General features: G+C 54.5%; 1 protein-coding gene, 1 long non-coding RNA gene and 1 pseudogene across 3 annotated transcripts; 2 read left to right on the top strand and 1 right to left on the bottom strand.

Annotated features, from left to right (window-relative positions):
• Positions 1–265: 265 nt before the first annotated feature.
• LOC141948375 (transmembrane protein 209-like) lies at positions 266–5,184 on the bottom strand. Of its 2 annotated transcripts, XM_074880719.1 has the most exons (6): positions 5,048–5,184; positions 3,316–3,455; positions 3,142–3,200; positions 2,251–2,382; positions 1,025–1,260; positions 266–371 (listed from the first exon to the last, which is right to left on the bottom strand). In XM_074880719.1, the coding sequence occupies exons 2-6, from the start codon at positions 3,450–3,452 to the stop codon at positions 342–344; spliced, it is 594 nt and encodes a 197-aa protein (XP_074736820.1). In that variant the 5' UTR covers positions 3,453–3,455; positions 5,048–5,184; the 3' UTR covers positions 266–341. The 2 variants fall into 2 exon arrangements, with proteins under 2 accessions (XP_074736820.1, XP_074736821.1); XM_074880720.1 differs by lacking the exon at positions 5,048–5,184 and having other exon boundaries at positions 3,316–3,752.
• Positions 5,185–11,008: 5,824 nt separating this feature from the next.
• LOC141948429 (uncharacterized) lies at positions 11,009–13,903 on the top strand (annotated as a pseudogene).
• Positions 13,904–31,375: 17,472 nt separating this feature from the next.
• LOC141948402 (uncharacterized) lies at positions 31,376–32,472 on the top strand. Its single transcript, XR_012630458.1, has 2 exons — positions 31,376–31,497; positions 32,182–32,472. It is a non-coding gene; the product is annotated as an uncharacterized LOC141948402 (long non-coding RNA).
• Positions 32,473–60,948: the final 28,476 nt, after the last annotated feature.

Raw genomic sequence — 60,948 nt, 5'->3', positions numbered from 1 at the left:
CGCAGGGCATCATCATCGGGGTGCAGAGCTATCGGGGTGCGCAGGGACCTGGGCCCCGGGGCTGCTTCTTGAGAAACACCCAGATTTGGGTCCAAAAAAAGAGAATTTCTGCCCATCACGAGCCTTTGGCAGGCGAGTAACGGGGCTGGGGGCGGAGGCGGGAGGTGGGGGGGTCAAGCCCAGCTAAACCCGGTTCTTCCAAGTCCCCCCTGGGTGCAGCGAGGGACCGAGCGGTGCTGAGCCCCCAGAAAAACCCAAACCAGCGTTTGCTCAAACAACTCCTTTAATACAGGAAAAACCCGGCGGCTGCTGGGGGACGAGAATCTCCAGGAACAGACGGTTCACGCCAAAAACCAGCAGCTCCCCCCACCCTGCAGAGAGAAAATACAGCACAAAAATATATTTTCTCACACCAAAACACAGGGGGTTCCCCGCCCCCGCTGCAGTTCTCACAGCTGTTATGGACAAATGGGGTTTTGGCACTTTACGACTCACAGAGCCCTTCAGCATCGGGGGCATATGGATTTTTATTCCCCTTTGAAAAAAACTATTAGAACTCTACGCTTCCAGCACCCTCATTTGCCAGAATTTCCAAGAGATTCTCCTCCCCCATGTATAAAAAGGTTTTTTGGCAAATACTGAACAACTCTGCTTTGAAACAAACCCAAGGGGGTTTTTTCCCCCCAAAAGGAAGGAAGCAGAATTCCACCTTGATTTCTAAACGCCATGAATATAAAAGACTCGTTTGGGGTTTGGGGTCTGGGTTGGGGTTTTTTGGTCGCCTTTGCACTTCCATTTTGATTGCTGGGTTTTGCTTTGTTCCGAAACAAACCAGCTGCTCTAAACCAAAGGAAGCGGCACTAGGGAAGAAGGACAAATCCCCATATGACAAATTTAAATCCACTTTGCAAAAGGAGCAAACACACACACAGACAGCTCTCTGCTGGGTGCTGCTCCCCTTCAGCGGCACAGGGCACCAAACAAAGACCCCAACTGCACCCTCAGGAGCTGGCCTGGTCCTTACCTGACGGGAGCTGCTGCTCGGGGAATAGGTTCCAGCACTGCCGTAAGAAGTGCTGCTGCTTGGCAGAGCCCATCGCTGAGGGCTGTATCCTGGGGTACAACCAGTAGCAAACTTCGGGCGGGCGCGAGGGCAGCGGGACGGGCTGTAACTCAGCACGCTCTGGCCCCGGAGCGGAGAAGGTGTCCAGGACGGGGCTTTCCTTGCCGCCAGCTCACGCGGTGCAGTTGTTTGTACCGCTGCAAGAAGGAAAAACAGAATTAGCATTGCGGATGCAGCAGCCCCAAACTCTCCTCCCCGCTTTAAACGCACACACAACGCTATCTTAAGGCGATTTAAAAAAGATGCTAGAAGGGACGCTAGAAAAATCTGGCCCCTACAGAACTCAGCAGTCAAGCCACTGACAGAAAAAAAGAGAAAACTTTGACACAGGACCACAACTCAGCACAAATCCTGCAGCTTCGGATTTCAGTTCAGTGTTACCAGGCACCTTGCGTAACCCAGGGGGGTTCTCTACTCCATCGCCTATCTCATCAGCTCCTCCACCTGCCTACTCTGGGCATCTTTAGGCGTTGAATGTCTCAGTTGATGGGTGCAAATAAACACAGGAGATGCTCGAACCTTGGTGTTACAGCGTTACAACCGTCTGCTTCCCATTTGCTAGGGGCAGACGAGCAGAGTGCAATACTGCCGTGCCAGCATTTTGCTTTTGGTATATTTGCCCTGTCAGGTTCTTTTCAGAACTTTGCTTTGATCTTCAAAAGCTTTCTGAGTGACCACTCTCTAGGCTCATTTTCAGACTTCACACGAAGGTCTGTCTGTCCCTCTCATTTGGTTCTCCTTACCCAGCGTGACAGCAGTAGGACATCAAAATTAAATATGAACCTGCGCTCTCTGCCTTGCTCCTAGTTCCATGGATAAGCCACAAATTCCTTGCCCAACCTCACAGTGTTCAAGCCCCTCCCTGTCCTTCAGCAGCTGCTCTCATCCTGCCCTTTTCCACCGTCTGTGTTTGTTTCCCCTCCAGTTCTCCCCACAAACACTCATCAAATTATCACTTGACGTGGTGAATTTTAACATGCTGCGGGTAATTCAGTCACCGCTCCTGTCAGATGAGCCCATTCAGAACTCGCTTCGCTAAAGAATCCTGCCGTTGAGAAAGACACCATCTTGAAACAAACAAACAAACAAGAATAAAAAGAGCTGCCAGAGATATTTACTGCACCCACCTGCATTCTGCAACCCCAGCAGGGTCTGCTGGCGAGGACTCACGACCAAGCTGGTCGGTGCCACTGTGTATTTGAAGTACACCCAGAAATCAAAGGCGGCGTTCAGGCTGAAGAGAGATGCGAGTGCGAGTTCTAGAAGAAACAGAGAAGTTTTTACTGTAGCTTGAGCACGGGGAATAACCAAAGTGTCTTGTTTGCAAAAACGGGCATATACCCATTAAAAACAGGTCTAATTATTAGTGCTGTCAGTAAGTACCAGTTTGGGCAATAGCTAAGATTTCTTCACTTTTTTATGCCAGAACCATGGGAGATAATTCTCCTTTCTGTATTGAGATTAATTGATGCTGCTAGAATTGAATTTTTAAAGATGGACAGTCGTTTTCCAAATCTACTACAATGAAGTTTCACAGTATTTCTCAAAAACCATCTTCTGTCAAATCATCTGTCACTCATCTCATGATTTTTCTCCTCCTCTTGCTTCATCCTCTAATCATATTTGATACAGCTGGCTTAGAGTCTGCGCCTCCGAAACAAACTTTAATTCTTGTGAAATGCCATCCACGCCCACGGTACAATAGAGCAGGAAAATCTGCCGTGTTCCCCAAAGCCTTCCTCTACACGGTCAACAGATTTAATGCACCAAGGAAGTTCTTCCTATCTAAGAAAGCTGCTAACACTCCTTACCTGTCACTAGAACAGATGAAATTCCAAGTTTCAAGGGAGACAGCAGAAAGCAAACCAAAGCTTTGGTTTAAATTTAAAACAAACAAAAAACCCCTTTTTTTTTCCCTAAAAAAAAAGCTAGTTAAAGACTACCTCTCCAGCAATCAAACTGACAAGTGAAAAAAAGAAAAGACCCCTGAAAACTATTTAAATGCTGCAGCAACTCACCAAGATACCAGAGTGGCCAGCATGAGATGTTGTAATATGAGCTTATGAGCTTTCCAGTCCTGAAAAGAAACAAAAGAAGTTCTCATTTTGCAACTATTCAGTCCCGGGAAATATTTAGGGAGATACAAAGGAGGAGGCTTTGCTTGTTTGACTCAGGTGTAACAATTAACATACATTTCAGTACAGATCATGCCTGCGAGAGACACATTAAGGAGTCCCCAGGCCAAGAGCCCTTTCCGGGCTTCCATCTCCTTCCTCATCTTGATGGCCGTCTCGATGACGGAAGTTGCTGGACTCTGTTCTGGTGCCATGATCTGTAACAACAAACACAGAGAAATGACAGAATTTGACAACTTTTGTACAGTAAGACCCTCAGTCAGCACACGATTCAAGAAAAAAAAGCAGTAATCCAAAACAGACTATGTAAATGGACTTTACCTTTAGCCAGAGTCATGCTTAGCATCTTAAAAAAAAAACCCAACAGATTCTTTTTACCAGTAAAAATAGGTAATATTTCTTCAATGAACCCTCCTGTCAGCACTGCCACCTCATTACTGAGGAGCAGCGTCCACCTTCTCCACTGAGGTGCAGGTAAGAAGACAGAGACAGATTCCAACCTCACTTTTGAAAAATAACATCCTTCAGCAGCAAGAGGCAAAGCTCCTGCCTTCTCCAAGCAAACGGAGCCAGAGGAAGGAAAGGCCTTGCACAGCTCTGCAGTTCTAATATTGAAAATTCTCACTCGTTTCAGTTGGGAACAGAGGATTTTCAGACTGTACAGCCACGTCCTCGGGTTCGGTACATCTAAAAGTTAATACCACATCTGAAAGAAATGACCCTGGTGACTTTCTCTTCTAGTCCTGTCACCAAAATATGCTGCTGTTCCCTCCTGCCACTCACTTAAAAACTCGTCACATCATTCGTCCCTAGAGGGGAACATAAAGAATTTGCTTTCTGGGACAAATACGTCACGTATACATCACTACCTCCTTACTGGTACAACGATTCAACGGTGACATAGTGAACATCAGCATTACTGGGAGAATTCTACAAGAACACTGTGCCTGGCAGTTTTCTTGACAGGTTTTACACACAGTTTCAGCCCCAAGACTTCCCTCCCCACACCGACGAAGGCAGCGACCCCAAGCAGAGACCCTCTCCCCATCCTCATGCTCCCAACCTCTCCCTGAACCACGTCCTCCTGCAGAAGCTGCACTCTCAGGGCACTGAAATCAAAGGGACATTTGGTCCCTTTCTCCTCGCTGAGGGGGGCTGGGTGTGGGGTTTTCACCTCCAGACTGAACTATGTCCTGCCATGTCCCCTGCCCTCTTCTGCTAAGGCACAGGCACGAGGGGAGGCCTCACCCTGACACCCCAGCAGGCGCTGACCCCAGGGCCACACAGGGAGGTCCCCCACACCTCCCCTTGCCCCAAACCCCCCAGCTTCCCCCCACGCCATCCCCTCTGCCACACACAGCCCCAGCTCCCCACGCCCCACGGCACCCTCCCCCCAGCCCTGTCACACACCAACAACTGCCACAGCTTCCCCTGCCACGCACAGGGACCCTCGGAGCTGCCCCTGCACAGACCCCACTGTCACACGCAGGCAGCCTCCACAGCTCCCCCCACCCACCCCCCACTGTCAGAGGAGCTGCCTCACCGCTCCCCCCAACCAGACCTCACCGTTACACACCGGCAGCCCCACAGCTCACACCCCCCTCACACAGAAGAGGCCCCACACCTCCCCCCATCCCAACCCCTGTCACACACACACACGCGGCCCCACATCCCCCCCAGCCCTGACCCACCACACACACGCGGCCCCACATCTCTCCCTCAGACCCTCCCGACCCTGTGCAGGCCCCAGCAGCCAGGCGGTGCCGGGGCGGGGGGGCAGCCACAGTACCTGCGCAGAGCTGGGGCTCCGGAGAGGTGAGGAGACACCCCCTTCCCCTCAGGCAGCGCAGGGGTTCCCCTTTTTCCAGCCAGGAGAAGGCGGGGGGTGCCCGGCAGAGCGCGGTCCGCACAACCCTCAGAGCCAACGGCCGCGGCGCGCGGGGGGAGGCGGGGCCTGTTGCCATGGGAGCGGGGCACGGCGGGGCGGCGCTTTGGCGGGAAGGGGTGCCTGAGGCGGCCCTGGGTAGACCTGGCCTCCCCGCGCGCTGTGCCGGGGCAGACCCGGCTGCCGGGAGACCGGGCAGAGGCGGCGGTGGCCCCCCCGCCCCGAGGGCGGGTTGGCGTCCTCCAGGAGACGGCGGGCCCCGGCTCTGCTGGTCGCTCGCCGGTATCACCCCCCAGTAGCCCCTCCGCTCCGCACCGGCCACCGCTCCCCCCCACGCCTCCCCAGGCGGGTGCTGGGGGACCAGGCAGAGGCGGCGGCCCCCCCACTCCCCGGGGCGAGTTCGCGTCGGGAACCGGGTGCCTTTACCCGGGTCGGGGTCCCGGCGCTGCCGGGCGCTCCCCGGCTTCAGCTGTTGGTTTCGCGGGGTGGGGGGGGGGGTGTGCAGCTTTTCTGTCTGGGGGTGTGTGTGTGTGTGTTATTTTGTTTATCCCCCGCTCCGCTCCTGCCACGTGTTTCTCGATGGCACCGCTCCCCCGCTCCCCCCCTCTCCCGGTTTCTGGCAGCAGCAGCTTTGCCGCCCGCGGAAGGCAGGCGGGAGCCTTTAGGACCCAGCGGCGTCCCCGCCGGCTCCTGCCCGGCGGCACAGGGGGGTCCCGGCGGCGGCGGCGCCTCTGCCCGGAGCGGCCGGTGGCTCTGAGGGGTGTGGGGGCCGCGCTCTGCGGGCACCCCCCGCCTCCTCCCGGCTGGAAAAAGGGGAACCCCTGCGCTGCCTGAGGGGAAGGGGGTGTCTCCTCACCTCTCCGGAGCCCCAGCTCTGCGGCAGGTACTGTGGCTGCCCCCCCGCCCCGGCACCGCCTGGCTGCTGGGGCCTGCACAGGGTCGGGAGGGTCTGAGGGAGAGATGTGGGGCCGCGTGTGTGGTGGGTCAGGGCTGGGGGGGATGTGGGGCCGCCTGTGTGTGACAGGGGTTGGGATGGGGGGAGGTGTGGGGCCTCTTCTGTGTGAGGGGGGTGTGAGCTGTGGGGCTGCCGGTGTGTAACGGTGAGGTCTGGTTGGGGGGAGCGGTGAGGCAGCTCCTCTGACAGTGGGGGGTGGCTGGGGGCAGCTGTGGAGGCTGCCTGCGTGTGACAGTGGGGTCTGTGCAGGGGCAGCTCCGAGGGTCCCTGTGCGTGGCAGGGGAAGCTGTGGCAGTTGTTGGTGTGTGACAGGGCTGGGGGGAGGGTGCCGTGGGGCGTGGGGAGCTGGGGCTGTGTGTGGCAGAGGGGATGGCGTGGGGGGAAGCTGGGGGGTTTGGGGCAAGGGGAGGTGTGGGGGACCTCCCTGTGTGGCCCTGGGGTCAGCGCCTGCTGGGGTGTCAGGGTGAGGCCTCCCCTCGTGCCTGTGCCTTAGCAGAAGAGGGCAGGGGACATGGCAGGACATAGTTCAGTCTGGAGGTGAAAACCCCACACCCAGCCCCCCTCAGCGAGGAGAAAGGGACCAAATGTCCCTTTGATTTCAGTGCCCTGAGAGTGCAGCTTCTGCAGGAGGACGTGGTTCAGGGAGAGGTTGGGAGCGTGAGGATGGGGAGAGGGTCTCTGCTTGGGGTCGCTGCCTTCGTCGGTGTGGGGAGGGAAGTCTTGGGGCTGAAACTGTGTGTAAAACCTGTCAAGAAAACTGCCAGGCACAGTGTTCTTGTAGAATTCTCCCAGTAATGCTGATGTTCACTATGTCACCGTTGAATCGTTGTACCAGTAAGGAGGTAGTGATGTATACGTGACGTATTTGTCCCAGAAAGCAAATTCTTTATGTTCCCCTCTAGTGACGAATGATGTGACGAGTTTTTAAGTGAGTGGCAGGAGGGAACAGCAGCATATTTTGGTGACAGGACTAGAAGAGAAAGTCACCAGGGTCATTTCTTTCAGATGTGGTATTAACTTTTAGATGTACCGAACCCGAGGACGTGGCTGTACAGATATTTCAGGTGGCTTCCTTGGAGGAGTCTAAGGCTGCTCCCTGCGATCTCAGGTCTCCAAAGCAAAGCTCAAGACAGCGTGGGACATGTCTGGGAGGAATCTTGGGCAGACCCCAGAGAATAGATCGTCCTGTCAGGGAGAAAACCCTCTTGGGTATCTTCCTTGGAGGAGTCTGGGTTCTGCTAACCAGGGTTAGGCCTCCCTAAAGCAGAGGTGAAAAGACTCCAGGACATGCCTGGGAGGAATCTCGGGTGGATCCTTGAGCAAAAATCTTCCTTTAGAGGAGAAAACACATCTCGGGTATCTTCCTCTGTGCTCGTTTGTTCTTGAGTGGACAGGGAACAAAGCGATCTCTACAGCTGATGGATTTGATCACATAGGTGAGTACTGGTGTAGCCATTCTGCAAAGGTAACATCATTCCTTCTAACTGAGCTTGTTCAGTAACCTGCTGGGATATGATATCGCATGCAGTTCTTGAAGTGAACTTTTGAAGCTCTGAAGCTGTTCCGTAGGCTGATGATTTAATATTTTTTCTTGAAAAGGTTCTGCTGTTTGATGCTCCTACAACTCCATTGACCCACAGACATTCCAGTCTCGTCAGCGCTGCCAGTTGCTTTTGAGCAACCTGAGCAAGGTCTTGAATTGTTTTCTAACAGCAGCACCAGAGCTTACTGAAAAAGGTTGGTAATGGCATTGCTAAACCTTTGGTGTGTTTTATTAATATTTAGGATGATGCTTGGGTTGTAATTGTGGAAACATGAGCTTGTGTTGTTGTTGATGACTGGAAGACAGTCACATTTAGCTGGGAGAAGGGGCTTAAATCTGAGAGGTTGGGAATACCCCTTAGTATGCCCTGAGTTCAGGGAAACTGCTGTGGAGTTCCTGCAGGTGGGTGGGGGAGGCTGCATTCAGCAAGGAGCTGTGTGAGCAGCTGGGGGAAATGACAGCAACTGAGTGCAGTAATGCTGAGAACTGTTCTTTTTCATTCCTGTAGTGCTGGGGCCTGAATCATAGGCCCTGAAACACAGTTGACCTCTAGATGAACCTCACAACCAAAGGTTATCCATTATTAGTATCTGCTAATTAGTAAATCTGCATTACCATTAGCGTTAACTATTAGTATCCGATCATTAACGAAATATGAATGCTCACTAGTGACAGATGCAGCCTGGACAGAATATAATCAGCAGTGAGGATGAAATGCCGTGAGAATGTACCCAGCTTCCCTCGTTCAGCTTGTTCAAGGCTGAGAACCCAAGTGTTTGCCTTGTTAGAAACTCCCTTGGTTCTCCCCCGAGCCCTGGCCAGGCTCTGGGTGGAATCCAACAGGAGGATGAAACCAGATGTTTCTGCTCAAAGCAAAGTGCAAGTCTTTCTGCCTTGCTGATTTTTGGTCCCTAAGGCCGGACCCGCTCACAGCGACTCTGGGTGCCTCAGCTACGGGTGGACGCCCCACGTGGGATTTCCCACTCGCCGGGACAGGCTCAACAAATCCTCGCTGCCTGCGGGGCTGGATGGTGGGACGGGTGCGAGTGGGGATGGATCTTAATCACTATTGTCCCCGTTGTGTAGTAATGATTAGGTGCGTTACCTTGCTTGTTCTTATTTTTCTGTAATTAACTGTATGTAGTAATGATTAAGTGTAATATTCTGTATTTTTCTTATTGCTTATTTCCTGTATTACTTGCTTATATCTTTTAATTATTAACAGTAAAATAAGCCCACTCTTTTTACTCTGGTGTCTGGATTTAATTGGCATCCTCAATCAGCAGAGCAATTCTTAGCTAGCAATTTATAATAGCATGCAAATATTGTATTGCAAATTGCTAAAGAATGTAAAGGAAGCATAAATGAGTAACTTCTGAAGTAAGTAACTTGGGTTTCTGTAGCTTTTTGTGTTATCAGTTGTCAAAATGAAAGGAATTGCATAACAACCACCATCTTATGCCTTTTTTCAGGATTTGCAGACTTGACAAAGCAGCAGGTGGTAACTGGCCTCATTTCTTGGGGTGCACAAGTGGTCACCTGGTTCTGTGGACCCAGTCTCCTTCCAGAGGGTGTAGGTGAGCCTGAACTGTGACCCGTTTGTGAGCAGGAGACTCTCCAGCGAGTGATTCCGATGAACACGTGCTCAGCCCTGTTTCTGTACATGTTTCATCGATAACGAGTCGTGTTGGTTCAGCTGCAGCGTGTGTTGAAATTCTGTTGGTGAAACTGAGACTGGTCTGTTTTTTCAAAGAGTGTAGAATAATGCAAGCAGTTTCTTTCCTGGATGTTTTTTAGAGAGAACAGTATGCCTCTGACTTCAGGGAGTTGCTTGTGTCCACAGCTTGAACTACTTGTAATTTCAAACACATTGCTATTAAACAAGAAATACTGTAATGCTTGTTTTTCCAGTAAAAGCATTCCCTGCATGTTTTGAACTTTTTATTTATTGCTTGAGGAAGAAATACACCTTGGAAAAACTTCTTTATTTGGAGAGATTAGAAATTCAATTGCCAGCCTTAATTGTCTTACAAATGCTGATGTGACATGTTTAAAAACCATTCCCTTAGAGAATTGTTGGGATTTTTTTATAGCGACCTTCAGCTTACACTACGTATTCTGAGTGCTACATCAACTTGAAACGGCACTTGAGACAAGGAGGAATTGAGTCTTGGGTCTTACCTCTCTTTCAGCAAAGGCAGAAACAGGACTGGCTTCTTTCAGAGTTGGGGTCTTGCCTGTGCTTGAGGCTCAGCTTGTACAATCTTCTGTCTTTTTAGTCCACAATTTTAGTTTAAAAATGGGATGTTACTTCTTTAACTTGCTTTTACTTTCTTGCCTATAGATGATGACATGCATCTGTCTAGACCTTTCTACAATTGTCCTCTGATTCAGAGCTGCTATACTGGTCATCGACAGAAGCTTGAGCATTTATCGAGGTAAGCTCGAACACTTCCACTGCAAATTCAGGAGTGGAAGGGAATGGCTTTTACATCAACAGTTGTATTTGCTACGGTTACTGCGTGTGCTGGCAGTACTCTTGACTTCAGCAGTGCCTGTGGTCTGTTGAACACAGAGGTTACTTTCCTGTGTTGCAATGTTTATATATACCTCTGCTTAGTGCCCTTGGTTGGTATCCTCGTTTTTTTGTAGCATACTTAATTCATTGGCTTGTCTGTGTAATTTGTTACTATTGAAAAAGATCATGTGATTAGGATAGGATCAGTGATCTCCAGTTCAGCAAAGCACGGTGTTCACGGAACAATTGCTCTGGACACAGAAGAAAGCATATTTTTTTAAAAAAATAATCTCTTTTATTGACTAGTAATAGATGGTCATAACTGTATTGGCCTAAATCTCCTACTCACAAGTACATTGGTGTAATTTAATAAGACAGTGAGAGTTACATGTAGTTGGCACATCAAGCCCTCTGCTGGGTATTGGCTAAAAGTCACTGCCTGATGTAAAAAAATCTTATCCAAAAAACCACAAGGTAGGGAAGAATGAATGTGTAATAGCTAGGTAATGCCCTGCTTATTCACTGAAATACCATAAATCAGTTTAGTCTGCAGGGATTGGAAAGTACTTAACTATTAACCAAACCACCACCCCCCCCAAACCCCTCAAGATAATAAGGCAAATGCTTAGCTTGTCAGAGTTCAGCATCATCAATATTTTCTTCCGTACCAAAGATTAAAAAATAGATTTTCACCAATATGCTGGGAAAAAACCTCCTGATGTTCAGAAACATCTGGAAATAATGAATAAAGATTAAAACAATATATTTAGAGATATACTTAAAACTCAATGTTTGGAAAAATCTGGAAGTGATGCACCCAGCAGAGCCACGGCCTGGAGCTTGAGCGCCATGACACAGGAGCTGTGGAAGAGCCAGGTCTGCTCCTGCAGAGCTGCGGAGGGAGAAGTAGAAAACATTGGGGGGCTGAGAAGGAGCCCACATGTCCCCTGCCATGGGCAGCCCACCCAGCCTGTGCCGGCCGCTGGCGTGAGCAGGTTGTGGATGGGGTGGAAGTGCTTGGTGAGCCGGAGATTTGAGATGGTGTCGGGGAGGAGGAAGAAAGAGCAGCATCCCATGCTGAAGCTGGCGGCGTTCTGCAAGAAGAGAGCGTGTGGATCCCCGCTGGGCTGTGCTGGGAGAGGCAGCCCGCAGGGTCTGGGGGGCGTGGGGAGCCTTGCGGTGGCTGTTCCCAGTGGTGTGGGGAGTCAGGGCTGCTGCAGACTTCCAAAGCCATCTGGGACACTGCCTGGTTCGCTTCCTGAACTTCATGGGAAAGCCATGAACGACCACAGAAAAGAACCACGGCAGCGGGCAGTTCAGCGTGGCTGGTGAGCGCCTGCAGAGGCAAAGGTCAGTGTCAGAAACGGAAGGGCAGCCTTGTTTATGGTAGCTGGGTCCTTTCCACAGGGTGCGGTCCTTCAGAAACAGACTGCTCTAGTGTGGGTCCTCCTGCTCCCGTGTGGGCAGCTCTCCGTGGGGCTAACACCGTCGCTGATGGGCTCAGCTGTGGCCAACGGTCTGTCTGGGAGCTGGCTGCAGCTTGCTCTGCTGGATGTGGGGGAAGCTTCTGGCATCTTCTCACAGAAGCGCCCTGTGGAAAGGACCCAGGCTGGAGCAGTTTGTGAGGAAGGGCTCACGCTGGAGAAGTTCACAGATGACTGTCTCCCGTGGGTGGGACTCCACGCTGGAACAGGGGAAGAGCGTGAGGAGTCCTTCCCCTGAGGAGGAAGGAGGCAAAGTGACCACAACCCCCATTGCCCTGTAGCCTGCCCCTACCCCGCTACCAAAACCTGGTCACATAAACCCGATGCAGGGAAAAAGCAGCAGCTGATCCAGCTGAGCTGAGTGGGGACTATGAGCTGCCTGGGTCATGGCCTCACTGCCACCCACAGCCTCCCTGTGCCACCTGGCAAATGCATTTGTGACTATTGCCTATCCCCAAGGCCACCAACTCACGCCTGTGTACCTGCTGCTCTTCCAGGAGCTTCTGCGACGCGCATGGTGATCTGGGGTCTGATCTGTTGGGCTGCAACTGCTCCATCCCTGACCCGCAGCTAGTCTGGAGGATTGTGTCACAGGTGGAGTTCTGTCTCTCTGACAAGAACCTGGCCAAGGATGCTTTCCTCCAGAAGAACAAGATGGGCTTCATCAGCCTCGAACTGCTGATGTCCTTCAAGAAGGTAGGCAGCCCATGGCGCTGGGCAGCTGGGGTGGGGAATGGCCTTCATGTGGAGGATGTCGGGGTGTCTGGGTGTGCTCTGGCTGTCTCTGGTGGAGTGTACTGGGAGGTGCAGGCTCCACTCAGGCTGTCTGTGTCCCGGTGAAGTGCTGATGGTGCAGAGCTGGGCTCTGCTCTTTGCCTTCAATGTGCTGCGGCAGTTGTCCAGCCAGGGAGGGTGGCTGGGGAAGCGGTGAACAGTCCTCAAACCAACCCCAGGGCTGGATTCACCTCTTGTGCCCATGGTACTCCCAGGCTCCTCTGGGAGAGATCATCCCTCAACCAAACTCTGCAGGAAGGTGCTGGTGGTGTGAGTACGGGAAAGCTGCAGCTTGTAGTCACAGTCCAGGGGGCTCTGGGGACCTTCTGCGAACCCCAGAGATGCTCACGTGAAAGGGGGATATTGCCTTGCCATGACTTCAGGTTGATGGGGTTGCAGCCTGCCTGGAGGACGGGTTTAGAGTGGTCCCTGCCTGGGGAGACTCACAGGGACACGGTGGCCCCCTCTCTCCCGTTGGTGAAATACCTGATGCGCGACTGGCGGCTCACGCTCTGTGCCCTGCAGTTCTCGGAGCTGCTGGAGGTGAAGGAGGAGGGCACCAAATTGAGGTGGTGAGTCCCTGCCCTCACGTTCCTGCTGAGCATCCCCCTCAGCAACGTGCTGCTGGCCTGGGAGCTGGTGCCGCAGGAGCAGGACATGCTGCTGCTGCTGCAGAAGAACTTCCTTGAGACCATCACGAGGACGTTCAGCCCCTTCAGCACCATCGCCTCCATCTGCACCCCTGCGGCCGGGCCACAAGCTGCCTTCGGATGTGCGGAAATAGTCGTCGCGCTTCCCTGAGCTGCTGAGCAAGTGCTGTGCGCTGGAGGAGTACGAGAGCCTGGAGAGCGGCCGCGGGGCCTTTGAGGACCTCGACTGCCAAAGCCGCCCGGGTGGTGAGAGCATCAGGGTGGTCCGGCTCTGCGGGAAGGGCTCCAAGAAGAAACCTGGGGCCAAGAGGGAGGCGGTGGAGGAGCTGGTGGACCAGCTGGGTTGGAAGGTGCAGGCAGCAGCTGTGACCTTCTTCTGCAGCATCGGAGACTCCCTGCTCTGCAGCTCTCCAAAGACGGACAGTGCCCCAACATCACTGTCCCCCCTCCTGAACGAGGACTCCTCGGAGGCCGCCTGGCCCAGCAGTGACTTCAAGCCCCGCAACTCGGGCAGTGCCTTCACCAGATCGCTCCTCACCAGCAAAGTCTTCCCTGCGCTCGGGACAGGCTTGGGCACCGGCAGCTGCTATGGCCTCTGCTCCAGCACCGAAAGCCACCGCGGCTGTGGCTGGGGGAGCGGGGCGGGTGCCGGGGTGCCCTGGAACAGCAGCCCCTCTCCTGATGCCAGAGCTCCTCCTGGCAATCCCCCGGCAGCGAGGCAGGAGCCTGAGCCCCCTTGGCCTGTGAGGAAGGGGGCTTTGCCGGCCCGAAGGCCTGATGGCACCAAGGGCTTGTGCAGCAGCATTGGGAGAGGAGAGTTCAGCCTCCGGCACTGAGGTCCCTTTACGCTGAGTTCTAGGCTTTGCTTTTCTTTTGTCCCTCTGTTGAGCACAGTAACTCTCTGTGGCCCCTGAGAGATGCAGCCAATGGCTGTGGGGGTCAAAGAAACATCTGCATGGAGCCATCAGCAGCCCTGAGTGAGGGAGAAGGAGCCGTGCTGGGGTGGTGGGACCCTACAGGGGCACCCACCGAGCCGGTGCCCATCGCCAACATCCCCCAGCTCTGCGCCAGGCACGTGGGGAGCTTGTGGCTGCGGCGATGCCCGCGGGGTGAGCTGCTGTGCCAAAGGGACGGGGACGCAAATCGGGGAGGAGACTGGCTTCTCCGAGGTGAAAAGGGGAGAGATGGCCCCAAGTATGTGGTAAATTCTCTGGCCGTGGGCTGTAGTGGGCACACATCAGCCAGGCGAGGGCAGGGACACTGCCCGGGCTTGCTGAACCCCCGTTATGTTTTTCCCGCACAGGTGTGGCCGTGCCAGTGGTGTTGATCTCAGCAGATGGCTCCTCACTGTGCCCGTAGCCGGGGATGGAGGTTGGCAGAATCGACGGGGCTGAGGTACCGATTTCCCTGCTGGTTCTAAGGCTGGAGGTGTTGGTGTGCAGGAGGGGCAGGCAGGGCAGGCGAGGGGAGGGCTGGCAGGCGATGTGAGGGAGAGGTGTGATGCTGCAGGCCTGACAGTCAGCGAGGACGTGGTTGGGAGCCTCGGGGTGAGGATGAGGGGGATGGAAACCAAAGCAGATGTCCTAGTGAGTGTCTCCTGCCGCTCGCCCAGCCAGGACGCCAGCACTGCGCAGTTCCTCTGGGGGCACTTGGAGAAATCTCTGGAGCGCTGAGCCTGGTCCTTGTGGCAGCTGCCACCTCCCCAGTAACACCCGCTGGGAATCCCATCCTGCCGGGACGGGCAGGGCTGGAACAGTCCTGAGGTCTGTGGGAGAGAACTTCTTGTCACAAGGACTCGGGGAGCCAACTAGGACAGATGCCCTCCGAGAGTGGCTTGGAGTGAGTGGAGAAGGGCTGGTGGGACATGGGGTGGGAGGGACTGTCTTGGCCAGAGCAATGACAGAACTGTTGAGTTGAAGCTGGTCAGTGGAAGGAGGAGAAAAGGGCAGCAGAGCTGCTCCTGTGATTTTGAGAGAGCAAACGTTCCGCTCTTCGGGGAGGTACTGAGCAGAGTCCCTGGCAATCTGCAGCTGAGGCCTCAGGAGTCGGCGAGTGCTGCTCAGGGTTGAAGAAGCACCTCTGAGGAGGTCGGGAGCAGGGAACTGCCCCGTGTCAGGCGTCAAGCGAGCGGGGCAGAAGGGGGCTTGGCTGAGCAGGGACCTGCTGGCTGAGTGCAGAGGAAAAAGGAACTGCACCATCTCTGGGAGCAAGGTCAGGCTTGGCAGGAAGACGGCAGAGCCGTGGCTCGCACACGCAGGGAGGAGACAGGAACGGCCAAAGCTCAGGTAGAGTTGGAAGCAGCCAGTGATGGGTCTGACAGCAAGAAGGGATTTTTAAGTAGGATTGTAGCAAGAGGAGCTCTGCAGAAAACATCAGTGATACTTGTTGACAATGGTCACCTGACAGATAGGCATAAAGGCAAAGCGAGGGATTGAATTTTTTTTTTGCCTCAGTCTGTAATAATACTCGTAGGCCGTGGGCTGCCCGGTCCCCGGAGTCAAATCAGCCCGAGTGTGGGACCAGCGATTTTCCATTTGTGGCCACCGAAGTTGCCAGGGACCAGCTCTATCAGCCTGGGGAGCTGAGGCCGCTTCCCGCGGGTGCCGTGGCCTGGCTGGGCCCAGGTTGTGGAGCTCGGGTGGGAAATGGCAATAAAGAGACATGAAGATTCCAGGCACTTTTGGCCTTGTGCAGTGATTTTTTTTTTTTTTTTTTTTTTTTTTTTTTCCTTATCCTATTTTCCACTCCACCCGGTCTTGTGTCTGCCCAGGGTGCAGCCAGGCCAGGGGAGGAGGGTCCCAGCCTGGCCGGCAGCTCCCTCCCTGGCCGTTCCTGGGGTGATTTGGGGTTCTTTTGCTGCGGCAGTGAGGCGATGCCGGGCTGCGGAGCTGAGCGGGGTGGGAGGCGAGGAAGGGCATGAAGGTCTCGAGGCTGGGAAGGGCTTTGCAGCGAGCCCTGTCCCCGCGGGAGGGGACGCTGGCCGTGTTCAGGACGAAGGCCTTGCGGTCCTGGTTGGGGTGTGTGCCCGTGCCCCCCCTGGCCCCCCAGTGTCTGTCCTGGTGCCAGGGGCTCTGTGCTACTTTCTGCGTGGGGCCGTGTCCGTGAGTCCCTGCAGGGAGCCGTCTGTCCTGGCTGCCCCGCCAATGGGCTGCTTGCCCTGGGGAAGGGGCCGGGGGAGTCCCCCCCACCCGCCATTGCCTGCCCCACTGGTGGTGACTGTGTCCTGGGGGCGGCTGGGTGCCCTTCGGGGCTCGCCGGCTCTGATTTGGGGCTCAGCGGGGCTGTTGCACCATTGGGCGCCGTTTCCCGATGCCCCGTGCGCTGCCTCCCCCTCCCACACAGACATGGAGAGGTTTTGAATAAAAGGGATTTTAATGACCAACAAACAACAAAGAACGTCCCATCAAGACTACTCTAATCCTAATCCCTCCCCCCCCCCACCCCCAATACATGAACATCCCCACCCACCCCCCAAATACCCCACCCTCAACCCCCCACCCCCCAAATACAATAACATACCCCCCCAATACACTACCCTCCTCCCGCACCCTCGTCACCCACTGCCCTGCTCCCCACATCAGTCTCTGCTCCCCTCTGGCCCCCCCAGGCTGGCTGCGAGCGCCCTGCGCTTGCTGGGGGGCGGTGACAGGGTGCTCTGCCCCCGCGTCCAGCCCCGCTTCTCTGGCACGGCCGGCTGGGACGGGGGCAGCTCCATCCCCGCATCCCCCCATGGCTCCTGGGCCTCCAGCCCCATCACAAAGTCCTCCAGGCCCAGGATGGAGTCGGTGGTCTCGGGGACGCTGTAGTTGGTGCTGAGCAGCTCCTCGGGCAGCGAGAGCCAGGCCATGTCACAGGGGGGGGTGGCTGCACAGGTGTCCCCATGGTCCCCAGGCATGGGGCTGCTGCTGGGGTGGTCCTGGCTGACCCCCAGGTCGTCCATGGAGCAACCACAGAGCCTCAGAGCCTCTTCGAGAGGCACCTCCTGGGACACGGCAAGGTCTTCCACCAAGTCCCCAAGGCCTTGGTTGTTGGGGTCAGCACTGGGGCTGGGGGGGACATCGCTGCCCGGGGGGATGTCGCTGCCTGGGGCTGGCCCCGTGGGTGTTGCCGTGCCGGAGATGTTTTCCAGTTGCCACTCGATGTCCTCATAGGTGGAGACAGACGTCAGCGGCACTGGGGAGCCTGGGGCCACCGCTCTCCCCTCTCTGCTGTTGTCACTGGGGTCCCCAGGCATGGGGCTGCCACTGGGATGGTCCTGGCTGACCCCCACCGTTTCCAGGGAGCAGTCAAAGAGCCTGAAGGCCTCCTGGAGCAGCATCTCCTCGGTCACGACCAGGTCTTCTGCCATGTCCCCAGGGCCTTGGTTGTGAGGGCCAGCAGCAGGGCTGAAGGGGACGTCGCTGCCTGAGGGGATGTCGCTGCCCATGGGTGCCCCCGCAGAGGTGGCCGTGCTGGAGATGTTGGTGACAGCAGACGGCCCCTCGATGTGCCCGTAACTGGGGATGTTGTTCGGCAGCACCGGTAGGGCTGTGGCCACCGCTCCCTGCTGGTCTTTGGGGGGTGCCAGGTGTTGTGTTTGGCCCTGGAGTGTCCCTGGGGCTGCGCAGTCCCCAGGGCCCCCCAGGGCATCACCCGGCAGAGCAGCGGTGCCATGGCCAAGCGTGGAGGTGGACCGTGGTGGCACGTTGGTCCACTCGTAGCAGAAGTATCTGGGGTCAAAGTAGCAGCTACATGGAGCCATCAGCAGCCCTGTGTGGGTGAGAGGGAGCTGTGCTGAGCTGGGGGCACCCTCTGGGGCACCCATCAAGCTGGCCCCCATTGCCAACATCCCCCGGCTCTGTGCCAGGCACGTGGAGAGCTCGTGCCTGGGGCGCAGCCCACGAGGTGAGCTGCTGTGCCAAAGGGACGGGGTCACAAACCGCGGAGGAGATTGGCTTCTCCGAGGTGAAAAGGGGAGAGATGGCCCCAAGTATGTGGTAAATTCTCTGGCCGTGGGCTGTAGTGGGCACACATCAGCCAGGCGAGGGCAGGGACGCTCGCCTGGGCTTGCCGAACCCCCATGCAAAAACTGCCTGGGGAGGGGGCACGGGAGTGATGGGGACTCTGGGGTGCCCGTGGTCAGGGGTGCTGAAGGTGCCGAAGGTGCTGGAGCAGAGAGGGGTGCCATACCTGCTGGGGGGGCGTGGGGGGCGTGGGGTGCCCCCCCTTCCGGGGGTGCCCAGGCTGCGGGGAAGGGCTGCTCCTGCCCAGGCAGTGGGCACAGGTTGGCTGAGCCTGGAAGAGAGACGGGAGCCATGGCCGGCGCTCACCTCCGCTCTGGCCCCCAAGAGCGTCCCCGGGCTGCAGGGGTCGGGGTCGGGGTCGGTGCCTACCTTGGGGGGAGAAGATTTCGGGGAGCAGAGAGAGCCGCAGGAACCGGGGCCCCGTGGGGTCCCCGGAGCCGCACAGAGACACCCAACCTGGTGGCAGCGCCATGGTTTGTGGTGGGTGTTGGTTACTAAGGACTCTCTGGGGTGTCCCGGGACGGAATGTTGGGGCTCTCCGGGTTACGCCCCGCCCCCAGCAACCTCCCCGGCTCCTCCTGGGGAGGGAAAGGGTTAAAAGGGGCCTGTGGGTGCAGGTGCCTTGGGCTGGAAGCCTTGGTCCATGCCCAGAGCTGGGACAGCCTTGGGATCAGGGGGACTTGGTGGCAGGAGCCCCCCGCCTGGAGTGCTGGGCTGGAGGGGGCAGGAGGGGCAGGCAGGGCAGGCGAGGGCAGGGCTGGCAGGCGATGTGAGGGAGAGGTGTGATGCTGCAGGCCTGACAGTCAGCGAGGACGTGGTTGGGAGCCTCGGGGTGAGGATGAGGGGGATGGAAACCAAAGCAGATGTCCTAGTGGGTGTCTCCTGCCGCTCGCCCAGCCGGGAGTCTGGTGCAGAGCCGGGGGATGTTGGGGATGGGCGCCGGCTTGGTGGGTGCCCCTGGAGGGTGCCCCCAGCTCAGCGCCTGCCCGGGGTGCCGAGCGGATCCCCCACCCCAGCGGCATCACTGGCACTGCCCTAAGGAAGGGGCTCAGCCCCTGACCCACCTGCGGCGCTGGGGAACTGCCCCGACAGGGACCTCATCCTGCACCGTGGGCCAGCCAGGCCCGGGGAGCTGAGGCCGCTTCCCGCAGGCGCCGTGGCCTGCGCTGGCCCCAGGGTGTTGAGCTCGAGTGGGAAATGGGCAGTACAGAGATGAAGTTTCCAGGCGCTTTCTGGCTGGTGCAGGGATCAGCGTCTCCATCCGCAATGGCACGTTCCCCTGCAATGCCGTCTGCAGTCGGTCTGCGCCTGGAGTGGGATCTGCCAAAGCCCCTCTACCTGCAGTGGGACCTGCGCAGGAATGCAAAACGCAACAGCATCTGCGGTGTGGCGCAGGCAGTGGTGTCTGAGGGAAAATAGTGTCTGCAGCAGTGTCTGCCCCTGCAGGGGCACCGGCAGGGGTGTCTGCGTCCGCAGGGACATCTGCAAGGGGTCCTGCAACGGCCGTGGCAGCTGTGGGGGCATCTGCCGTGGTGTCCCCATCTTCAGTCGGGTGTTCACCTGCAGCGCTCGCTGTTGGTGTTTGCTCCTGGAATGGCCCCTGCAGTGGGCTCTGCGGTGGGACCTGTCTGCAGCTGAATTGGCTTCCGAGGGACCTGCAGCTGGTTTGGCGTCTGTAACGGTGTGTGCGTCTGCCGGGGTGTGTCAGTCTGCGATGGGTCTGCGTCTGCCATGCTGTTGGCATTGGTTTGTGCATCTGCAGGGTTAGGGGGGATGGACCGTGCGTCTGCAAAGGTGTCTGCAAGGGTATTTCATTCTGCAGGGCCATCTGCAGTGGGATCTGCATCTGCAGTGGGGTCTGCAGTGGGATCTGCATCTGCAGTGGGGTCTGCAGTGGGAACTGCATCTGCAGCGGGATCTGCAGTGGGATCTGCAGTGGGATCTGCATCTGCAGTGGTGTCTGCAGTGGGATCTGCTTCTGCAGTGGTGGCACCTGGCGCGACCTGGACTGGAAGCCCAGAGAGTCACAACGGTTCTGTGATCCCCTCGGGTTAAATTAAGGTGAAACAACACCAGAGAACTGGTTAAAAGGTTTTATTTGGGCTAGAAAACATTTTAGACTTGGAAAAGGGTAATAAGCAATGTGGTCTCTTATAAATCTATAAGAAAGGAAAGGAAAGAAAAGAAAAAGAGAGCCAAAGCAATCCGGATCACACCCCTGGATCCAGCGCTGTCTCAGGCCCAGTGATCTTGGGTGGTGGGTGCACACCCAGCAAAGTTTCTGTCCCTTTTAAGTTCATCTGATCAGCTGATTAGCATACTAGACGAGGAGGGGCGGGGACTCCACAGACTCATTTCCATGAGAGACGAGGATCAAGGTGGAGCGGGGGTTCCAGTTCAGTCGGTGAGTGGCCGTACTCGCCCTGCCCAGCTTTGGTTTTTCCTCTGTTCCAGAGATTTTTGCTGACTTCTCGCTTCTTATCGGTCACCCCAGAGGTGATCCCCTCTTCCCAGTTCTCGTTACCACTTCAGCGGCCGAGGTGCGAAGCCATTAGCAGGGCAAGCACGGTGCCTGGCTTGCACAGCAGAGCCTCAGAGTGTCGGGCTTAGGGGTACTTGTGCCTGAGGGGAGACACCTGGTTTCACTCAGTCCAGTTTCCCCCCTTCGAGGCTCATCTGAGGAGTTTGTCACAGTGCAGCTGCAGGGAGTGGGGGGTGCAGCCTTCGATAGGCTCCGCTTCCCTGGGGGACCTTCCTTCGACTGATCCAAAGGCCGCAGCTTGTCCTGGAGGTTTTCTGTGTCGATGAATGTTTGAGGCATCAATTCCTTCGGTTCCTTACAGCTCCTGGGACGTGTTTATTGGTACGTGTAGTGGAACTGGTGCCTGTATGTGTAATTGTATCTGTACCTCCGACTGCGTCTGTGTCAGCAATTGCATCTGAGTGTGTTCCAGTGCCCGTACCTGTAGTTCTCTCTCCGCCTGTGTAGAGAAAGAACAACGTGTCATTGTGCCCATCTCTGGAGTTGTACCAACGTCTGTCACTGTGTTTGTATCCATCTCTATATCCTCATCCCTCTCTCTGTCGGTGGCTGCTCATGCAGTTCCCCGTTAGTCACCTCTGCCTGGGGCAGCACAGCTCTGTGCTGGGGCTGTACTTGTGTCAGTGCCTTTATGTGTAACGGCTCCTCTGTCTCACGGTTCCTCAGTCAGTCAGGGTGTCACTTGCTGTATCTGCCGCTGCCTGTCTCGTTGAATGTGTCCTTGTGTCTGTGACTGCACTTGTACCCTAAACTGCATCTGGAATTGTCTGTGTATCTGGAATTGTAGCTATTTTGTGCCTCATCTGCAACCGTATCTGCAATTCAGTGTGAGTCTGTGTCTGTAGTTATGTTGACACGGGTGATGGAGCCAGTGCCTGTATTTCTGATAGTGCCAGTGTCTGTCTCTCTAATGGTGCCCGGACCTGGAACTGGACCTGGAACTGTATCTGCACTGATAACGCATCTGCAGGGGTGTCCGCAGTGCAAATCCTTTCTGTAGTTCCATCTGGAATAGTATTTGCATCTGCAGTGGTATCTGCAGCCGGAATGGCATCTGCATCTGCCTTTGTGTCTGCAATTGCACATGCATGGGCATGAATAAAAGAATTCCCTTCGCAATCCTGTACGTTGTGTCCCATCCTCTCTCCTTGGTCCGCACGAGCCAGTTGCCAAATCTTGGTGACAGCTCCCCATCATGGCCACACGGTAGCGGTACCAGCACCAGTTCTACCACAGCTGGGAGTGGAGAGGGAGAGGACAACACCAACCCAAAAGCACCCCAACCCCCCGCTCATCCCCACGGATGGGGCAGGATGGGGCAGCACACACACGTCGGCATCGCAGGGCCACCGGTGCCGGCCCCATCCCTTCCCCTTGGACACAAAATTCACCTGCTCCTCCAGCCCCACGATCAAGAAAGTAATGGAGGAAATCCCAATTCCCTGGCCAGGGAGTTCCCGTGACCCATCCCAAGTGGCCAAACTTTTTGGAATAAGCATTAGTAACAGCCTTTGTATACCATTAGTAGTAAATGACAGATATTCTCTCTCTTTTCACAGGGGCACAGGAGCCCCAGTATTGATGATTAAAGTGAGGGACAGTGCTACATGAATCCAGAAAGCCTCGAGAAAGGGTCGATCAGGGATCACCAGAAAAGACAAGAGCTCCCAGTAGCCAAGATAGGGTTGCACTCGATGATCTTTAGAGGGCCCTTCCAACCCAAACCATTCTATGATTCTAGCAAAGCCTGGTGACCGCCCCGGGGCTCTCTGGAGGGCAGCAGGGCCTTGCCCAGGCACCGGCCATGCCCAGAAAAGACCCCAGAGTACTCTGGAGAGCAGCAGGACCTGCCTGGTCCCTGTCAAAGCTCAGCAGGAAGACAGGACAGGGGCTGGGGGCTGCTCCCTGCCGCTCCCGGCCCCCGTGATGCCACTGCCAGCCAGGGAGGGGACCCTGTGCAGGACATGCGGGGGCTGCGTCCGCAGACCCAAAAGCCCCAACGGCCCTCCTGGGTTGTCCTGGTTTAACCAGGATAGGGTTAAGTTTCCCCAGCAGTTGTCCTGGTTTAACCAGGATAGGGTTAAGTTTCCCCAGCAGTGGGGGGGAGCTCTAGCCGGGTTATTCACGGTGCACTCGTGGGTTTGTACATCTACTCCTCTCACTGCTGTATTGGTAGATATTTTGCTCTGTTCATTGCCATCACTATTACTGTTATTGTTATTGTTGTTGTTGGTTGTGTTGCTATTTCACTGTTGTATTAAACCTTTCCTTATTTCAGTCTTGGGGCTTTGTATTTCACTCCCTTTGTGGGGGAGGGGTAGCGGCCACGTGGTCTCAGACCCCGGCAGGGGCTAAACCACCACAAACAGGCCAGCAGAAATCCATCCTGATGAGTGCTGGCAAACAGGCACAAAGAGCAGCCCATCTGTCCAGGGCAGCAGCTGGCCGGTCAGTCTCCTTCAGCCCAGCTGAGATGGAGACCACAGTGTGATGGCAGCCAGAGGGACTCACCCCACCCCTGCTGCTCTGCCATGGGGAGAGACCACCTGGCTGATGACTGGAGTAGCTATTGCTGTTTCACTCACCTGGTTTTGTAGAGCATCCCTCTGCTGAAGGAGGACATTAATTTCTTCTTTCATGGTTTTGATTTCTTCCTTGTGCCTCTTCTCCACTGCCTTGATCTTACTCTGAGTTTCCTGCAGCTCTGCTTGCAGTTCTTCTGGATGTTCTGCCAACACAAATGGAGAGCAAGCTGCTGGGACCTGCCATCAGGTTCAGCTTTCTCTTCTTTCTGTCTCAAAATCACATCCATTCAGCCACTTCTGCTCTTCTACCCAGCTCTGCTTCCACTGTAACACTTCCTTCCTGTTGCTGATCTCTGGAGCTCATCAGGCTCTGGGCTTTCAGTGCCTGCAGCAGTCCCTGCCTCCTCAGTCACAGCACTTAGGCTTTATTTCCTTGTCACTGCCCTTCACTCTGTTACCTGGGTCTCTCAGCCTCTCTCAGCTTACGTCCAGTTGCCAACGGCCTGTTCCTTCAACCCACCCTACTAGTCAGACTTACCTGCCCATCCTCGCGCTGCTCTTTCACCTCCTGCCTGAGCTGCTCCAGCTGCTGCTTGGCTGCTCTTAGCTCTCCCTGAGGCTGAAGTAGTGTCTCTAACAAAGCACTCTTCTCACGCTCCTTTTCTCGCAGGACCTGCACAGAAACAAAGAGAAGACAGGTTTAAACTTCCCACACAGAATTTGTGTGGCAAGGCTCCAACACCGACGGGCTGACGCGTTCTCAAAGCGCCGTGTTGCTGCTCTCCCAGGCCCTTCTCTGCCCACTTGCAGACACAGCTTCCTAGGTGAGACTGGCCGTATGAACATGGTCCAGCCACAGTCCCCCTGTGACTGAACCTCCAACAAACATCTAACACCTAACAGGAAAGTGTGTGGCACTTCTCAAATGTCTCGCCTTGCTGGTGAGGGTGTCCCTCATCTTCTGCTGTGTCCTGTTTGTCTTTCAACAGCAACTTTCACACCTAGTTAGCAGCAGAGAAAATGCAGGGCTGCCAGAGGGCTGAAGCGAGCAGCTCCTTCAGAAAACTCCTGTATTCCAAGTGGGGTTTGGTGAAAATTACTTAATTTTTAAGGTATTCATCAGACTTTGGTAAAGTACTGACATGACAGGGACACACTGACATCTCTGAGCACTGCCCTGGCATTTCAATACCTGCAGACACAGCTGGGGGTACTGCTGTCCCCAGGCAGACTCCGTGAAGAGGACTTTGGGTGGGACACAAGGAGGACTCTCACTGTGTGACAGGGTTGCACAGGAGATCTGGGCACAAAAGAGCTTACCAGCAAGTGACTTAAAACAGCCCAGAAGACACCCCTGTTTCACTGCTCAGAAATATTTCAGAGGAGTCTTTAAAATTGTTTTTATTTGTCAACAATCCTGCCATGCCCCCCTGTCCCCCCCAAACAAAAACCCCATCCTCATGGGGATTCAGTCCTACAAATTCCGTTTGGTCTTTAATGGAGTTAAGGTTATAAGCATGTATCAGTAAAGATCAAAAGAGGACTGTGAAGATACTCTGAGGTAAGTCTTAAAAAAACAATAGCAGCACAAAAATCTCAACTGAAAGGGGATGCTTCTGCCCGGCTTCCTCTGACAGGTCTCACTCCTAGTCCCAAAGAGAACCCTGCTTGCCTTTCACCTCACCAAATTCAATGTAGAAAGCATGTAGGGCATGCTCCACACAGCCCGACATCCAGACATCTCCCATGGCTCTAGCCTTGCAAAAAAGCTACACAAATTCTCCTTTCACAGTCTTTACCTCTTGCTTGGCATTGTCGACTCTGGTTCGTTCCTCCTCTTGTTGAGCTCGCACGGTAGCAACTTTCTGCTTCATATCAAACAGCTGCTTCTCATGCTCCCCTTCTGTCTCCACCTTCTCTTTTTCCCGTTGCTCCAGTATCTTCTGCAGCTCTGAATGATGCCCTTCCCGCTCGCTTGCCTGAGGAGTGGAGGGAAAGACTTCAAGGTGAAGTCCCAGCCACGCTCCTCAAAACAAATGTGAAGCTTCATCCCTCCCACAACCCCCCACCTCAACAGTGCACAACAATGGCTTTGTGCTCTCCATAAATCACGTCCTGTCAAGGAACTTAAAAGGTGGGTCAGCAGGTGGACGAATCATAGAATCATTTAGGTTGGAAAGACCTTTAAGATCATTGAGTCCAACCATTATGAAAAGGAGATGTTACCTTCCTCTCTCCATGGCTGCCTGTTTCCTAGCACCTGTCTCCTCAGGATTTCTCTCTATTCTTAGAGTCTATTTTCAAAGCTCACACCCCTTTCCATCAGTGAAAAGATGTAGATGGACCGCAGGGTGAGAAAGAGACCTGATGCCCCAGTCACAAGACAGGCCACGAACAGAAGTACCAGGAACAAGGGGCCTGTTCCGCATGCGTCACGCCCAGAGATAACACCTCTGACGACGGTGACAGGACAGAAAGAAAGGGAGAAAGTTCCCGTGACTGCAGTTGGCAGCAATGTGAGGAGTCTACTTCATGGCAGACAGGAGTCTGGTAAGATCCTACCCCTTTCCTGCCAGGCTTTGGGTGGGGAGAACCCAACCTCCACCTAAACTCACCTTAGGCCCACGCTGAATCTGTGGCTGCTCTTACTGTCCTGGCAGAGTCCTGGGGGTCTTCACATGCCTTCAGGTACGAGGTTTAGGGTTAGGGGGAACAGGGGATAGGGTTAGGGGTTGGGATAAGGGGTTAGGGGCTAGGGGTTGGGGTTAGGGGGGAGGGAGGAGGGGGAGGGGGGAGGGGTTAAGGGGTTTAGGGTTAGGGGTTGGGGTTAGGAGGTTAGGAGCTGGCAGTAGGAGGTAGGGATTAGGGGTTGGGGTTAGGGGTGGGGTTAGGGATCAGGGGTCAGGGTTAGGCATTAGCATTAGGCGTAAGGGTTAGGAGTTGGGGTGAGGGGTTAGGGGAAGGGGTTGGGTGTTGGGGAAGGGGTTAGGGGTAGGGGTGAGGGGTCAGGGATTAGGGGTTGGGGGTCGGGGGTTAGGGGTCAGGGTTGGGGTCAGGGTTACGGGCTAGGGGTAGGAGGTTGGTGTTAGGGGTTGGGGGTTAGGGGTAAGGGGTTAGGGGTCAGGATTATCTGCCTGGCCCAGCCAGGTGTGACCTATGACAGATGGTTGCTGCCATTTCACACACTCAGGCTATTACTCTTCTAAAGCCACCCCACAAAGCTTGCTTGAAGAATTCAGAAGCATATTGTTTCCTACCAGGTCTTGCAGGAGCTGGTTCATTTCCACTTCATGATCAGCTTGCCGCAGTTTGAGGGGATTGTTACACTGCTGTTCCGTCTGCAGGAGCTGTTGTGCCATGTTTTCCCGTTCCTGCCTCATTAGAGATCGCTCTGCTTCCAGCTCACACTGAAGGCACTTCACTGCCCCTGCAAACAGGACAAATGGCAAGATTCAGAGTCTACACAATGGTTCTGACTTCACTGACCTTACGCCATCTGCACTCCAGTGCAGGAGAGATCTGCCTCCATCTCCTTCACTCCTCACAAGCACTGCGGACACAGAGCTATTTTTATACCATCTTCCCTAGCAGGGGGATCACCAGAGACAGGAGGCTCTCACCTTGTATCACCTCCTTGGCCTGCGTGACTCTGTGAAGTTGGATTTCAAGCTGACTCCAGCTGAGAGAAGTGCTGCTGAGCTTCAAACAGGCTGGATTCCAGCGTCTCCTCCACTGACCTGTGAGTTGTGAATACAGAGAGAAATGAGTTTGTTGCTCCTGACACCCACTGAGAGTTATTCCAGTAAGAAGTCATTCAAGATCCCTACCCCTGAAAATGGGCTGCAAGGAAACTTGTATACAGAAAGCATATTTCTGCCATTTAAAATACCAATGCCAGCCCCTCCAGGGGAATGCCCAGGCCTTGCTTATGACCCAGCACAACACAGAAAGCCCAGCTGAATTTGATCTCAACGGCCAAATCTGGAATTGCTGTTGGCAGACACACGGGTAGCTGTGCCCAAAGTCTGGGCCAACAAACAAAAGCCCGGGCTCTGCTCACAGCCCTCAGCTCATCAGCGCTTCCAAGCTGCTCTGCAGGGGGACAGAACAAGAGTATTTCCCTGTGAATGCTGTTCACAGTGTAGCCGTAGGTAAGTAACTTTCCAGACTCCTTGTATTTAAAAGGGACTCAAGAAACACATCAGATGATATAGTAAGATCTCCCGCTTGGAGCAGCATTCGTAAGAAACCTGAACTAGATTTTATCTGAACAAGGACCACTGAAAGGACAGACGGGCAGCCTTCAGCTTCAACTGTTGAAAGTTCAAGAGAAAAACTTGCTGCTTTTCTCTAAGTGTTGCTGTCTAAGTAGGCAGCAGCCCAAGTGACTTGTTGCTCTCTAAAATGGAAGCTGTAGTACTGCAGAGCCAAATTCTTACAGCCACAGACTTCAACCAACTGCTGCGTATGACACGCAGGGTTCTGGAACCAGGAGCTGAAGTGACCTCCCTGATCTAACACAGCGCCCTGTGTGCCAGGTTCCCACAACACACAGCACTGCCTCACTAGGACGGGGGTGCCATAAAAACCACAGCAGTAGAATTTCACTGCTTGGATGGACACTGGAGGGCGTATCTTCAAGAAGAACAAGCACATATTTCTGATTGTGCCAATCTCTGACAGTCCAAAGTAAACATGCTCCCTTTTAGGATAAACAGAATCAGTCTCTAAAACAGAACAGAAAAGACAGAGTCCAAAACTGTGACAACAAAAGGCTCTTGAGAACAACATCTGGCAAGAACAGTTGCTGAATTTTTATCTATTGTCAAAGGCTCTTCATAACTGATTTATCTTCTTAAAAAATAATGTATCCCTTTTAAAAAATTTTTTTAAAAAGGAGCTGAACATTTAGTAGTTTAGTAACAGCCCAATAATTGACCAAACGTAACTCAGCTGGATCAAATGAGAGAAGCTGGAGCTCAGAAGCAGCAGCAGCTCTCAAGAAACACACTGAGTCAAAACGGGTGTTTATCAGCCATCCCAACGACGTACTTTGGAGTAATACAGTGTAAAAGTCAGGAAACATGAGAAACAATGTCTAAAACATCATTTGTACAGCTCTGCAAGTTCAGGAGTCTTCTAAAAAACACCTACAAGGAGGACAAACAACTCTTTTTTTTTTCTGAGCAGAACTTGTCACATATGACCTTAGAAAGGCAGAAGGACAGAATCTCGCTCCTTCCCTCTGTAACTTCTCCCCGACATCTGTCTCTAAACAGCAGGTGGTGAGGAGTACAGGACACAGACATCAGTGATGGGCAAGAATCCTCAGAGACGTGAGGATTCAAAAGAGGTTTCCCAGCTGCTGGAGTAACCAGCCCTGGGTCCTGCACCACAGTAACAAGAGTTACCTTCCAACCAGAAGGCCCTCGAGATCTGCAGCACCAGCCTCTGGCTCCACCCTAGATGGCAGTGTCCTACTCACAACGTCTGCATGGAACAGCCATCAACAGCCAAACTACTTGATAAGGACAGATCTATGTTCAAATGCATAGAACAAGAAACCAAAACCAGAGAGAAACTTCAGTTTCAGCAAACGCCTGCAGGGTTTAATTATTACCCAACTCAGAGCCAAGCTGCCTTGCTTTGGACTTCACACAGGAATGTGCAGGGGGACACAAACCTGAGCCCGAGGCCCAGGAGATGTTTGCTAGTTTGAGCTGTCAGGAAAACAACATTAAAATCATAGTATATTTCTTTTCATTTTGCTCAAGATTCTTTCATTTTCTGCCCGTGGAAGGTGAAAACATTTGAAAAGCACACAGGATGCAGTAAATCCTCGTGGAATGATTACCACCTTTATAATTACAGCCAATATATAATGTCCTGCCTAGAGCTTCCTCCCCGCCCTTACCTGGCCTCTGCCAGCTGCTCTGACAGGCCTTGTCTGTCCCGCTGCAGGGCTGCCAGTCGCACCTCTAGGGCAGCCTCCTCATGCTCCAGGAACTCCTTCTCTTTGGACACCGTGGCCAGTGCATGCCCCTGGCGAGAGGACTCCTGGCACAGCTGCTCCAGACCGCTGCGAGCTGACTCTTGCTGGCGGTAAACCTGAAAGCAGAACAAAAGGCAGTTAGAGCCCTTTCTCTGGAGTTCTGTGCAGAGCCAGCCAGTGCCACTTCTGCCTCAGCTGGAGGAGAAAGAGCTCCTGTACTGCAGGCTGGAAGTTTAAGAGCATCTGCTCCATCCACGCTAATACCCTGGGCTGCCAAAAGGCACTGGGTCTGCTAACTTGGAAGTGATGAGTAAGGCCATGCTGGGCTGCCTGCGACCACACAGCCCCTTCACAGCAAACATAAATACACCAGACTACGTGTTTGCACGCAAAAATACGGCATCTTCCAGATCTGCCACCTTGCAAACTGGAATTCTATCAGAATCTATCCCAGTGCTGGAAATTTTCAGAAAAGTTTGAGCAAAAGCAACTTTGCTTGCTGAAGAAAGTGAAAATACACGTGGTTTGTCCTTCTGGAAAAAAAGAAAAAGATCCAAGTGCATTGGCTGCAATGAGGTGATGCTGGGCAGGGAAACAGCCCTTGGGGTGACTCTATTCCTACAGTACTTCATGTCAACAACACTGTCTGCTTGTTTCACACAAAGAAGTTGTCTAATATACCTTGCTGGTATTCAAACTTGAAGATTAACCATGATTTTTTAGCTTTTTTCTTCAATATAACACCTCTGCTGGGTATTTGCCAAACATACCGTGGACTCCAAGACTGACTAACAGAGAACAGACCCTCAGAAACAAACAATTCTCTCAAAGTTATCCCATAATATCCAAGATTGTACATCATGAAACTGACATTTAAATGATGACAAACTCCCTGCTCTCCTTCAGTGACATGATTCTCCCAAGCTCTTTTTCCAGGGTATCAAAATCAGTTAGTCCCGAGTGAAGAGTCTTGTGTGATCACCTCTTTCTCATCTTCCTCAGAGCCTGAAGAGGCTCTAACAGCTCACAGAATCAGAACCATTTAGGTTGGAAAAGACCTCTAAGATCATCAAGTCCAACTGTTAACCCAACACTGCCAAGCCCACCACTAACCATGTCCCTAAGCACCACATCCACATGGCTTTTAAATACCTCCAGGGATGGTGACTCAACCGCTTCCCTGGGCAGCCTGTGCCAAGGCCTGACAACCCTTTCCAGGAAGAAGTTTTTCCTAATATCCAACCTAAACCTCCACTGGTGCAACTTGAGTCCTTTTTCTCTCATCCTATTGCTTGTTACTTGGGAAAAGAGACCGACACCCACCTTGCTACAACCTCTCAGGGAGTTGTAGAGGGCCATGAGGTCTCCCCTCAGCCTCCTCTTCTCCAGACTAAACCCCCCCAGTTCCCTCAGCCGCTCCCCATCAGACCTGTGCTCCAGACCCTGCACCAGCTCCGTTGCCCTTCTCTGGACACGCTCGAGTCATTCAATGGCCTTTTTGGAGTGAGGGGCCCAAAACTGAACCCACTCATCGAGGTGCGGCCTCACCAGTGCTGAGTACAGGGGGACAACCCTGCCCTAGTCCTGCTGGCCACACTAGTTCTGACACAAGCCAGGATGCCATTGGCCATCTTGGCCACCTGGGCACACTGCCAGCTCATAATCAGCCAGCTGCTGACCAGCACCCCCAGATCCTTTTCCCCCAGGCATATTTCCAGCCACAAAGTTGCATGTATGTCTTAAAATACAATTTCAACAATTTCAGGATCTCATTCCCGCAGTACAAGACAGCAGACACTGACCTGCAGCTTTGTCCCACTCTCCAGGCTCCAACAAATGGAGTTTTGAAAGCTGCAGATTCACAACAAAAAGCATAATTAGAAACATGCAACCCCATGGTTTTTTGACTCAGAAAAAGGGTGAAGAGCTACGCTGTTTGCTTCTTTTGCCACATGGGAGAGTAGCAACCTCACTCAGATTCGTGGGCAAGACAAATCATCTCTGCAGCTTATCAAAAGCCAAAAGAGAGGCCACCACAGGCAAGTGGATTGACGTCATCTGTAGCAGCAGAGGACAACTGAGAGAACTGCAGAACAGCTCTGCCAGCCATCAGCACATTTCCAAAAGGCAGTAAACAAAGCTTCTGACCTCCAGCACTACCAAGTGTCTCCTTGACAAAACCACCGCAGAATCCAACAGACTGAGCTTCACTGAGCCGAGCAGCCAAAAGCCCACCCGGAAAGCACCAGGTGTTTGGTCTCACCTGACTGAGCTGCTCTTGGGTTTCTGCCTTCTCCTCTGCCAGTATCCTCAGCTCTACCTGCAGCCCCTCCCGTTGCTCCTCCACTTTCTTCAGCAGCTGCTCCAGGTGGGCTTTCTCTGCACCAAGCTCTTCATTTGTTCTTTCACACAAGGGACAGAGGGTTTGGGGGACAGATTGGGGGCTCAGGGGGGGCCACAGGGCAGGACAGGGATTTTGGGAGGGCACACTGGGGGTCTGGGGGCACAGATTGGGGGTCTGGAGGGGGCACAGAGCAGGACAGGGGCTCTGGGAGAGCACGTTGGGGGTCTGGGGGGCAGATTGAGGCTCTGGGAGGGCTGCAGGACAGGGGCTCTGGGCAGGCAGATTGAGGGTCTAGGGGGGCAGATTGGGGGTTCTAGGGCAGGGGTAGGGTGGGGGCTTGAGGTGGGGGGACTGTGGGTCAGACCCCCCTATAACCCTCCTTCTCCTCCCCCTCCCAGGCAGCTTTCCCATCCCCCACAGCCACCATGGGGCAAACAGAACCCGCTGTGGGTCTTGAAAGGGCTCAAACCAGTGAATTTCTGGCTAAGTCTAAACTGTGCTGCAGGCAAGTTTTGCTTGTGTTTGTTGCCCAGTGACTCCTCAGCTGTGTTCCCTCGGCCTCTTTGTCTGTCTAGACAAAAGTAAAACGCTCCCCATATAACTCACTGGTAGCAGCCTTCAGTGGGCACTTGGGCAAACTGAGATAAGGGGAACTCGAACAAAAGCACCCAGAGATACCATCGAGGGAGGGTGATCTTGCTGATTTAGGAAGAAGACACCTGGACCTTACCTCACAGCACGTGCTCCGGAAAGAGCCGACACCATGATGAAGACCACGACCACCGAAGCCCCTCACTCTATTTTCACTACGCATGCTCAGACTGTGTAAATGAATCCCGGGAACTCATTATCATAAGACACCCCTTTCCAGGAAATTAATGAATATGTATGATTTGTGTGTGCGTAAACTGATGTCCCCCGCTAGTTGGTGGGAGCCCTTATGGTGGAGAATCCCCAGGGCGACCCCAGCGCTGCTGATAAAGAATTCCTGCTGAACGGTTATATCGGATTCTGACTGTTGAGTGAATTTCTTCGTTTCAGTCTGGACCCCCCCTGCTGTGGGTTCGGTTTCCCCCCCCCCGCAGCTGTGGGGCAGAGCCCCCCCTCCTACCGTGGGTGTGGAGGGGGAGGAGCGGCTGGAGGAATTGGGGCTGGGGGCCTACACCCCCGTGGGGCTGGTGCAAAACTTCCTCCAGTTCCTGCACCTCCACGTGGGGCTGCCCTGGTGGGGGGCATGTCCGTCGGTGGGGTGGGGGGGTGAGGCTCTGTGGGTCTGAGAGGGGGTCGCTGTGGGGCTGGGGTGTTCTCTGGGGGGCTGAGGGGGGATCTGTGGGGTGGGGGGAGGTCTCTGTACGGCTGGGGAGGGTCTCTGTGGGGCTACAGGGGATCTGTGGGGCCAGGGGTATCTCTATTGGGCTGGGAGGGGGGATCTGTGGAGCTGGGGGGGGAATCTATGGGGTCGGGGGTGTCTCTGGTGGGTCCGTGAAACGCCCCTGTGGGGGTTTGTGTGTGGGGATTTGTGGGGGCTGCCTCGGGGCAGGTGTGGGGGGGCTCCCTGGGGGCTACCCCTGACCGCCCCATTGCCCCCCAGGGACGCTGGGCCCCGCCTGGCCCCACTGCCGCTGCTGGTGCATGGGCAGCGCGAGGCCGCCCGCCTGCCCGCACCCCCCCCGCCTCCAGCGGCTCCGCCAGCGTGGGTCGAGGCCCGCGGGGGCAGCGACCAGCTGCGGGGGGGCTGAATCCGCGCAACCCGCAGTCGGGGAGCTCGCCGGGACGTCCTGGCCCCCGGTGCCCCCCGGTGCCCCCCTGGAAGGACGGGGAAGGGAACGGAGAGGAGGGGGAAGGGAAGAGGGGAGGGAGGACCCCAACCCCCCCCAGAGCCAAGCACCTTTGCTGGGGATGGGTGGGTACAGGAAGCCACAGGTGTGATGAGTGCTGGCCCTTTGCAAGTCCTCAGCCATCTGCAGGACTCTGGTGCTCCCAGAACGGGAGGTCCAACAGTCTGAAATCTCATCCTGCTCCTGCTTCATCGGTTTTTTCTGCTTTCCGAAATGTGGGTCCTTCCCCTGCTGACAGCGGGGAGCAATAAAAAGTTGTGAAATAGAGGTGGGAGTGCGATGCTGGCTCCAAATCGCTTCCTGCTGGAAATCTCCTGCCTCTTCATCCTCTCCTGTCACAGCTGACAGCCCCAAAGGGCAGCAAACATCTCCCTGTCGAGGAGAAATGAGGGGTGAAAAGGCCTTTTCCTTTCCCCCAGCCCCTGTGCCACAATGCCATGATGTGGAGGGGAGCAACGGGCATCGGCTGCCCATCTTCAGGTCTCCCGTCACACCTACCGTGGTCCTCTCCCCGTGGCAGAGGTCTGGGACATGACTCTGGTGGCTCTCAGCCCCGTGAAGGCGTTACTGCACAGGAAGGCGGGTGCACGGGGATCAAACACGCACCGATCCTTTCCCAACACCCAAACTTGGGTACACCCCGTCACCCTGGCAGGACAAAACGGTACCCGGGCAGCGGGATCTTGCCGGGGGACACGATGGCACCGTTCCCCTCCTGCAGCACAAGCCTGGCAGGGACAAAGCCATCAGCAACAGGCAGAAACAAAGTGACTACCAGCACCCCAGCCCCGCGCCCGACCTGCTCAGCCTTTCTGCGGCGAGTTTTCTAAGGAACACCGCAGCAGTCAGCCAGCGTTTACGGGCAGGGGGGGCCGAGCTCAGCCCGCAGCCGGGGCAGCCGCCAGAGCGTTTCGGTGGTGCCGAGGGGGACGGCGGCCACCCGAGGGGCTCAGGCTCCTCGCGGTAGCAGGCAGCATGGCGGGGAGGTTTGCTTTGTGTAAGAGCAGCTTCCCGGATGGTCCGGGGAAAAAGCGAGCGAGAGAGGAGGTTAAATACAAACCACATCTCAAAACAGGCCTAAACTTTGAAGGCGTGTGGAGCTGCGCTTCCTGCTTGGAGCAGCCCTGAGGAGATGAAAGATGCAGCTGAGTTTAAGAAAAAAAAAAAAAAAGGCAAAACAAACAAACTGAGTTAAGGCTTTCTGCTGAAGACAGAGGCACAGCAGTGACACAGCACACCAGGTCACCCCACGAGGCTGGGACGTGGCTCCAGGACCCCCCATTCCCTCGCACAGCAGCCCCCTGGCTTTCGAGCCCGGGGTGAGCCTGGGAGAGGGACTGCTGCCTGGGCACGGGGGGTTTAAGCAAGAAAGCCCAGGGGCAAGAAAAGGAAAGGACGGTCTTGTTGTCTGAGATCTGGGGGACTTGCAAAGTAACCTGCAGAAGGGGAAACGAGCCCCTTCCTTGGGGCAGACACAGCCCTGCGTGCGCAGTGCAGCAGGTGCGCCATGAGGTCAAGCAGGAACAGGGCTTCAAAATTCAGCACGTTAATTTAAAAAAAAAAATCCAAAGTGGAAACAAAAACCAAAACCACCACCCCCAAAGCCGAAGCACCGCAGAGCTGGGAAGTGGGGTTTGACAGGGTGGAGGGTAAAAGCTCGAGCGAAGCGTTACCGCCGCTGACTGACAGCGACCGACTTCTCGTAATCCCAAGATCAACTTCCTCTCGCTCCGCGTTCGCCGCAGCCGAGCTGGAGGTGGGCACAGCCCGCCGGCGGCTTTCTTCACCCCCGGCACCCGGCACCCAACACCTGCTCCACGCCAACAGAGCCGGAGCAACAGGATCTGCCTGACTGAAATTTACTGTGGCTGACAACACCCGGCCTTTCACAAGGTCACTTTGATGGTTGTTCCCTCGCCGTCCCCAGCACACGCTCCGCACCAGCCTGCGGGTGAACGGAAACACAAAGGGCTCCACAGCCCGTCGATCCCTCCCACACCTGCCAGGAGCTGTCGGCCCTGGAAACACCCCGCCGAGGGATGGGTCCAGCCTTCCCCATGGGGCTGTCGCTGGCTGGTCCTGGCTGACGTGGCTCAGCGAGCCTTTGGGGTTAGTCTCAGCTGGAGACACACGGGCGGTCCCGCAGTAGCCCCGCAGTAGCCACGCCACGGTGTGGCCACCGGGACCCAGCATGCTCGCAGCATCCTTCATCCCGCCCCGCAGTAAAGGGATGTCTCCGTCACGTCAAGTGGTTTGTTTTTATTTAAAACCGCACTAACAAAATACAAAATTTCTGAATTTCCCTGTACAATATGAACTACTAAGAAAAAACCCGCCAGCTAAAACATATAAAGACTTGACAGCGCAGACAGCCCGGAGCAGCTCCCCCCTCCCCAGCCCCAAACAAGACACCCGCGGGGAAAACCAAAACACCTGGCAAGGGAACAAGAGCAACCAGAACTCTGTACAGAGAGAGCTGGGGAGCAGGCAGCCGCTCCGCACCCCGCCAGCCAGAAACACTGCGGGTGGGGATGGGCACGGGGCAGACACGGAGGGAAGGCCCGAACAGAAAACCGGGGGGGCAGCAGCTGTGGGAGCAAGCGTGGGTTGGAAACTCATGGGAATTATAAATAAATAAATAAGTTATCCTGCTGGCTAGAACTCTCTCTGTAATAAACAAATCCATGGAAATAAATTAAAAACAAAAACTGGAAAAAAGCAAAAAAGGTAAAACGTTATCACTATTAACAACTGTACATCAAACTTCGCCCCTATATAACTGAACACATTTACAGCTCTGTTGGTTTGCACTGTTTGTGCATTCGTGGGGGCACCGGGAAGCAAAGAAACCCAGAAAATCCAGGCGAGGTGGAGGCACGGGAGGTGAGGGATCGCCTGCTTGGCTCCCAGGTGTCTTCTGACCTGTTTTCTTTTTGAAGGGGGAAAAGGAAGTACATGCCCAGGCGACTCTTGGAAAAGCAGCAGTGTAGGGAAATTCAAGTATTTCCTCCAGCACAGCCCAGATCTCAGCTGAAGGCACTCGAGCATGGTGACAGCGGAGGAGGCAGCCATTTGGCCACTGTTTTTCCCCCGTTGAAGCTTCTCTTGCAATAAGGTCTCTGATCCTCTCGCCATCCCGAATTCAGGTGGTCAGGGAGATGTTTGGGAGCCACCAAAACCAGATGGTTTGCAAAAAGGTCTCCTCTCTCCACCAATAACAGAACCAAAACCAAAAAATAAAAAAAAAATTACTGGCAAGACCAGCAAACAAGACAGGGTCATTCAGATGGAGCCCAGGACAGCTGGGTGGGGTGGTGGCCACCAGCACTTGGAAGATCAGGTCTCCAGCCCAGCTTCGGGACAGGATGTGCGTGTTCCCGACGATCCCTGCTCAGTGCTGCGGTGGTGAGGAAGCCTGGTCTTCTTTGCTTCTTATGGCCAGGAGAAGCCTGGAGCTGTTATGTGCCAGGGTCCCGGGCCAAACCGTGCAGGTGGGGTCTCTGCCATCTCCTAGGGCAGGTGAGTGCCTCGCAGCCAGGAGTGGTTGAAAATGTCCTCCAGAGATGGTCTGTCTGAAGGCCACGAGGACAAACACCACCTGATGAGATGCTGGCACTCTGGGGAGAGAAACCAGACACCGCCGGTCAGAGAAGGCTCCTGTCCACCTTCCACCCCCGTCCGCAGTGCCCAGGCCATGCTGGGTGTGCTCAGAGCTACCCCCAAACCTCCCGATCCAGGAGCTGTTTTGGAGGAGAGCAGGATGGCAGGACACGTGCCACCTGCCCCAGCTAACCCCAGGAGATCACCCTCCTCACGTGTCACCTCCCCCAGCTAACCACGGGAAATTGTATTGAGGAAACCACTAAGGCTAAGATCCCCGCTCTCCTTCCCATCGCCGTGGCTACCGCAGCTGCAACCCACCCAGCCGGGGGAGCCCCCCAAGCCCCACCCAAAAACAGGGAGAGGAGGATTTCAGGGAAAACAGCTGCACACCTGTATCCTAACACAGCAGCAGCGCTCTCCTGGGAGCTGCCAGCTTGTTTCAAATGCCCAGAGGCATCTCCCTAGATACGCACCTTTGGAAATGTCAGCGCATCAGTCAGGAAACGGTGGTGCAGGGAGTCACGCTCCGATTGAAACAGGCAGGAGCAAACCAGCTGCCAGCACTGATGTTTATTTTGATGCGCGCCGTACACTCTTGTGAACTACAAATAGGACAGGAAATGCAAGCGTGTACATGTGTTTGTCCATCAATCAAACCAAGCTCCCTCTGCCGGAGAAAATCCCGAACGTTTGACTTGCAGAAAAAGACTTTGGAAGGAAACTGCCTTCCTAGCACCACGCTCGCAAACCAGCTTAGATTAAGTTTCTGTAACTCAGGATCTTCAACCTGCAGCCACCCTGTTGTGCTCCAGGTGCTGAACACAGAAACCAAGGAAACAACTCCCCACCTGGGTTAGTCCTCCCAGGAAGACCATTTTGCCAAAGACGACGTGCAAGCTCATAGCCAGCAGAAGTCAGTGCTAACTGCAGAGCTGCGTGGGAAAGTGCCTGTTTGCCCCTTCCCCACCTGCCTTCTGCCAGAGTGGGAGCTACACACAAGTCTTCCAAGCACCCAATTAACAGTTTTGGTCTGTAGTCCATTCAGTGATAGACATCAACCAGCTTTTCAGAACTGTTAGATGAGAGGATTATCATAAGAATATATTATTAAAGTCAAAAGGAAATTGCCTGGTTTCTACCATAATCAATCCTCGTTGACTGTAAGATAATGTAAACCAGTCCCTTAGGGAAACAGACCGAGACAGATATGCAAGAGCCCTGCAGAACACCCCTCTAGACCCAGAGCCCCACTTCCCAAAATCACAGGCCAAAGACGAGTCAGAAAGGACTCAGTGCTTCACCTTCTCAAGGGGCACAAAGCACAGTTCCATACACACAACCACACAAGCTGCTTTTCCAGCAAAGCCTCGTGCTTCACACCTGGGTCTCTTCCGCACACTTGTTTACAGCAGATGATGTGTAACAACACCCCTCTTAAAAACCACCAACCCACTGTTGTTCCGGCAGTGCTGACCCTCACAGGGACCCAGCCTCAAGGAGCTGGGTCAGAATGACCCCCCACATGGGGAGCACTTGCGGGCACAGATGCAGACCCAGACTGCCTGGCCATGAGCCGCTGGCACTGAGGCTCCGGCCAGGCCAGTGGCAAAAGGAACATCATTTCCTCATGCCAAAGCTTAACTGTGCTATTACAACCTGATAGAGCATGTGGTAAATGATGAAAAGGAAAGGAGGAAAAGGGTTCCTGAAACCCCCAAACCCACCAAGGCAGGAAAAGTCAGAAAGCAGGCAGCATTCCTGAGAGTCAGGCCAGCTGTAAGTGAGCCCAGCTCATGGGCTCAGAAAAGCAGAGCTGTAACTCGTACTGAGTGCCAAGATCTGCTCAGCTAAGGTATGTCAAACACTCGATAAAACAGCAGTTCTGGCTTGGGGTTTTTTTCCACTGGATGAATAATCTCTTCTATCGGGATGCAGTCAGGAACCCAACTCCAATGTGGCTGGGACAGCCTTTCCTCTGATCAGGAACCTGGAAATCTCAGCTCAGCCACTCACAAGTTTCTCGCTCGCACGGAGACTGCTTATAACAGCGCAGCAGATTAAACACAACAAGCAGTCACTGCAACAATCAAGGCAAACCCAGAGCTGCTGCTTGCCAGCAGAGCATTTTAGTTGAGGGAGCAGAGCAAAGGATCCTCCTTTCACTGATCCCTTGAAAGATGCAACTGCTTTCCATCACTCATCTCCACCCAGACTGAGAAGGCTGAAGGGGTTCAGTTCTTCCTGCAGTCAGGGCCAAATAACGGGCACTTGTCACCACACATCTGCACTTGGGACTTGTCCACATCTGACTGACACAACCACTGCAATAACACAGCGCAGCACCCAAAGTCTGTCCTAACACTCGATAACCACGCCTAGAGGGCACAGCTCATGGAACAGCAGGGCCAACCCTGAAACAGAGATCTGCCCAGGGCATGGGGGAGAACGGGGAGGAAGATGCAGGGCTGGAAGCACTGGGTTCCTGAAGCTAACAGCAGCACGGATGCAATCCAGACAAAAAGCTCTGCCTGCTGCATTCCCATGAGTAATTAGTGGGAGGTTTAGCTTTCTGTATTTGTAAGGTTGTCCTGTACCTTGCGAGAGGGGTATGTCTCGTGCAGATCTGCAGTAGGGGATGTCCCAATTCACTCAGCCCCGGCAAATCAAAGCTGTATCCTAATGACAGAAAGCAGAGCTGAGCTGAGAGATGGGACCAGTGTGAAAGCCACTGCCTGACGTCCAGGACAGAAGAGCAGAGGTCTCCAGTCTCCATCACAAGGGGCCACTCCCAAAGTGCCTCCTACCTTCTGGTCAGTGAAGCCGTAACTTACAGACCGGTGACAGCTTTGAGAAAGGGTCCGAAACCTCCACTACGAACAGCAGACGAGCCCCAGATGTCTTCAGCACAGGGTTGGCTGGATTATTCACAGCCAGGGAATCAGCTAAATGCAGTTTAACTCATTTGCCTGCTTAATCCAGAGCACTTTTAAATCCCCATAGATTGAGCCAAGTCGCCAGAGGTATTTTAACCCTTGAGACCCCAAGATGCTAAACACTGGTTAAGAAAGCAATTTGAAATACACAAATCGAATTTCCTTCAGTGTTTCAGTAACTGTGAATGAACTCCTCATCCATCCTGGCTACCAGCTCTTGCTAGAAGGAAGATTCATTTGGCTCCATCCTGCTTAAAATACTGAGCTGAATCAGCAGATCCTTGTGGAATGGCTGGAAAATAACGGACATATGAGCGATCCAAACCGAGGGGCCTCACTGTAACAACAAGCTGCAGCTGTGTTCAAGGACAAAAACAAGGCCGAGACGGCCTGAGAAACTACATTCCTTCCCAAGAGATAAAGATGTTGGAATGTCGAAAACAGGGGGTCTACCTGGGGGGAGAGCATCGCGTGGACGCCACACCGGGACCAATCATAGGGGGCAAAAGGGCGCGTGAACAAGTAGCTTTAGCCTATTAGCAATAAGATAGCGGCGCGTGAAGTTTGAGATAGAGTATAAATTGCTGTGTAACCTTTAATAAAGTGGCATCAACTTGATCACATTGGTCATCTAAGTTGTGTCCGAGACTTCCGCGTCGGCAACTGGCGCCCGAACAGGGACCCGAGGGAGCCTCATTGAATACGCGGGACTCAAGCCCTGGGGAATCGGGACCCTCCCGTCGGTGCTCGCCCGAGCAAGAGAAGACGGTCCGGAGGGGGCGGAAGCCAGCCGTAGCAGGCGCTGCCCCGGCGCCTGGGAAGACGCGCGCGCAATCGTCGGGAATCTCGCCCTGATCAGGTGAGCGGCTGGGGAGGAGATGGGGTCCACGCTGAGTAAAGAAGAAGCGGCAGTGGTTAAGCTCCTCCAACACATACTCTCTAAGAGAGGAGTTTCTTATGATGAGGGGAACCTGAGGAGGTTGCTGTTGTGGGCTCGGCAGCATGAACTAATTGCCTCAGAGACCGCAGCCTTCGAGTTAACTACTTGGGAAAAGATCGGCGCGGCACTGTGGGATGACATTAGTTCAGGTTCCAAAGACAGTAGGAAACTTTCCACCGTGTGGAGAGTGGTCCTAGACACTCTGAAAGAAATGAAAGCGGAACTGCAGACCACCGCCTCCGCTTTCGCTGCCTTGTCAGCAGAGGCAGAAAGTGCTGGTGCCAAGGATTCCGCTACCGCTATGACGTTCGCGGGATCCCTGTTCCCTAAGGTGGCTCCAAAAAGGAGGGACGGGGACGCTGCACGCGCGGCACCCGTACGGCGCGAGCAAAAATCAGCCGATTTGCTCCAGCTTGACTCCCCTCCCTCAAGCCCAAAAGATCAATCACCGGAGCGCACGGGCCGGCCCCGCTCTCGCTGGCCCCCGCCCGACCCCGCCGCCGCCGCCGCCGCCGCAGCCGCCGCAGCTGCTTCCTCTTTAGAGGACGGCGCCTACCCACCCCTGCCCCCGTCCTCGCCCCCGACACCTCAGTCGCCGCAAGAACAATCTCGTTACGGTTTACAAGATCAGCACTTGCAAGAGTTAACGAGAAAGTTAGAGCAACTTGAAATCCAAATGCAGCAAGCGGCTCAGCCCACCCCCACAGCACCGCCGCCTCTTCCTTTTAACCCCTTCTTCCGCGACACGGGGGGGGCGTTGGTCAGAGGGAAACAGTGGCTATCGGGTCTCTGCCACCACTGGCCCAAATGGGAGGGGGGGCACTGGCTCAAAGCGGAGGGGGGGCACTGGGACGCGCGAGTGGTAATAATAATCCGGCAAACCGTTGGCGGGGAGTTATTCGGGATGCTATAATAGAGGGGCAGTTTAACGAACTTGGCCCAATGACGTTCCCGGTAATAGTGACCCCACAGGGCAATGAGTGGGAAGCCTTAGATTGGAAAATGATTAAAGAAGCAAAATTAGCCGTAACACAATATGGGTTGAAATCACCATATACAAATTCGGTAATTCAGCGTATCTTTACAGCACATTTATTGACTCCCTATGATGTGCGCATGATTGTACAAACCTTACTAACAGCTTCACAACAATTGCAGTTTTTCCAGCGCTGGCAAGTGGCCTGCGACGCTGCCGCAGCCACACCCCGTCAGCAAGGAGACCCTCTATATGGGGTGCAAGCTCAGATGCTGATGGGGGCAGGTCCTTTTGCTAACCCAGATTGGCAAGTGGGATTTCAACCAGAAGTGTTACGGTTAACCCAGGAATTGGCTCTCAAAATCATTCTAGCCGTACATGATGAAAAAGCGGCGCCAGCGTTTACAGGAGTGAGACAGGGGCCCACGGAGCCCTACCCAAAATTCTTCGACAGATTGCATGCCGCCATTAATAGCAATCCTGATTTAAGTGATGAAATGAAAGTTAAATTCCTTGATATGCTTGCTTATGACAATGCTAACGACAAAACTAAGAAAGCTTTAAGCCTTCTCCCACGACAATCTACTGCAGGTCAGCTGCTGGAGGCAGCAGAGCGAATGCTTGATCAGGAGAAAGCTGCCTTTATGGCTGCTGCGGTAGGAGCTGCAGTAACACCAATAGTCAGAGGCAAACACATCAAAGGCAAGCGAGATAAGAAGTGCTTTAACTGTGGACAAATGGGTCATTTTAAATCAGAATGTCGTGCTCACGTGTCTCGTAAGAGGGGAAACGGGAGGCAGAGCGCGCCCCGCCCTCGCGCAACGACACAAGTCCAGGGTGCTTGGACCGCTGCTCCGCTGCCACCTCAGGAAGCGCAGGAGTGGACTTGGCAACAGCAGTAGCTATTACACTTACAGACACTACAATACATCTGGTTGATTCTAATCTGGTGGGACCTCTGGGACATGGTTTAAGTGCCTTATTAATTGGACGTTCCTCAGCATCTAAAAAAGGTATTTTTGTCATCCCAGGACTTATTGATGCTGACTTTGAGGGAACAATTAAAATCATGGTATACACACTTACTCCTCCTTTGACTATCATGGAGGGATCGAAAATTGCTCAGCTAATTCCATTTGAATCAAAAGTGCCTAATGCAGAACAAAAGAAGAGAGGTGAAAAAGGCTTTGGGTCCACCGGACAACCAGATGTTTTGTTAGCCCTGGACATTAGTCGGGGGAAGCCAGAGGAGCAGATGGAGATGAGACACCCTAATGGACAGACGAGTAAATTACGAATGCTCATTGACACTGGAGCAGATGTCACAATTGTACCACTTTATCTATGGCCTAGTCAGTGGCCTTTACTGCCTGCTAATACAGGAATTCTAGGGGTTGGAGGAACTCAAGTCACATCCATCAGCAGAGACACAATAGCATTTATGTTTCCGGATGGCAAGCTAGTAACCACACGTCCCTATGTGATGCACTCACCTGTGGCACTGGTGGGCAGAGATCTGCTCAGTCAAATGGGAGCTCGATTGATTACTTCACCTTTTTAGGCGCGGCCACGGTAGAGCAACCAGTCCTAAAATTAACCTGGAAAACTGATGATCCCATATGGATCGACCAGTGGCCACTAAAACTGGACCGGCTGCAAATTATTAATGATTTGGTACAGGAACAGCTAGATGCCGGACATATCCTGCCTTCAACTAGCCCATGGAACACACCAATTTTTACAATCCAGAAAAAGTCTGGGAAATGGCGTCTGTTACATGATTTGAGAGCGATTAATGCGGTTATCTGTGACATGGGCACCTTACAACCTGGTTTGCCTTCCCCAGTAATGTTACCTGAAGGCTGGGATCTGGTAGTTATCGATCTAAAAGATTGCTTCTTTACAATCCCCTTACATCCAGAGGATGCTGAAAGGTTTGCCTTTACAGTGCCATCGATTAATAAGGCCGAACCAGCAAAGAGGTATCACTGGGTGGTGCTACCGCAAGGGATGAAAAATTCACCCACGATCTGTCAGTCTTTCGTCGCGTGGGCTCTGGAACCCATCCGAAAACAGTATCCTCATTTACTCATTTATCATTACATGGATGATATCTTAGTAGCAGGAAAACAACTAGACTGCGAGACAATATTGGGCCAGCTAACATGCAGTCTCAGGGAGAGGGGATTAGAGATAGCACCAGAGAAAATTCAGAAACAGGGACCATGGCTGTATCTGGGCTGGATTATTACAAACGCAGTGATTCGCCCTCAAAAGGTTAAAATCAACACAAAAATAGAAACATTGTCTGATGCGCAGAGATTAATTGGGGATATCCAGTGGGTTCGTAATATCTGTGGAATTACGAACGATGATCTGAAACCTTTGATGCCACTCCTGGGCACGTCTGTACAAGCTCAGGAGCGCCGTCAACTGGATGAGGATCAACAGCAAGCCTTACAAGTAATTAGCAACAAAATCATGACAACTTATACTCACAGGCGACTGGATGATAAAGCTCTTTCTTTTATGATAGTTAACTCTGGGGATAAACGTGAACACCCATTGGGGCTTATTATTCAGTTGAGTGAAACAAAACCAAATTTACGAATTTTGGAATGGATTTTTCTCCCTTTTCAGCCCAGAAACACAGTTGTTACACGTCCTGAATTATTTTCACAGCTTGTCATAAAAGGGAGGCAGCGAATTTCAGATATTTCAGGCATCGAACCAGAAGTCATCTACATACCTGTATCTCAGTTTTATTTAGATTGGTTATTATCTGCTTCAACTGTCTTTCAAATAGCAATTGCTGATTTCTTAGGTACTATCACCAATAGTTATCCATCGGATAAGCTTTTGTCATTATTATGCCATCAGCGGTTTGTACATTTACCCCTGCGATCAGAGGTTCCAGTAGAAGGGATAACTGTCTTCACTGATGCTGGACGAAAATCTCGAAGGGCTGCAGTCACCTGGAAGGAAGGGGACACCTGGGAACATCAATTACTCCCTGGAGTGCCTGGTGACTCTTTACAGACTTTAGAACTTCGAGCTGTTATCTGGACATTTCAACGCTGGTCTCAAGAACCTCTTAATATAGTATCAGACTCATTGTATGTGGTAGGTACAGTACAACGTCTGGAAAACAGCATGGTGAAACCTGTGCGAAATCCTGTATTACATACTTTGTTGTTACAATTGCTGACACTTTTGAACCAACGTCAGGATGAATATTTTATTATGCACATCCGCAGTCATCAACAATGTGGAGGCCTTGCGTTGGGAAACGCTCGAGCCGATCAACTTGTCGCTCCAGCCTGGACGGGCCCTGCCGTTAACACCTTTGAACAGGCCAGGCTGTCACACCAGTTTTTTCACCAATCAGCAAAAATGTTAGCCAGACAATTTCACATTCCTGTGGCTGATGCTAGAGGAATTGTGCAATCCTGTCCCGATTGCCAGAAGGTGGGAGTAGGCCTCGGTTTGGGAGTAAACCCCCGAGGACTCCAACCTTTACAACTCTGGCAAATGGATGTGACCCATATCCCAGAATTTGGCAGGCTTAAATATGTGCATGTTTCTATTGATACCTTTTCTCTAGCGCTCTGGGCAACAGCGCAAACAGGTGAAACAGCACGGCATGTCATCAAACATATGCATGCTGCAATTATGGCACTGGGCGTGCCTGCAGAGATCAAAACTGACAATGGTCCGGCCTACACTTCCCGGAAATTTACTCATTTTTGCCAACTCTGGGGTATACGTCACATCACAGGAATACCGCATTCCCCCACGGGACAAGCCATCGTGGAGAGAGCGCATCAAACCTTGAAAGCACTTTTGCAAAAACAAAAAGGGGGAGAAGTCTTGGCTGCTGCAGAGCGACTTGCAAAAGCGGTGTATGTGTTAAATTTTTTGCGGTTCACAGGTGATAGAAATGAACCACCAGTAATAATACATAGTTTGGGTTTGAAATCTGGTACAAACCAATGTGACAGTAATGTTTTTGTTCAATACAGGGATGTCGTTACAGGAGAATGGAGAGGACCTGCAGAACTAAGAATGACCGGTCGGGGATATGCTTGTGTTGTTACAGATACTGGCGTCAGATGGGTACCGAGTCGATGGGTGCGGCCCTGGAAAGGGGAAGTCAGGAAGAACGACGCAGAGCACTAGGCTCACTCACAGGTCCTAGGCAGGGGTTCCTGCTTGTGTTTTTACAGGTAATAATTCATCTACGTAGGCCTCTGCAAACTGGACAGAGGACCCTGTGTTTTGAGGCACTTCAGAGACATGAACATCGACTGCACCTGGTTCTGACCTCGTTGCTAACAGCACTACATCCAGCAAACAGAGAAGCCTTTTGTCTTTTCCTGGGCTTGCAGTCGTTTTGCACGGCTGTTCGAATACAGCCGCTTATCACAGTTCAGAAGTTTATACTGAAGCAAGCTGGTTGTCTGAATTTGCCAACGAGCCAACATATCAGCAATCCACTTTTAGTTACAGAAAGGCAGGCTTAATTTTTTAGAAAACAGCAGTAGTTTGTTAAAGTTATAGGCTTAATTGAAAACCTTAGATAAAGGATTCTAGCAGAAATTGAGTTTGAAGCTTTGTAGACGTTTGGCTTTGCAGTGTGTTAATTAGAACAATAAGATAGTAGATAAGAGTTGTGGTGTTGGGAAAGAATGGCTCTCGAAGCTGGCAGGTGTACCAGGACACCTGAGAAAGGAAAGTGAAATGATGACTACACGTCAAATGTGGGCCACATTTGTTCTAGTTTGGCTCACATTAAGCCATGAAGGGATTCTTGACATCGAACCCAGAGCAACCATTTGGGTAACCTGGGCAAACGCATCTGGGATAAAGGATTTCTGTTTGAGTCTACAACAAGCAGATGATCCTTTTAGGACCTGTTTAATTGGCATTCCATTGCAGGAAAATGAAACTGATTTTGAAGGATATTGGAAACAACAGAGAGTGGACCTGATTGGCAGACCAGATGATGATAGTTGTTTCATTTTAAATTGGCCCTCCATGCGTAATGCAGCTTGGCAAAAGACAGTCATTGAGAATCTAAACCAGTTAACTTCTTTACCCTTGCAAGAATTGGATTTGTTGGCCAGTGTTACACCTGTTAAGTATGTTGATGTTACGGAGATGCCAAATTGCCATAATGTGGTTCCTCAGCTGCAGCCAGTGAATGGCACAGGAGTGGTTTGGTTTGGTGACCCATGACATATTTGGTTAGCTCAGAATGGTCGCCGAGATTTATTTGTAGGTTGTCAAAATGTGACAGGGCATTCTTCTTGGAATAATTTGAAAACAGGAGGATTCTCCGTAGAAACCACCGGAGGCTTTAAACTTCCACCTGGAGTGTTTTCTGATTTGTGGGGATAGAGCATGGCCTGGTATTCCTGTACGACCTGTCAGTGGTCCTTGTTATCTTGGACGACTAGACTCGGGATGAGGGGCTGGTTGCAGACCTTGGTCAAAAGAGTATTGATAGTGCTAGTAGGTTTACTAATCTTGATGTTGCTTCTTCCCTGTCTGTTTCAGTGTTTGTGACGGATGTTGAATAGTCTGGGTGAACAAATGTTTAAGAAAACAGAAGTCTGGATCGCTCAAAAACAAAAAGGGGGATTTGTGGAATGGCTGGAAAATAACGGACATATTATGAGCGATCCAAACCGAGGGGCCTCACTGTAACAACAAGCTGCAGCTGTGTTCAAGGACAAAAACAAGGCCGAGACGGCCTGAGAAACTACATTCCTTCCCAAGAGATAAAGATGTTGGAATGTCGAAAACAGGGGGTCTACCTGGGGGGAGAGCATCGCGTGGACGCCACACCGGGACCAATCATAGGGGGCAAAAGGGCACGTGAACAAGTAGCTTTAGCCTATTAGCAATAAGATAGCAGCGCGTGAAGTTTGAGATAGAGTATAAATTGCTGTGTAACCTTTAATAAAGTGGCATCAACTTGATCACATTGGTCATCTAAGTTGTGTCCGAGACTTCCGCGTCGGCAACTTACCAGGTGGCTTTTGCTAAATGCACGTCCCAGTGTTTGAAAGTTCCACCCCCCATTGCTCTCAGGGTAGTTTTTAGCAACCTGTTGTATCGCTCAGTTTTCCCAGAGGCTGGTTTGGGATTGCGGATGTGATACACCCCCTCAGTGCCATGTTCTTTGGCCCAAGTGTCTATGAGCCTGTTTCGGAAATGAGTCCCATTATCTGACTCAATTCTTTCTGGCGTGCCATGCCGCCATGGGACTTGCTTCTCAAGGCCTAAAATGGTGTTCCGGGCAGTGGCATGGGACACGGCATAAGTTTCCAACCAACCAGTGGCTGCTTCCACCATTGTAAGCACATAGTGTTTGCTGTGCCGAGTTTGTGGGAGCGTGATGTAATCAATCTGCGAGGCCTCCCCATATTTATATTTTGACCATCATCCCCCATACCAAAGGGGCTTTAACCGTTTGGTTGCTTGATCACAGCACATGTCTCACACTCATGGATCACCTGTGCAATAACATCCATGGTTAAGTCCAGCCCTCGGTCACGAGCCCATCTGTATGTTGCATCTCTTCCCTGATGGCCTGAGGAGTCATGGGCCCAGCGAGCCAGAAATTGTTCACCCTTATGCTGCCAGTCCAGATCTACTTGAGACACCTTGATCTTGGCAGCCTGATCCGCCTGTTGGTTGTTCTGATGTTCTTCAGTGGCCCGACTCTTGGCTACATGAGCATCTACACGACATACTTTCACAGCCAGGTTCTCTACCCCAGCAGCAATATCTCGCCATCATTCAGCAGCCCAGATGGGTTTACCTCTGCGCTGCCGGTGGCTCCGTTTCCACTGCTGTAACCACCCCCACAGCGCATTTGCCACCACCCATGAGTCAGTGCAGAGACAGAGCACTGGCCACCTTTCTCGCTCAGCGATAGCCAAGGCCAGCTGGATGGCTTTCACCTCTGCACACTGACTCGGCAGGCACGGGCCAGGCGCCAGCACGTTGCAGTGAGCGGTGTCTCTCTGGAATTACCTGGCTGACAGCATACCTTTTCCAAATAGTTTACTGGTTTTTTGGGATTCTGCACCTGCTCAGGAGTGAAGTTCCAATACACCGGAGGTGCCCACTGTCCTGGGCACTTGCCCATGCTGTCCCACACCCCCAGCCACTCATAATTCTCCAACCTTGGGGTAGATCTCTGGGTGATACTCTTAAATAGTTGCTTAACCCTGAACAAAGCCTGAACCCATGCAGGAACACACCGGCTCCCAGCAGTAAGACGACGTTAGTCTCAGTATTCCGAGGGTATTCAAAATTCCCCAAATTCTCAAACACAGTTGTAAGTAGCCTCAGGGCCGACAACTTCATCGTGCCATAAATCAGTGTTACATAGTACAGCAAAACAAAAATCTTAATCCAACTCCCATGGGTGGTGAGCAGCAGCAGGGGGACTATGTACAGCAAATGAGGTGATGAAATTTTGAGGAGACAAATGATCCAGCAATTAATAGGCCAATAAAATGAATGCTTCTAACAAATTATTATGACACACTGACCAGATCTGCCGTTATCTCAAGCCTTTGAGCCCCACGCTGGGCACCAAAAAGCACTGTCGTGGTTTGAACTCAGCAGCCAAGCACCATGCAGCCGCTCGCTCACTCTCTCCGCGTTGGGGGAATGGGGGGAGGGAATGGTGGGACACAAGGAAAACTCATAGATTGAGATAAAAAAAATGTTTAATGATTGTAGTAAAACAAAATAATAACAATAATGGAAAGTACAAATGGGTAATGCACAAGGCGATTGCTCACCACCCACTGACCGATACCCAGCACGCTACCAGACAGCAATCCCAACAGAACGGAGATCCCGCTGACGCAAAACACAGCACTGCGGCTGTGCTCCCTCCCAGCTCAAGAAAATTAACTCTATCCCAGCTGAAACCAGGACACTGTTGTAGCAGATTAAGCATACTCTGTGTGTGTGTGAGAGAACTGGACACAGGCGAGCAAATGCTTCAGGTGAGCGCAAAGGAGAGATGGGGCAGTCTGGAGTGTTTCTGTCGGGATCAAGGCAGAAGGTCCGGGGTCCGTGCCAGGGTGTGTGAACCCTCTGGGAGGAGCCGGTGGATACAGGAAGATCCTGAGGGGACATGATGGGGGCCTGGGGGCAGCCCGAGAGGAGCCATGGCCCAATGGCGATGTGGGTCCCTACCCCCCCGCAGCGGAACCCCTGCCCCACCCAGCCTGTGTGACATCACAATGTGAGCCCCCTTTGTGACACCCCTCCGTGTCACCCCACGGCACCCTATATAAGCAGTGTCTGACAAGACGGGGAAGGGACAGGGCAGGAGCACAGTGAGGAGACTCCTGAGCACAGCCCACGTCTTTCCCCACCACCCCCGGTGTTTACCTTAAGCTGAACCCCCCCACTGTCCCTCAACCTCTTCATTTTTGAGGATGGCAGAGAGACCCCCCAGTAGCCCCAGGATGGTTTGGGAGGAGGTGGGTGCTCCCCAGGAGAGCAGCTCTCCGCCGGAGCCCCACGAGGTGTCCATGGTCCAGCCGCTGCAGATCGGTGAGTAGAGGGCTCCCCGGGGCTGGCTCGATGCCAGGACCCCGTTTCCTCGGCATGGTGCCATTTAAAGCTCTTTTCGCTGTCTGGGAGGCTTGTTGGCGAAGATGGCGTGTCCTACTGACTCTTCCTTGTTTCCGTGTAGGTGAGACACTTCCGGAGGAGAATCCAGAGCACCCAGAGCTCCAACAAAGACGGGATTCTGAGAGCACCTGGTTGCTTTCTTCGCTTGACAGCAGCCTCATGACAATGGTAATGAGCAATGGTAATGAGGTCCCCCCTCACCGGGACCCTTGTCCGTGGCATCGGCTTGTGCAAGCAAAGGGACCCTGGGATGGTTGAGCTGCTCAGCCAAGCTCAGCATGACACATCTTCCCCCCGTCCTTCCTCCCGTAGGCGTTTGGGGAAGATCTTCAGCCTTCTCAGAAGATGGACATTCTCCTTGTGGCCATTGAGGCCTTGACAGCGGACGATGTCCATGACAGGCAGATGGGCAGTGGAATCGTGGACATGGCCGTGAGAGCCCCTGCGTCCTGGATGAGCGATGTAAGTGCCCCGTGGCTGGATTGTCCTTCCGTGTCAAGATGTGTCAAGTCTTGTTCTTCCCTCCTGCCCTAACTCGGCTCTCTCGGGCACCCAAAACCATGTAAAGGCAGCAGGCAGGGATGGGAAGGGCAGCACCATCCTCACCTGTGTCCACTCCAGGTGCCAAAAATCCTGAGATGCATCCACAAAAACGTGGAGCACATCCGCACGGAGCCGGCCCGGCGCAGCCTGGACTCGCTGCTGCTACTGCTGATCAGGTGGAGCCCCAGGGAGGTGGTCAGGACCCTGCTGGACATCTCTCCAGCGTGTGACAGGTACCGACCCTGACAGCCTTGAGGGCTCCATCCCCATGGGGAGAGTGGCCCAGAGACTCTCTGGCTGCCAGACCCACGGAAAACTGTGGGATATCTATCCCTGAGGAGCAGGGCTCTCCATCCCACCACGCTTCCCCCTTCAGCCAGAGCTGGCCAAAGCAGAGCCCCTGCCCCATGGGGAAGAGCTCCCTCAAGCTCCTCCTGCCTCCCTGCACACCCCGATATGAGGGGGTGGGCAGGGCCGGGGTCCGGAGGAGTCGAGGCAGCCCGACTGACCGAGTTTGCTCTGGCTCGGCAGCGCTGCCATGGCCATGTGGGAGGTGATGATCTCCGCGCGCTGGGCTTTGTGGAGAGTCTTGTCGGAGCTGCTCAGCGTGCTGCAGGACTGCCGGCTGCGCAAGGTGTTCAGCTCTGCCACGGAGGACTCCTGCATCTACCCCTTGGCTGTGAGTGACCCACACTCAGCCCCAGCGCTCTGCCTTCCTCATCCTCCTCCTCCTCCCAGACCCCCGTGCCACACGGTCAGGCCCACCCGATGCTGGTTTGGCCCTACCAAGCCTGTCACGGCACAGGTAGCCCTCTGCCTTCCACCCTGCCTGCATCCCCCTGCCTGGCTCTGGTCCTGGGACAGAGACGTGGGGACTCTGAGGTGGCTTCAAAGGGAGAGGAGACACTTGCCACGGGCTGTGTTGGGACAGCAGAGGGAGCCCTGCAGCTCTGCTGGTCTCTCACCGCTGTCTCCATTTTAGCTGCTGGTCTGCTCTGAGATTGACGACAAGGAGTTTGCTGACCTGTACAAGGCCCAGAGGTACCTGAGGCATCCCAGCCCGGTGATGCTCTCGCTGGTGCTCACGGGCCTCGTCACACTCTCCAAAACACCCAAAATGGTGAGCAGGGGGTCGGCAAGGGGAGCCATGGTGGTAGCCGGGGCCTGGGGGATGCGGTGGCTTGGCCCCGGCTGGGAGGATGTGGGGTGACGGCTCTAAGCACCCTCCCTGCTCTGGAGGGGGCTGGGGGGTGCCTGGGGGGGTCTTTCACCGCTTCACAAAAAGGCGACCGGTGTGTTTTGTACAGGCCAGGAAAATGATGGTGCTGCTGCCGGACATCATGGAGACCCTGCCGGCCGCCAACACCAATGTCACAGTGAAGGCTCTGGTGGTCATCACCAATGTGATTTGTCACATGAAGTGGGAAGAGGCCAACCGCATTGCTCTGAGGCTGGTGGAGAAGCTTCTGCCGCTCTTTGATGATGTAAGGCTGCCGTGGTTGCCTGAGCTGAGGTGATGGGTGAAGGACCTTCAGCCCCAGCCCTGTGGGCAGCATTTGGGCAGGGGTGTCCCCTGGCTCATCTTGCATGGTCTTTCGGGGCTCTTTCCACTCCTCTTCCGGGGCCTTTCAGGGCTCTGGGGCCGTTGAGCCACAGTTGCAGGTCTGGCCGACAGCTCCTGCGTTCAGGATCCGACCCCGGAGAATCTCCTCTCCCATCAGCCACGCTAACGCCCCTGCTCCCCATGGGCAAGGAGTGGCTGGTGCTGAGCTCCCTCTGTCCTCCTCCCTGCCAGGAGTCCAGCCAGGTGCAGGAGCTCTCCATCCGCCTCTTCAAAGACGTGATGAAGACCGTGGTGGGGAGAAACACAAGAAGAATGGTGAAGAAAGTGCAGAGTGTCCTGCTCCCACTGTTCTTCCGTATGAATGACCAGAACGAGAGCGTGGCCAAGGTGCAGTGACCAGCGATTGGTGTCGCGGGGAAGGGCGTGCTGACACTACAGGGGTGGCCTGGGAGTGAGGGCGAGTGGGATTGTGTGTCACCGCAGGGTCCCACTGCACTGGTCCCACTGCCGCTGCCCTCCTTCCCCCCGAAGGGTCCCTGCAGCCCCAGCACGAGCAGGGATGGAGAAACTGGCACAGACATTTCCCTGCTCAGCAGCGGCCCGTGGCCACCGAGCACATGAGTCCCCATGGGCTTTGTGTGCTTTGAGCCCCAATCCCTGTCCCCCCCTAGAGCGCAGGACAGCCCCAGGAATGAAGGGTGATCAAATCCCAGGATGACCCCATCCCCCTAGCTCAGAGCCTGGCCCAAAGCAGGAGGATGCCAGGTCTCCTTCCCTGGGCTCTGGTACCATCTCCCAGCTTCTGCTTTTCTCCACAGGCTTCCTGGGGCACCTTCTGTGCCTGCACAGACTTCCTGGGGTGGAGGAGGCTCAGCACCCTGGCCGTGACCGGGCAGACACACCTGATGAGAGAGTGCTTGGTGAGGACAAGCCCCAAACGCCCCGGCCGGGCTGGACGAGGGCTGCCCGCCGTGCCCCTGGGGAGGGCTGTGCGGCTCTGCATCTCTGCCCTGCTCCAGCCCTGCTGCTCCAGCTGCATCCTCCTTCCCTGCCCTCAAGCACGCAGCCCTCAAGGGATCTTCTCCAGGAGACCCCGGCACATCTGGGCCCTGGCAGTGGGACGCAGGGGTCTCAGCACCCCCAGCCCCCTCTGCCTGTGGCTCTCTCTGGCCCTCAGCCCCACGGGGCTCCTGGCTGGGAGACGGGAATCACTGGGAGGGAGCAGGGGTGCTGGCAGGAGGGACTGGTCCGGATGGCTGTGGAGGGTCCGTACCAGCCCCGTGCCCTTGTGCTCCCTCAGATAACGCACAACAGGAGCAGGGTGGTTGAGTATCTGCACCAGAGCCTGCCCTACCTGAAGGACCCTCAGGCCACCGTGCGAGAGGAGGCCGTCAGGTTCATCGGTGAGTCCCCGGGGACCCATTTCTGGCTGCCCGGTCCCAGTCCCCACTGGTGGGCTCGCTGGGGGTCTTGCTGGGTCCCACCGCCTTCGGGTGCTGTCCTTGCCGGAGGACAGCCCTGCCGAGGGGGAGCAGAGCTCTGACATTAGCTCTGTGCCCCAGGTCTTGCTGCGCGGCACGTGAGGAACCTCAGCCAGGAGAGGCTGTGGGAGATCTGCAACAGTGAGTAGGGGCAGTGTTGTGCTGGCTGGGGCTGGTGGGGCAGGGGACAGAGCCTGGGCTCCTGGGGGGCTCTGCGGGCAGTGGGGGTTCACGTCTGCTCTGTTTCCTTCTCTTGAAGCCCTCCAGCCCTTGGAGAAAGATGCTGAACCCTCTGTCAGCTCCCTGGCAGCTCAGACCATCCTCATCCTGACATCTCTACAGCAGAAGCCAAGGTCACGATGGAGCCTGCGGTCACTGTGTTGCTGGCCCTGCTGAGCCTCGGAGAGATGAAATTCTTCTCAGGAAAATGGCCATATTTGAATACATTTTTCCTTTTCATGACAATTTATTGTTATTGTTATTATTTTTGTTCAGTTATTAAACTGTTCTTACCTCAACCCACCACTTTTCTCACTTTTACCCTTCCAATTCTCTTCCCCCATCCTGCTGGGGGGTGATGGTGCTTAGTTGCTGCCTGGGGTTAAACCACAAGACCAAGGGGCAATTTTGCCTTCTCGAAAAAAAAATAAATCACTTTAGGTACCAGCAGTCGCGTTCCCTTACTGGGTACAAGACAGCAATAGAGAATTAATAGAATCAGAGAATCAGAATAATTCCAGTTGGAAAAAATGTTTAAGGTCAGGCTGTTAACCCAACACTGGTGAGCCCACCACTAAACCACGTCCCTAAGTGCCACATCTACACGTCTTTTAAATACCCCCAGGGCTGGTGACTCTACCACTTCCCTGGGCAGCCTGTTCCAGTGCTTGACAACCTTTTCAGTGAAGAAATTTTTCCCGGTTTTAGCTCTGGTGTCCAAAGAACACATTACCGGGGGGGTGAAGGAAGTATCTGACTAGGGACAGAAAGAGGGTCAAAGAGAGAGGGGGAAGGACCGACAGCAGAAGGACCCTGCCCTGCCTGGGGTCTCTCCTTCCCCCCACAGCTTCTCCCCCCAGCGCCGTGGGCAGGCTGAGTGCTGACCCTGGCCGGCGGCAGAGTCCCTGCCCCAGCACACAGCCCCTGGGTGCAGGGGCCCTGCTCTGAAGGACAGCCCCGGGCACCCCCGGCTGCACCCCGGCTGCACCCCCTGCAGCCGTCCCCGGGAGAAGGCAGCCGCCATGGCCTGTCCCTCTGACAGCGCAGCAGGGAAGCCCTGCTCGGGAGCACGTCCTCCTCCTCTCGACAGGAGGGAGATTCCTGGGGCTGTGCCGGCTTCACCAGATCCCTCCACCACCTGCAGCTGCACCGCCCTGCACCCAGAGACTGACTGCGTCAAGAGCCACAACAATTTCTCCTCCAGTGAGCTCTCAGTGTTCTCCCACTCCCATGTGCCTTTCCCCTCTCTCTGCCCAGCTCCTCTGCCCTCGGTGCCTGCAGGCAGTGCCCTCTGCCTTTCTCCTCCTCCTTCTCCTCTTTCCCCTGCTCAGCACCAGCCAGACCCCCGTGCCACATGCTCAGGCCCACCCCATGCTGGTTTGGCCCCACCAAGCCTGTCCTGGCACAGGCAACAATGTGCCTTCCCCCCTGCCTGCATCCCCCTGCCCAGCTCTGCAGCCTGGAGACCCCGATAAGGGGCAGAAACCAGAGTCAAGGCGGTTGCTGGTCCTGGGTCAGAGACGTGGGGACTCTGAGGTGGCTTCAGGGGGAGAGGAGACACTTGCCATGGACCGTGATGGTGGGGGGGAGGGAGCCCTGCAGTTCTGCTGGTCTCTCACCACTGTCTCCATTTTAGCTCCTGGCCTGTGCTGACATTGACACGGAGGAGTTCAGTGCCCTGTACAAAGCCCAGAGGTACCTGAGGCGTCCCAGCCCAGTGATGCTCTCACTGGTGCTCACGGGCTTCATCACGCTCTCGAAAACACCTGAAACGGTGAGCGGGGGGTTGGCAAGGGGAGCCACATCGGCAGCCGGGGGCTGGGGCAGTGGGGGGTGTCTTTCACCACTTCACAAAAAGGCAACGGTGTGTTTCACACAGGCCAGAAAACTGCCGGTGCTGCTGCCTGACATACTGGAGACCCTGACGGATGCCAACGCCGATGTCAAGACCAAGGCTCTGGTGTTGTTCATCAACGTGATGGGTCACATGAAGAGAGAAGAGGCCAACCTCATCTCCCTGAGGCTGGTGGAGAAGCTCCTGCCCCTCTTCAATGATGTAAGGCTGCCATGGGAGCCTGAGCCAAGGCGATGGGTGCAAGATGGCTGCCCTTCAGTGCGGCCATGCGGGAAGCATTTGGGCAGGGGTCCCCCCCTTGCTCCTCTTGTGTAGCCTTTTGGGGCTCTTCCCCTCCCCGCTCCTCTTCCGGGGCCTTCCAGGGCTCTGGGGCCATTGAGCTGCAGCTGCAGATCTGGCCAACGACTCCTGTGTTCAGGATCCAACCCTGGAGCAGCTCCTCCCCCATCAGCATCGCTAACGTCCCTGCTCCCCATGGGCAGGGTGCTGAGCTCCCTCTGTCCTCTTCCCTGCCAGGAGTCCAGCCGGCTGCGGGAGCTCTCCATCCGCCTCTTCAAAGACGTGATAAAGACTGCGGTGGGGAGAAACAAGAAAAAAATGGTGAAGACAGTGCAGAGTGTCCTGCTCCCACTGTTCTTCTATACCAGCGACCAGATCGAGAGTGTGGCCAAGGTGCAGTGACCAGCAATTGGTGTCACAGGGAAGGGCGTGCTGACACTACGGGGGTGGCCTGGGAGTGAGGGACAGTGGGGTTGTGTGTCACCGCAGGGTCCCGCTGCACTGGTCCCACTGCTGCAGAGCTTGATAGGGAGGTGGGGTCCCCCCCGGCCCACAGGAAGGGTCCCTGCAGCCCCACCACGAGCAGGGCCAGAGAACCTGGCACAGACAGTTCCCTGCTCAGTCGGGGCCAGCTGGGACTCACTGGGAGGGAGCAGGGGTGCTGGCAGGAGGGACTGGTCCGGATGGCTGTGGAGGGTCCGTACCAGCCCCGTGCCCTTGTGCTGCCTCAGATAACGCACAACAGGAGCAGGGTGAAAAAATATCTGTGTCAGAGCCTGCCCTACCTGAAGGACCCTCAGGCCACCGTGCGAGAGGAGGCCGTCAGGTTCATCGGTGAGTCCCCGGTGACCCATTTCTGGCCGCCCAGCCCCAGTCCCCACTGGTGGGCTCTCTGGAGGTCTTGCTGGGTCCCACTGCCCTCGGGAGCTGTCCTTGCTGGGGGACAGCCCTGCCAAGAGGGAGCAGGGCTCTGACATTAGCTCTGTGTCCCAGGTCTTGCTGCGCGGTCCCGGAGGATCCTCAGCCAGGAGAGGCTGTGGGAGATCTGCAACGGTGAGTAGGGGACAGAGCCCGGGCAGGTGCTGCTGTGCCCAGCCCCGCTCCAGGAAAACGCTCCAGGGGCAGACGAGCAGTTTCAGGAGGTTTTCTTCAAGAGCAGTTTCAGAAAGTTGTTTGTGTCCCAACACATAGGTTAGCATATATCTTCTAGTAAGGTCTTGAAATTGGAGGAATTTTGTTTTCTCACCAGAAAGGAAGGGAATTTGTGGGGAAAGAACAGCTGTCTCTGTCCTTCCCCTTGCCAGGAGGCTGATGATGTCCAGACTCCACATTGTGATGCTCAGATCAATACACGGGCTCGTTGAGGGCACACACAACTCTAGACTAGCTCGTATGGCAAACAAAAAAATGACTGTGGCCTGGCCCAGTCCTGACCTCTTTTGTGTGTCGGGGGCACACGGGTCATTCCTGAGCAGCAGCTTCAGCCGCTCTGGTTGTCTCACCGGCTCCTCCTGGCCAGGGAAGGAGGTGGATGGGGCTGGCATGGGCTGGAGGTAGGTCCTGGGGGTCCCTACGGGCAGTGGGGGTTCATGTCTGTTCTGCTCCCTTCTCTCACAGCGCTCCTGCCCTTGAGGAAGGACACTGAACTCTCCGTCAGGTCCCTGGCAGCCGAGACCGTCTCCATCCTGACAACAGAGCAGAGGCTGATATCAAGATGGAGCCTGCGGTCGCTGTTCTGCTGGCCCTGGTGAGCCTCGGAGAGACCAAATCCTCTGGAAAAAGGCTGTACTGAATTTTTTTTTTTTAAATAAAGCTGGAGCCACAAGCCGCTGGGACTCCATAGCGTCCTTCCCACGGGGACCACTCTGAGTGTGCTGAGCAGGGTCCCCCCTGGCCTCTGCCGCTGCCCCCAGGACTGCACACCTGGACCCAGGGTGTCCCACGAGACCACAAAGCCCGGAGAGGAGGAGGAGGAGGGAAGCTTTAGCCCATCCTGCCCCTCCCGAGACATCTCAGGGCACGAAAAGGCACCCATGCGCCAAGCTGGCACGTCACCATTTGTCCCAGCACCAAAATCCTCTCTTGTACTGGGGAGCTGGGCTGGTTTTGACTGGGCACTGGTTAGCTGCTAGAACTTTCTGGGGTCAAATTGGGGGATTCTGGGGTCCAAAGAGAATTTTGGGCAAAACAGGGAGGCTTTTGGTGGTGCTGGTGCAGATTCTGGGGTAAAACTGTGGGATTTTGAGATTCAAGATAGATTTTGGGATGAAAAATAGGATTTTTGGAGGTGCTGAGGCTGACTTGGTGTCAAACTGGGAAATTCTGGGATCAGAAGTGGGAGATTTGGGAGTAAAAAATGGGAGATTTGGGGGTCAAATGCGGGAATTTTGTGGTAAAATTGAGGGATTTGATGGTGAAACATGGATCGTGGGGCCATGGATGATTTTGGGGTGAAAAGGGGGTTCGGGGGTCTCACCCCACAGTGCCCAGGTGAGGGTGGCCCCGGTGACGGTGGCATCACCGTCCTCCATCCCCACAGCCTGGAGGACCACCCGGGTAGCCAGGGCGCCTGTCAGGGTCTGCACAGCGCCTGCCCAGTGCTCCCAGTTACCACCCAGTTACCCCCACCTACACCACCTCCCTCCCAGTTACCTCCCAGTCTCTCCCAGCACTGCCCTGACTCTTCCCAGTGGCCCCCAACCACCTTCCAGTGTCTCCAGTCCTCTCCCGGTGCTCCCAGGTCATCCCAGTGCCCCTGAGTTCCCTCTCAGTAGCCCTCAGCTGCCTCCCAATTACCTCCTAGTGCCCCCCAACCCATCCCCGTACTCCCAGTTACCACCCAGTTACCTCCCAGTACCCCATGCCCACACTGCCTCCCTCCCAGTTACCTCTCAATCCCCCCAGGTCCCTCCTAGTACGCCCAGCTGCCGCCCAGCACCCTCCAGTCCCCTCCCAGCACCCCTTCTGGTGACCCCCAGCCCCCTCCCAGTTCCTCCCAGTACTTCCAGTAGCACCTGGAGTGCCTCCCAGCACTGGTACTGGAGGTAGTCGGGGCTGACCCTCTCAGGGTACACCTGAGGCAGCAGCACCTGCTGAGGGGGGACACATGGAGGGGGGGTCAGGTACCCCTGGGACCCTCAGGGACCCCAAATCACCCCTGTGACCTCTCCAAACCCCATTTGCCCCCCCCCCCCCGCCTCAGTCCCTCCAAAACGCCCTTAGCCCCTGCCCAGATCCTACTGGCCCCCCAGTTCTCCATTTTTCCCCCCAAGATTCCAACAGTCTCCCCGGAACCTACTGGCCGCCCCTCCTCTCCCTTCTCCTCCAGACCGTGGAGCACCTGCTGGGGAACGTGCTGTGCCTCCTCCTCTGCCCCTCGGCGTGACGAGCTGGACACCAGCCGGGTCCCCGCTTCCCGCGCAGCCTCTGCACCCGCTCACAGCTGTGATGCTCCTCCTGCTTGGAGCGCAGGAGGGATCCACCCGAAGTAAATACCCAATAAATGGGCTTGTTTTAAGAAATCCTGTGTCCGTGAGCGTCTGGGCAGCACTGTGTTGGGGAATGTCACCCCTTGGCTCCATCTCCACTCTGCAACAAACAGTTTGTTGTTGAATTTACGTTTGCAGTGGTTACACTCAGACGTTTAGTGCCTCCTTCTCTTCTCTCTCTTGTCCTGGTGGTCTCCACATCCCCTCCTCCCCGCCTCCTTTCCCACGGCCCTGACCACCTCTGTCCTTGCTCCAAAGGCCGCCGCTGAAATCAGCTGTTCCATCCCTGGGTCGGGCTCTTCCTGGCTGAGATCAACCCACCACACGTGGGTCCCTTCTTTCCTCAGGGAAGGAGCACAGAAGGCACAAACAAAAGCAATCCTGTTGGTAACGAGCAGAGTACCAGAAGGAAAGGGTCTCTGAAATTCAGTGATGTGTGAAAATCTAGACAATGTCTCTGTCCCCAGATGAGAATTAAAGCGTTATGTGGTGATTCGTACATGTATAGTGACCGATTAGAAGATTTTGCCACCTCTTGGGTGCCCGCTTAAACTACATCTCAAGTGAGGGGAGGTTGCTGCAGGCGCAGCGCTGCCCTGCAGGTCCCCCGCGCCCAGGAAGAGGGGGGAAGGGGGCCTCCCACTTAGGGCTACCCACCCCCTCAGAACCCCCTTTCCCAGGGTCCCCATTCCCCCCAGCACCCCAAAACTCCCATCGAGGGGGAGGGGAGGGGTGTTGTACACAGCGCTGCCCTAAGGGACCCAGGCCTCTGGGAGGGAGGAGGGGGTGGCCGAGGGGGGTCAGGGGGATTTGGAGCACAATCCCCCACCCCAAATTGCCAAATTCCACCCCCCTGCTGCTCACCGAGGGCGAGGCAGGAGCAGACCCACTGCAGCATCACCGCAGTCTGGAGCTGGTGATGAAGGGAGAGCCGGAGCGGGGCCAAGTGAAGGGGCATGGCCGGGGGGACACTGGGACTGGGGGGGGGGGGTCAGTGGGAGCAGGGAGGGGCACTTGGAACTGGAGAAAGAGGGGGGGCGGAACTGGGAGCTGCTGGTTTTAGTGGAGCTGGTCCCACCCTGTGTC

The sequence above is a fragment of the Strix uralensis genome, chromosome 11 (assembly GCF_047716275.1).
Source record: "Strix uralensis isolate ZFMK-TIS-50842 chromosome 11, bStrUra1, whole genome shotgun sequence".
NCBI classification, from domain to species: domain Eukaryota; kingdom Metazoa; phylum Chordata; class Aves; order Strigiformes; family Strigidae; genus Strix; species Strix uralensis.
This window is presented reverse-complemented; position numbering and strand designations above follow the sequence as displayed.

Coding starts and splice junctions, on each gene's coding strand:
- LOC141948375 (XM_074880719.1), bottom strand. CDS start 3,452: ATGGCACCAGAACAGAGTCCAGCAACTTCCGTCATCGAGACGGCCATC. Junction 3,201..3,315: donor GGCATGATCTGTACTGAAAT/GTATGTTAATTG, acceptor GTTTCTTTTCAG/GACTGGAAAGCTCATAAGCT. Junction 2,383..3,141: donor CTGGCCACTCTGGTATCTTG/GTGAGTTGCTGC, acceptor TGTTTCTTCTAG/AACTCGCACTCGCATCTCTC.